The sequence below is a fragment of the Benincasa hispida genome, chromosome 9, assembly GCF_009727055.1.
Source record: "Benincasa hispida cultivar B227 chromosome 9, ASM972705v1, whole genome shotgun sequence".
Classification (NCBI taxonomy): Eukaryota; Viridiplantae; Streptophyta; class Magnoliopsida; order Cucurbitales; family Cucurbitaceae; genus Benincasa; species Benincasa hispida.
In genome coordinates, this window is record NC_052357.1 from 20129850 (window position 1) to 20201938 (window position 72089).

Sequence of the window (72089 nt, forward strand, 5' to 3'; positions counted from 1 at the left end):
AGTTTTTTTTTTTTTTGAGATTTTAGTTATTAAATATATGTTGTGCATAAATTTAAGTATTTTAAATTAAGAAGAAAACAAATAATACCCCGATAACCCATCCAACCCAACCTATGTACACCATACCGGCAACACCTCTGACAACAAATTTCGATGACCAACTCCGACAACCACGTTCGTAAGCTTCAATAACCACCTTCGACTACAAACTCTGACGAAGGTCCTTCGATGACCATCTTCGAGCAAGCAACTCCGATGACCAACTAGGAGCTTCGACAACCACTTCCAACGATAAACTTTGACAACAAACTTTAATACCACCTTCATGTACCCAACTTCAGGCTTTAATGACCACCTCCAGCTACAAACTTTGGCGAAAATCATCTTCGATAATCAACTTCGGCGATCACCTTACCGCGACAAACTCCAGGCTACAAAAACTGCCTCTAATGACCAACTCCAATACCCCCTTCATGCAACCAACTTTAGGCTCCGACAACCACCTCTGACTATAAACTCCAGCGAAAATCATCTTCAATAATCAACTTCGACAACCACTTCTAACAATTATAAGACTGATGACTGTTAAAATTTTGCTATAGAATTTTTGATTATATAAATAATAGTATTTCTACATTAAGTGCAATATTTATATGTAAAAATTTATAAAAGATGTTTTTATTTAATTAAATTCATATATCAAATGAATGTTTAGAATATTTTAACGAAAAGTATGTATGTAATTGAAAAGTATGTAATATATAACAAATCATAGAATAAAATTTTTCCCTAAATTTCTAGAAAAAATTAGTAAAAAATGAAGATTTCTTTTCTGATGATCCTCCAAATTCGGAGGAATTGAATGTGAAATTGTTGAAGAAATGTGATAACAATTCATTGGTTGCTAAGATCATAAGAGAGATTCAATTAAAAAAAATCATGACAGAGTAAAATATACTGAGCAACAATAGAAGAAGAAGAAAAAGAAGATGAGAATGAAATTCATGAAAAAAAATTAGGTACCAAAAGTTTTGATTTCGCTTTGGTTTGTCATTTTATTTAATCATATTTCTACAAGAAATGTGATGGATTAATTTGTTTATTACCCAAAAAAGAAAGAAAGAAAGAAAGAAAAACTTTAAAAATTAAAAGAAAAAATTGCAATCTATATTTTATTCAAACAAAGATGGGTATAATTATTGAACAAAAAAGTTTTGAAACAAAAACAACAATCAGAAAAGCAGATTATTTAGAGTTCAAAAACTGCACCAGATATTCTGACATATGAACTCAACTCTGCATCCCAAGCACAGACATATGAACTCAAACTCAGATCAAATAACTCTATACCCCAAACACAAATATATGAACTTCATAGATATATAAACTCTATAGATATATGAACTCTCCAGACATTCTATTTCAACTCAGCGCTCCTAACAGCCCTTTAAAATTTTGGTTTATGTTTGTTTGCTAAGATAATTGGTATATGAATTGGATAAATGAGAGAAAAATGAGGGTATCCATACGAAAAAATGTGTTAGTACATTTATAAGTTGTTTTAAAATTAGTTTTTCTTTTCCAACCCAACATATCTGTAAAGAAATTACTATACTAACAGTAGTAGAAGTATTTTAAAACTTTTTTTATAAGGTTAAGAGTATTACTATGAAACTTTTGGAGAGTTCAGTGATATTTTTATGAAACAAGTTACTAATGCTTTCTGTCCATATACTAATTAACGATAAGGGTAATTTTGAACATTTTTTAAAGTTTAGAGGTATTATATTATTATTGAAACATTTGAAAATTCAAGGTTATTTTTGAAATAAAGTACTAATAGTTTTCATCCAAAACTAATTGTTAGAGTATTTTCAGACTTTTTTCTTTAAAGTTTAATGGCAATATTAAACATTTTTGTAAGTTCAGAGGCATTTTCAATAATTTGGCATTGTTATTATTATTTTAAAAACAATAAAAAAAAATTTGAAAAGTCAAGTATAAAACAAATAAGGGTAATTGCAATGGATTAACACTTAAAGGGTCAATAATTAAGTGTGTAGCAACATCTTAAGTAACTGCAAATATAACAAAATCAACCAGCGATAGACTCTACTGCTGATAGACTCCTATTAGGGATATAGTCCATCACTGGTAGACTTTGAAAGCTAGATTTAAAATTTTATATATTTGCAAATTCTTTTGTGCCATTGTGCTATATCTTCTAATACTTTAGATCTTATGGCTATATTTGAGATTGAACCCAAATAAATAAAACCAAAACCCTGTATATTTCTTTAAAAGGAAAACCAATATCACATTACCTTTTGGGATTCTTAGTTCTTATAAATATAATTTAATCAATTGTAAATTAATATCAATGGGGCACCATATGTAAGAAAGCTTGGCATTCAATAATAAGTTGTTTGAAAGATCCAATATGAGGAGAGAAAAAAATCACATTGTGTTCATCATCTGAAACAGAGAACACAATGTGTTGAATCTAATTCATAAAAAATCCCCCATGCATAAATCACCCTTGACCACACACATATTAACGTTTAAACAACACAAGCTGGTGGGTTCTGCATCCCATATGAATCAATCTTTGCATTCGAACATGAAGAAAGAATGGTCGTATTCCTCAAGTTGGGGCCTCCATAAGTCAAGTTAATGTCCCTAAGCTCCACCTCCTCGCATGGAAGCAACTCGCTGCACTCCAACGACACCGCCACATTCGTCGTCGATGTTCCCCGTATGTTCTTGAAGTGAACATCGCTGATCTTCCAGTTCGAAGCCTGCATGGAGTATTAGTTACAACTTTGTTATAAAGATTAAGCTCATCGGTATTAACATGATGAGTTTTTGTTTTTGTCATTGTTGTTATTATGTACCTTCTTCTGCTTAGTGCCGTACGTTTGATCGATGATTATAGGGTTTTTGACGTTGTACATTATAATGTCTTCAAAGGTTATTCCTGAGGCTAAACCCGAGATAGGGCTAGCCCAGGTCTTGATTCTGGCACCATTGGTGGCATTGAAAATGGTGCAATTCTTTACTAGAACGTCGTAGACACTCTTCTCTTTTGAGTACTTGCCTAAGCTGCCAACGCTGAAGCAGAATAAAGAGCTCTAAGATATATTTTTCTTTGTGTCTATTTAATCTTTAAACTTTTTTTTAAACGTACACATTATTACCTGAGACCATGTCCTGGGCCACAAGTGACATTGGTAACGACGATTTTCTCAGTACTATGGCCAATGGAGACACAATCATCACCGGTGCCAATGACACTATTCGTAATGGTGACTAATTTTGAGGTACTAATATGCATTCCATCGGTGTTGGGGCTATTTCCTGGAGCTATGATGTTCATGTTGGTAGCAGTGAAATTGTAGCAATAGAATATAGATGTGTGAAAGCCCTTGCTGTTCAGTGAAGCCAGCCCATCAACAATTGTGTGGTTTAATTTTGTGAATTTAATCGACTACAAAAAAAGAAGAGATCAATTAATCAATCATGATCATAATTAAGTTTAAGGTGTGTTTGGAATACATTAATATTTAATTTAAAAAATAAATGGTTTTAGAAGAAATTGAAGTGTTTGATAACCACAAAAAATAGTTTTTTAAGTGTATATTAATGAGTTTTTATCAAAAAGTGTTTAAATAAAAATGAACCTTGAAAAATACTTTTTTCTCAAGTAAATCCAAATGCTTAGTCTCTTATGCATTTTAGGTTTTTGTTGTTTAAATTCTATTTTGGTCAATGAACTTTGAATTTTGTTCTATTTTTGTCTCTAAACTTTAAAAAATGTTCGTCTTAGTCCCTCAACTTTTAAAAAGTGTTTATTTTGGTTCCTAGTATTAGTATTATGTTAACTCTTGTAAGATAAAGGTGAAGTAAAATATCAACCACCAATGTATCAAAATAGTGAACGTCCAAATTTTTTTATACAAAATGAGGTTTGAGATTTCCTATAAAAAATCACTTTTACCACTGAATTCAAAATTAAAACCCAAAGGCTCCATTTCGTTTTTAAGTTCAGGTTCGCATTAGACACAATTCTAGTAGTTTCGAGGGTTTTAACTTGTAATTTAAAATTGAAGGAAAAATGATTGAGTTAGGTAGAAATATAGTTACGATTGGAAGAATCTGGCACTTGGTATTTTTCTTGCAGTCATTATAGGGCCAAGAGGCAGCGCCTTGGCCGTCAAAGACGCCGGAGCCAGTGAGGATGAAACCAGTAATTTCTTCAATGGAGAACCATTCTGGAGAAGAATATTGAGTGATATCGGTTGTAGCCTTCACAGTTCCCTGATTTTCGAGGGTGATTGGGAAGCTTTTGCACGGTCCGGCGAAAGTCACCGGACCCACCAGAAATGTGCCTTGTGGGATCAAAAACTTCGCCGGACCTTCTGCGTTCCGGCAAGCTTCAATCCATGTTGTCATGAATGCCTGCCATGTGAAAAATCAATATATTATTATTTTTTTGGTAAAATGTTAAAACAATTATACCATTCATATCTACCAAAAGAAAATTGTGATTGGTTTAGATTTATATAATGGTAGAATTTAATATCTAAAAAATGACTTTGTGATCAGTGCAAATTATTCAAATCAAACGTTCAAAAATGCAATCTTTAACAATCTACATTCCTATAATATTCATAATTAGTATTTTCCTTTTCAAATATTAAAAAAAAGTTGATTATTATTAGTGCACAAACCATTTCTGAAATTGTTGCAATTATATTTGTTCTCAAACTTATGCAATGATGATTTTTTTTTTCAGGCATTCTGAGGTACACACATTTGCCAAGTGATAATTTTTTTTTCTTAGTTTGGTTTATGTGTAATTATTTGAGTGGATAGTAAAACAACGAGAACAACTCAAGATGTACTCAAATATTACTCTAAAATGATTGTAATTAAACCTAGTTGTTGATAGAGCTATAATAAGCTATACACGTTAGGTTGTCATAGAGAATTATTACTCAAATTTAAGGCTCCATTTAGTAATTATTTCATTTTTTGTTTTTTGTTTTTGAAAATCAAACATATTTCATCTTATTATGATTTGTATCTTTCTTAAGTACAATAATTGAATTTTTAGTTAAATTCTAGAAAAAAAACAAATTTTAAAAATCTATTTTTTTAGCTTTTAAAATTTGACTTGATTTTTTAAATCATTGGTAAAGAGTAGATAACAAAAGAAGAAATTTGGAGGTAGAAGTAACGTCTATAAGATTAATTTTTTAAAAATAAAAAATAAAAAATTCAATGATTATCAAATGTAGCCTAAATAATTTGACAAGATTTAAAGATAATTAACTCAAATTAAAAGTTTGAAGTGGTGTGTTGATATTTCTCACCTGTGCATCATCGGTCTTTCCATCACCTTTAGCTCCATGTTTTGTAACATCAAAAACCGACCCACCATTCCCATTCAGATCAACATTTGCCTTAATGTCATTTACCGTGCCGCCGAGGTCCGGAAGAGTTCCAATACCAAGAGGCAGCGGTGCTGCTGCAGGATGAAGAAGCGGCTGATTTACCGTTGATACGACCCCGTTGACGAGATTTGCAGTGCCGGTGATGTCGTCAAAAATGGCAGCAACCTCTGCACAGCATTGCCAAGCAAATGCTAAGAGAAGGATTTGGAAGAGGCTAGGACTTGTCATTGTCATGGTGGTGAAAGTGTCTTAAATAGTTTGCATGCACAAGTTAGGGTTTTTCGAAGGCAATCAAATGGTAAATTAGATTGTTTTTCTTGGATATTCTTTTGCAATGATCAGAAAGCCTTATTTATGCATGTTTAATGGGAAAACTAAATTTAGAAAATTGGGACAAAGTTTGATCAGTTTGGGGAATTATTCCAAGTATAGAATGATGTGTTAGCCTGGCTTGTTTTCTACCTTCAATTTAATGAGTTTGTTCTTTGTAACAATATAATGATTCAGTTCCTTTGACAGTTCAATCATTTGGGCCAAGCTCTTAAGTTTGGTAACGTGGAAGATTGTTGTTAAGATCATTATGTAATTGACAAAATGGTTTGGTGCATAAAAGACCATACCAATTAAGAGGAGATTAATAAAATTGAAGAAGCCCATGGTTAAGCTTACAAATTTCAAACGGGAAGCCCTCATTTAACAAAGTTTGGGCAAATTTCTGTTATGTATTATTGTTAGAGAATCAGTGTTGATATTTTGTTTAAGGGCATTGTGACTTTTGTTATCTGTGTTGGGTATCTTCATATTTCGTGATTTGTCCTTCAGAATGCCCCTGCAGTAGTTGTTCCAGACAGAATGTTGTTTTTGAAAATGTCGATCCTGCAGAATAATTTCTTTTCTTATCTGGAAAATCCTGTTCCATTTGTTTATTCTCGCGAATTTATTTTCTTTTCAGAGCCTTGCAGAATCATCTCCATGTTCTTTCCGCTTTGCATATTTAAGGAGTTGCTAAGGCTGGCAGTTTTTGAAGATTCTTAGAGCCGTTTGTCATGTGTGTTATTCGAAAAACCATAAGTGTGTCAATCTTATATTGGAGAAGGTTGTGCTACTTTAGATCCTGATACTTACTCTAGATTGCATTGGTTTATATACTTCAACAACTTGAGAAGGGAGCCTAAGTAAAACAAATGAAGTGATCTCTATTTGAAGTTGGAAAGATAAAAGTCTTAGTGAGAGGGAGTCGTCTTATACTCAAGGGGAGCCTAATGTACATTGAAAGGGAGTCTCATGTTTAGGAGGAGCCTAAGTGTTCAATTAATGATATTCATAAGCTTAGGGAGAGTCTAAGTTCTTTGAGAGGGAGTTTCACACTTAGGAGTTGCCTAGGTGATCTTGTAAAGAGTTAAGCGATTCGTATTTCACTGTATTTGTCGTGACTCTATAGATAAGTACAATGTTGTAATTGCCTGACATTATATTAGTGAAAATATTTTTCCACAGGCACACTGCCTCCTAAAAATAAGTGGTATTACACTGAGCTAGGTTACTAAATGTTGTGTTCTGTTATTACTTTAACTTTCTACATTCATCTCAGTATTCTTTGCATTGTTGTAACATCGGTCTTAACTATAACTGTTGTGTGTTAGATTATTTCTTTTTCAATTATAATATAAATCAGTGTCTTTTATGGTGCATTTGGAATGCAAAGTTGAGTTGACTTGAGTTGGTAATAATTATCAGTAGGTAATAATTATTTGTGATGGTAATAATTATCTGTGTTTGGAGTGCAAAGTTGAGTTAGGTTGAGTTATGGATGTTTGGTGCAGTTTTTTTTTTAACCTAAAAAAGAATGATCAAACTAAAAGAGAATGATCTTTTAGGTTTTTGTTTTATTTTTTTTTCTTTAACTTTCTGTTCCACCATTCAACTAAACACTAAAGAGATCGAATCCCCAGTAGAAGGGATTGAATGCCTATTGCTTTAATTTTGTTCAGAATTCACAGTACAGAAAAATACAAAAAACATTCACAATAATGTAGTAACTGAAGGAATTGAATTCATTGCAGAAGCGTGTGAACGTCGCGCCATTGATAGTAAATTTTGAAACAACTCAAAAAAATAAAAAGGAGAAATTTAAATAGAAATATATAGAATAAACATCTACAATTTAAAGCATGCTTTTAAAGAGGAGAAAAAGGGAAAGGAAGGACTTACCCTTGTAGATCTTTCTTCACTAATTTCTCTCCACAAATCATGAAAAATGAAACTTCTCGACACATTCTTCTTTCTCTGACCCAATGAATAGAAACAACGGAGGACAAAACCATTGAATTACTTTGCTATTCTCTGGAATATAAACCAAGGAAGTGAGATCTCCTTGATTTTTGAAGAGAAAAAGTATTTTGTGAGGAATAATTTCTCTTGAGAAAATTGTAGAGAGGATTCTAAAGCTCAGACAACCCCTAAAATTCTCTCTTGGCTAATCTTAATGAGAGGATGAGTGGGGGGAGGGGAGTTATAAATCCTTCCACTACTATGCAGAATAACACCCTTAGTGCTGAGTTTGATATGAAGGATTTGGGTGCTGCTAAAAAAGTTTTGGGTAAAGAGATTTATAGGGAGAGAGATAAAAATAAGCTCTTCTTGTCATAGAAAAGCTATATTCAGAAAATATTGTTCAGGTTTGGTATGTCATTAGCTAAGCCTATAGATGCTCCTAGTGTTGCAAATGATCGTTTGTCATCTGTGCTTTCACCATAGTCTAAAGTTGAGAAGGAGTTTATGTCTCGAGTTCATTATACTAGTACAGTGGGAAGTTTGATGTATGCTATGGTATGTACTAGGCCTGATCTTGCCTATTCTGCTAGTGTTGTCAATAGGTTCACGAGTCAACCTGGGAAGAAGCATTGACAAGTTGTTAAGAGGATTTTTCGTTACCTTAGAGGTACATCTAATGTTGGTCTCGTTTATGGGAATGACACAAAGTATTTGGTGACCGATTATTCTGATTCTAACCATGTTGGAGACGTTGACAGTAAGAGATCTATGACTGGCCATGTGTTCACTCTGAGTGGTTCTATTGTTAGTTGGAAGGAAACTTTACAACCTACAGTTATTTTGTCTACTACTGAAGCAGAGTACATGGTCTTGATAGAAGTTTCTAAAGAAGGAATATGGCTGAGGGGGTTAGTTCGTGATCTTGGTTTGCATCATGACCAAGCTATTATATATTGTGATAGTTTGAGTGCAATATGTCTAGCCAAGGATCAATTTCATCATGAGAGAACTACGCACATCGATGTAAGATATCACTTCTTAAGAGGTGAGTAGAGAGTTAAAGTGATGACAATTAGTACTGTTGATAACCCTGCTGATATGTTCACCAAATCGGTTCCACAAGGCAAGTTTCAACATTGATTTAACTTACCAAATGTTTTGAATTGTTAGTGGTCCCTTTGTAGGACACTTTGAGGCATGAGGGGGAAGTCTGGGCATGTTTGGCAATGTTGTTTATGTTGCATCAAGTACATCTATTATATGGGAGAGAATTCAAGTCAAGGTGGAGATTTGTTGGAATACCTTGAATTTATTTGTTGACGTTTTGAACAACAAAAAACCTATTTAGAATCTGCATTTAGCATATTTATTTATTTATTTGTAGTTATTTAGATTATGACCCTAAGGTTTAGAGTAGTGCGCTATATAAACTCTCTAAACCTAGAGGCGCTATTTGTGTATTCAGATAACATTCTCTCGAATAATACTGTTCTCTCTCTACCCCGTGAACATAGCTAACACACCGTTAGTGAATCACGTATATCTATGTGTCAATTTTTTTACGTTCTTTAATGTTCTTTAATTGTCATTTTTGTAACAGTTATTGTCTCTGCTTCTCTTGAATCTTTTGAACCTAAATCTTCTAGTTTTGTGAACACTGAATCTTTGTATCTCTTGATTGTCCCAAATCTTCTAAATTTGAATCCTCTGAATCTGTTGATCCTTAATCTTTAAACTCTTCAATACTAGAATTCATGAAATCTGAGTCTATCAATTTAATATTTGAAAAAAAATTAATCAACTATTTGGTTTTGGTGAATATGATAATAAACCCTGAGCATCTAGAAGCTCTAAGAAGGTTAATTATGATTCTTTAGAAAAACTGATTTTAAAGCTTACATCCCTATTGCTTCTTTTTCAGGTAGACTCTTAAGTCTCGAGAAGAAAGAAGAAAAAAAATAAACAAACTGAGAGCCCTGGAAAGAAGACTGCTAGATTTCTTGAAACGAACTCAAAGTAGTGGGTTAAGAAAGAGGAATAAATGATTGTTACCCAAGCAACAACGGTAATACCAAGTAAGCAACCTTCGAAACAAGATGATCCATGTATGTTTTGCTTGCCTTGCACCATAGGTAAGATGAAGCTGCAAAATGGTCTGATAGATCAAGGGGTAACTGTGAGTATTATACTTGCATCTTTGTTTTATGAACTTGGGTTGCTAGATATTAAAAGCACAACCATTGTAATCCAATTGGTAGACCATAGTTTGAGTAAGCCATTAGGAGTAGTACATGATGTCTCTATAAATGTAGATGGCTTAATCTTCCCAACAGGCTTTTACGTTCTTAACTACGACCAAAACACTCATTCTCCTTGGAACTCTATCATTTTAGGTAGACCTTTCTTACGAACTGCTCTAGCAAAAATTGACGTAGGCAAAGGATGTGTCGATTTTGAAGGAATCATTATTTTATTTTATTTTTTTTTGTTTTAGATAAAAATGTCTCCATTAACCCACTTGCCTCTATTGAACTATTATTTCCATAGAATGATGGAGAAGCAGCATCAAGAAAGATGGATGGATGGAGAAGGCCAAACTAATGTATTGTTGAGAGAAAATAAAATCTATAAGTTATGTTGTATTTGATGCAATATAAAACTATAGACTGATATAACATATAGTGTGTATATATACAATAAAGTAGTTATTATATATATATTTTAGTATTTTTAATTTAATTGAAATTAATTAAAGGGAAGGAGTTATAACTCCATCCCCCAACTTCTCTCAGTTAATATACGTGGGATTCAAGTGGTTGGAGATTCATCTTCTTCCTGAAATCTCTCTAAGAGAAAAGTTCTCTCGAACAAAAAATTCCCTCTCCTCCTCTCCTTCTCCTCCTCTCCATCTCCTTCCCTCTTCCAAGGATTCAAGCAAAACCCACAACTCTTGCTTGAATCCTTTATCCTAAGAGAATACAGAGGGTTCTCAAGTGGTGGTTTTCCTTTTTGGAGAAAGAAATCTGTTCGCGTGGAGAAGGTGATCTGTTAATGGCTTATACGAGAGAGTTCTTGAAGAAAGGGTTCTTCAAAGGTAAGGTTCTGAAACTTCAAGTATTTTATTTAAAGAATGCTATCATTTAAGAAATTGCATATCTTGTTCTTATTTACTGTAAAACTTATATTCAATCAAAAATGAAATTTGGGTCATTCTTGCTTCTGCTCAAAGGATCTTTTTTTCGAAAATTTCCTTCACTGATGAATGTCAAGGAAAGAGAAAGGTATCAATATTCATAGTATGTGCTATCTTGCTCCGCTTAATTTGGGATTGTTCTTGTATTTTGCGTGTTTATTTGGCTATTTGGTAGGTTTTGAGCACTTAAGAGGTAGAATGGAACGTTAGTGATGAAATGGAGCTAAAAAAGGCAAAAATGAAACTTAATTACATCAATCGAGAAAGAGAAGGCCAAAATGACCAAAATGCCCCTATAGGCACAGTGCACAGTGAAGCGGCGCTATCGCCTGGTGCTTTTTCCAATAGCACCAAATTTGGTGCAGCACACAAACACTCCGAACACCAGATGTACGAGGATTTCGTCAGCGCTACGACATTACCACAATTTTATAAATACTAATTTTAGCCACCCAGGTCAGAAGTATCGTCGATCTGTTAATTTCAATCAACTTTTACACGATTTCTCTCATCTTTTCTTCTCTTTTTAGTCTGGGAATGTATCAAAATAGCTCCTTGGCATTATTCATAAAGTTTATGGTCCAAGGTATTCGTTTCTAGCTTGGGTTTTAGGATTTTTCCCTATTTTGATGTATTTGTGAGTTTTTAACTAGATTATTGTAATTGTTGGATTCAATTCAATTCAATTCTATACTGATTATGATTATATTATTGGACACTTTGAAATTTTATTAAAATTTGATATGTCACATATAAACTTGTGTTAATCACCTAGAAGCAATAAGTTAAGTTAGCTTGCAAATCAATTTGGATGAGTATTGTTATAACTAAATTAGAATTGAATCATCAACAAATTATTGATTAAGGCTTTTCCTATTAGATATTCAACCTAACTTTACCCTAGACCTTAATACAATAAGGCCAAATCGAATTTGCATGTTGTTCATAAATTTGAATTGGACTAATTAATTGATTTTCACGAATTAATTGGCCTTTCTAATTAATTTGGTTAGGTATAAACAATTACATCATTCTGGTAATGAGAATTTTATGATCAAGTACATTGAATAGGAGAATTCCGTCATAATATAAGCTAGGTGATCGACTTGAAAATGTGTGCCGCTATCACACTTCCAAGGACTAAATAAATTTGTAACTTTAGTCTAACAACCTACACTAACACGTTGTACAGATGGTAAGAAATGGATCGTCCACAAAGAATTTGATGAATATTTTAACCTAATTTTGAATTCGAGTGGTAACTGGGATGGGGTTTTGTAAAGAAAATGACAAAATTGTGCAAGAATGTAAAGGCGAGAATTTAAATGCGTAATTGAAATAATGAAAACTCGATTTTCTTATTGATCTAGTTTAGTTAGGTTTCCTCATAATTTTTCTTGGTATTCATAGGCATTTAACAAATCAAGATTCTTTCTAATTATTCACTTAGTCTATACACCCTAAAAGCATAGGAATGCATAACCCTAGTTTCTTGATTAAACAAGTAATCAAACCTAAATAACTCAATTAATGAGAATCGATAGCGACTTAATTAATTGTTCATTTGCATTAAGAAATAGCAATTCTTGACTAAGATTGGATGAGTAGTTCGAAAAGCCTAGATACTGGTCCAACTGTTCTTGAATTACTAAGCATGTATAATTGTGAACAAGATTAATTCCAACAACCTAAATTCACACATTTGCACTTTTTAATTGTGATTGCCTTAAGAAATTAAGCACATAGACCTGCTATTATTTCTAGCATTCATTGAATAAAAGAAAGTTGGCAAAAAATTCTTAAATCCAATGCATAGAAATTATTTCACATTCAAGAATCAATTTTAGCAAGAATTTATTATAGAAATCAAGAAATTACATGAGAGATTATTTAAAATTCAGCCTCATATCAAGAAAATTAAGAATCTAACGTAAACTAAACTAGATTACTTACCTTAACGTAGCATATCCTTCAAGATTTGATCAAAGAATAGCATGGATACATCAAAGGTAAGGAAGAATGAAAGAAAAAGTGTAGAAAAGTAAGAAAATTGAGAGAACAACGAGTGAAGATCGGATCTCTCCGTCAAAATGGTGAAATTTTGCTTTTATACTTAGGTCCCAACGTCACAACGCAGAGCATAGCGTTGCAACTATCTTATCGATTTCAGACCACAAGTGTTGGACGAGGGTTATGGTAACATTGCAACTCTGGGACCAATTTGGCAGGCATGCACAGAATCCTTTTTTGTTCGTCAAAACCCTGAGTGCCATGACGCTGAGGGTAGCGTCCCTGTTTCCTCGCTACTACCTTTCAGTGTTGCACAGCAGTATGGGGGGAGGGTTGTGATGTTGCTGGATGGTATTTTCATAATTTCTTGTGTCTTCTTCAAATTAGTTGACTCCAAGGTGCATTTTAAGTCCAATTTAACTCAAATTTCTCCTAAATGCCTCTTTTTCCCTTTCAAGACGAATTTACCTATAAAACAAACAATTAAGGGACATAATCATTACTCTTTTTTAGAGCTACCAAACACCCCCAACTTAACTCTTGATTGTCCCTAGCAAGGAAAAATAAAAATATACATTCAATCAAAAAGGTTTTATTCGTTTTATTCAATCATTTGATTTATCCAATTATTTGGTTTACTAAAACATTTGATTTACTTAATCATGTGATTCTAATCTCAAACCTCAGCAGTCTAAGAAAGTAATCCAATCAATCACTTAGATTGTCAAAGATTTGAAAATAATAAATTGAAACTCACTTTTTAACAGACTTTTTTGAGTAAAATCATGGATGAAAGAATACAATATTTTCGTTATTTTATAGTCTAAGACACCGAAAAGGGTTTATTTCACTCTCATTTCTTATTCTCCTTACTCTTACTCGGTTATCGGTCAAAGACATACCATCTTGCAAAAAAGAGAGGCAATACTAAGGCAAGGGTGCCTAAAAACTCACACACACAATGTAGAAGATATCTTTTTCTTACCTAGAGGGTTAACTTTCACACTCAACCACCGGGAACCTATTCACTCTTTTCTCGCAGAGTCCTAACTAGACACGATGGACGTAGTTGTTTTCATCAATATCCATGCACATACACACATTCTTTTCACCTCTATCCATGCACACCCACACACACACTTTTCTTGTGGTTTAAATAACCTTTTTTTTGTAGCAACTATTTTTTTTAACACCACACGTTAGGCCCTTTTTTATCCACTTTATCTAGTCTTGCTTCTAAAACAACTTGGTTACTCTAAAGGCTAAAGCTAGGTCTTTTGAGGTGACAAAGAAAATCAAGAAAGATAAAACTTTTCTAGAAGTCTATGATTCTAAAATGAACTTTAAACAAGGCATTCACTTGTTTTTTATATGTGATTGACACGAAAAGTTTTTTTTAAAATGGGGTCAAAATTTTGTTTGAAATATTTTTTGTATCTAAAGTCTCCAATGTGTTAGAGTTAGGAAATATGCAACGGAAAAAAAAAGGATCGTTAAGCATTCTAATTCATTAATTTTGGCTCAAATTTAAGCATGCTCATAAAATACAAAGTGGGTTTCATGATATACCTTTGAAGAACACCTCAAAGCCTTCTCCACTATCCTTTTGGTGCCTTGGATTGAGTTGTGGGACTCAAAATAAGCTTGGATTAAGAGAGTTTTGGAGGAAATAAAACTGATTTACAGCAACCTGAAGAACTCTTCTTCAAGAGAGATTTTCAGCCAAAATCCAATCTTTTGCATGCTCAATTCCAATGAGATACTTCAGTATATATTGCATGACAATCATGCAAGAAGAATTGTTGCATGAATTGCAACTCATGCTTGGATTTTGCTGAGAATTGGGTGAGTAGAAAGTGTGTAAGCAAGTTCGAAATGGAAGTGAGAAAATCCCAACTTTTCCGTTTCCAATTTTCTTCTTCTTTTCTTTTTAATTTTTAATTTCTCAAATTAAAAAATAATTTCAGTTTTTAATTCAATAATTAAAACTAAAATTGTATTTAATTTTACAAAAATTAATTTAAAATTAATTTTTCTAATAAAATTAATAATTAATAATTAATTAAATTAATTTAATATCAAATATTAAATTAATTTAATACTAATTCCACTATCATGAATCTCTATTCATGAATTTAATATTTAAATCATATTTAAATTTTAATCGATTCTCCAATTCCATTTAATTCCAAAATTAAACATGTAATTACATCTCATATAATTACTAATTCCCTTAATTCTAATTCGAATGTTTCAAATCAACTTATCACACTACTCCAAGGCTAATCCATTTACGAGCTAGTAGCAGACCTCGTGGATCTACAGATCATGGGCTCCAATGATCTAAAATTAATTGGTTAAACTCTTTACACCAAATTAACCCCCATTTGTTAACTACTGGGTCACTCTACTAAAGCCCATAGTTGCACTTCCCTCATTGTAGATATATTATGTCCACTCGATATAACCATGATTAGTAAGTTAACCTTCACAGGTTGTTCGTAATAACGGCTGGGCCAAAAATCTGTTTTACCCCCGAGATTACCTATTGTTTCTTAAGTCCCACTAATTCTCTAATGAACAATTGGTTTATGATCTAATCAACAAACCAAGTCCGTCTCAGACCAATGAGAGGGTGGCAAGATTCGAAGTCAGCACTTAAGGGAACAACCTCTCTACTATCCCTAAAAGCGGGCAGGAGTGAATTCCATTTTACACCCTATATCCCCAGCTATCTTACCCCTGAAATGGAGGTTTATTGAGCCGACGTTGTTGAGCCAACCCTCACCTATACAAAATCTAAGGATAATCCCATATACACAGGAGTTCATAGTTAGCTCAAGATTAAGGTCAAGTTACCTAGGTAATCAGTTTGAAATAGTCAATCTTAAATAGTAAACAGTGTTAGAAAGTAAGAGTAACTGATTTCGTGGTCCGATCTTGTAAAAACCCATTGCACAGGACGCCACCACTTCTCATATCATAACATGTACAAATTAGGATCACATTGTTTGTAGCACTTTATAATTTCTTGTAACAACTACAGAGTGGGCCGCATCCAATAGTGTTACCAGAATAAGTCACCCAATCTCATTCATATACTATAGATCATTTTGACTATTTACTCGTACGTGATTCACTTTTATATCTCCACATATAGTTCAAGTACTCATGTAATAGTCATGGGTCTTTTAGGTTATTGGATTTCTAAAATGAAATAAGCAATACATTTTCAATAACAACTTATTGAATTTTCATAAATAAGTTTGATTGTTTACAAACCACGAATTTTAGGACATAAAACTCAACACAAAGTATACATTTAAAAAAGTGCATTGTCAACTTTTCATTGATTAGAAAGAAATTATTAAGTAAAAACAAAATGATTGAATTTGTTTTTATGTATGTTCATACAATCAAACATTCAAACATTTGCAAATTTGCACATTGAACAAAAAATGAAATGTTCAGAGTCACAAAATTTTGTAGATCATGAAGAATAAAAAAGTATAACGAATGATCAAAGATCACAAAATTTTTCAGATTTCTTAATTTTTATAGAAGTAAAAATTATCACAATATACCAAAATTTCAAAGCATCAAAGCTACAAATTACAAAACCATAAAGCATAAACCACAAATCCGAGCTTAGATGCTCAAAGGTTATCCAAATATGAATATATTATGAATCAAAAAAATTTTAGCATCATTTATCATCTAGATATTAAGCCAAACTCAAAGCATACATGCATTGCACCCACACCCAATGTTAAAAGCAAACATTTTCCACAATGTTTTAAAGTAAAAGAAAGCACAAGGACAAAAAAGAAAGAGGAATAGAAAAACTCCCATGATTTTTGGATGGGTATTTTGGTAAGCATGAAATACTTTTCTTCTTTTATTTTCAAGACTATCTGCAAAGAAAGAGATTCAAAATTCTCTCAATTATTTGTTACCAAAAATAAGCTAAGTTAAACAAATCAAAAGAAAACAACTAAACTAGAAAGCAAGTAAATTTAAAATTCTTGTTGCCTCCAGGTAGTACAATTTTTAAGGTCACTTGCTCGACCATATTTGACCTGATCATCCTAGATCCATTTATGTAAAATTCACTTATATAAATCTCAACCATATAATTGATATTTGGATCATATCCAAATATTTAATTCCTCTCAATATAAATCATATTTATATTTAATTACATGAATCTCATTCATATAATTAGTATTTGAATCATATTCAAATTCCTCTCATAATACCTTATATTATAATGTATCAAATACATTATCTTAATTATATCACATATATAATTAATTTAATTAATTATATATATAATTATTTCCCTCAATTAATTTGAACACTTCAAATTAATCTAAAATTAATTCTCAATTAAATCCCTGTTGAGCTACATATGAGACATATGGACCTGTAAATTGAAGCTCCAATGGTACTTAGATAATTAATTAAACTCTTTAAGCTAAAAAACTGCAGACCCTTACATTTTGATCTCATAAAAAATAATAAACTAAGCTACCAAATATAGAAAACATTTATTTCGTAAAATCCCAACATTTAATATAGAAATTCACCCATCTTTTCTTCAATTTTTGTTTCAAAATAGAAAATCAAAGGTAGAACATGGTTGTGGTACCAATTAAAGGAATAGAATTCCTTGCGGAAGCATTTGAACGTCGTACCATTGACAATCAATTTTAAAAAAACTCAGAAACACAGAGAAACTTATAGAGAAATATATAGGATAAACATCTACAATTTAAAGTATGCTTTTGGAGAGGAGAAATAGGGAAAAGAAGGACTTACCCTTGTAGTGCTTTTTTCGTGTAATTCCTCTCCACACATCACGAACAGTGGAACTTCTCTGCACAAACTTCTTCCTTGAGCCCAATGAACAACAACAAGAGGAATAGAACACTACCACTAGATTACCTTGCTATTCTCTAGAATAAGAATCGAAAAAGTGTGGTCTCCTTGATTTTGGAAGGGAAAAAATATTTTGTGAAAGAGAGAGAATTCTAAAATTCAGACAAATCCTTGTTCTGTAAAGAAATTCTCTCTTGCCCAATCCTAATGAGAGGATGAGTGGGAGAGGGGGGAAGGAATTATAACTTCCTCCACTGCCACGCAAAATAACTCCATATTCTGATTTTAATATTAATTTAAATTGTATATTAAAACCAAGTTAAGATATGATCAAATTGATAAAGTTAATTAATTAACATTTAAATTACTAACTATTAAATATCACATATTTTATATCCTTTGAATCATATTCAAACATCAGCCTCTTATATAACCTATATGAATCTCATTCATATTAATTGTAACCTATAGTTTTACATGAATCTTGATAGCATAAAAAATGTGCTATCTAGCTCCCCTTATTCCGGATTGTTCTAGGATTTTATGTGTTATGCTATTTTGTAGGTTTCAAGCACTCAAGAGGTAGAATCGAATAGAGTGATTCAGGGTTATTTGAAGCAATTCAAAGTTAATTTGAGCATCCATGATTCAAAGGAGAAAAATTACCAAAATGCCCCTGTGCTGGAGCGTTTCAACCATCTACCAAGCATAGAGCTATGCTCAAAGATAGATTGAATGCATCGTTGGAGCATCATAATGCCCGTTTTATGCTTTTGTGTTACACTTCAAGGCATTAGTTGAAGATTCAAGAGAGCATCGCAACACTGCCATCAACATTGCAACATTACAAAATTTGATGAAGAAAACACGTGTGCCTCATCATGAAGAGTGTAACCTATAGAGTAACAACACTCCAACCTTATGCTATGAATTCTAAAAGCCAACGTAGTCACGCTGCGCTTAGCGTAGTTACACTCTACCAATTTTATAAATAGGATTTTTACTACCTAGGTCAGGGAGTTCACCATTCTGCTGACTTTAGTCGATTCAACATCGATTTCTCTCCTCTTTCTTCTCTTTTAGTCTGAAGATGTATCAAAACGATAATTTGACATTTTTCATGAATATTATGGGATAAAGTATCGTTTCTAGCTTGGTTTTTTGGATTTTTCTACCTATCTAATGTATTTGTGAGTTTTCAAACTAGTTTATAATAATTGTCAAATTTGATTATGTTCTTGAATGTTTATGATTATATTATTGGATGCTTGAGTATTTTATAATTATCACTTTTAATTGACATTTGATACGTGACATTTAATCTTGTGTTAATCAATTAGAAGCAATAAGTTAGGTTAGCTTGCAAATCATTTGGATGAGTATTGTTCTAATCAACTTAGAATCGAATCAATAGAATATTTAATTAAGGCTATTCCTGTTAGCTATTCAACCTAACTTTGCCCTAGATTTTAATGATTAGGCCAACTTGAATTTTCATGTTGTTTATCAATTTAAATTAGGGTAATTAGATGATCATGTCGAATTAATTGGGCATTCCAATAATTTGGCTAGGTATAAATAATTGGTTGACTCTAGTAATGAGAATTCTATGATCGAATGCATTAAATAGGAGAATTCTATGATAACCCAAGCTAGGTTCTCTCTCAAGTTGAATTTCATCACTTTAATTTTATTTTATGCATTTAAATTTCTCTTGCAACGAAACAATCTTCAAACCCCCCCTCTCTCTTTGGTTACCCAAGGACTGAAACACTTTAGTTGAGAAATTTGAGGGCTTCCTAAATTCGAACCGTGCTACCACTGCTACATTATTTTGAGTGGATGTAGTTAAATTATTTGGTTTAAATTTGGGTGATGAAATCTACTCCGACAAAATTGGGGCTATTGCTGGGGAGTCAAGTATTTTCTTTCTTTTTTTTTTTTTTTTTTTAAGAATTTATGGTTCTTTGTTCTTTCTTTTAATTACTAGATCCTCCAAGGATCAAAATTCTTTGTTGTATTTTTTAGAGCTTGGTAGGGAGGAAATGAGATGAAGAAAAGAGGCTAGAGAACAAAGAGCTTCAGAAGAGCAAATCCGTGCTGAAAGCACATTTGAAGAAGAGCATTCTGAATAGGAGTTTGAACAGGAGATAATGGTACAGCCTGAAGAGCTCACCTTGAAGGAGCTTTCAACTCCTGACCTTACTCAGCAGCCCACTACATCACTTACCCTGAGACTACAGGTAATTTCGAGTTAAAAACTGGTCTCGATGGCGCAGCCTGTAGAGCTCTGTCACACCCCACCCTAGATTATTCTACCTAAACCTAAGATGAGATGTGAGGATCGTAGACCCCAAATGTGCAATGGAGCCTACCATCAAAATTACATGCTTGAGACGTATATAATAATTCATGTGGGCCTTGACTTGCACTTTAAAACATGTCTTTATTTTAACCAATGTAACACATTAAACTACTGACAAATATAACCAACACCTCAAAACCCCAGTTTTTTGCAATAATTTTACTTCTAACACGAACACGAGTACATACAAAAGTAGGCATGTAGTACTGTATGAGATAGGTGGCAGGCGTCACATAATCAACTGGAAACTCAAGAAGTGTTACCTAGTGGAGAAAGTAAAGGAAGAAAGGTTAAGTTAACAAGCCCAATGAATGGTGGTTTTATTAAAGACATACTATAGTAACAATATAAAATCTATGAAACACTGATTGAAAATCCCAAATAATAGAGATAGAATAAATGCAATTTTATAACAACATAATTTTCATAAAACAGCTGTTGAGAAATAAACATGAGTAATTGTTGTTGGAGACGTAAAAAACATGAATAACAAAACTTGCCACTGAAATTACTACCCAAGCATGGTCATACTATATACAGAAGAACTTGATGTAAACATGGTCATACTATTCACCGAGCAAACTCAAGGTAAATAGTAGAGAAAAACAAGGTCATTGTGGACACAGAACAACCCTCAAAAGGCATAGCACCCTAACACACGACCCAAAGCTTATGTGTGCATTGAAGTGAGTCCCAAAGACCTCCGATATATCATGACTACACTACGAAAACACATTCATGTAAGTGCAGTAGGTAATTACCATGGCACAACTTTAGTGAACTAAAACTCAAATCTTAAAACATGCTTGCCACTTTTGAACACTTAAAAACCATATCTAATCAATACATGATTTCATAATAAACATAAAACATATCAAACATATATGAAAATCGCAGTTATATTTAGAACCATGAAAATCTCGTAAAAATTATAGCATAATTAACAAAAATACAAACACACAGCACTTGCTTGAAATCATAAGTAAGGGTAATTTTCATAAAATTTCATAATACTTGTTAAACAATAAATAATGTCATAAAATAAACCACTCACCAAACTTTTGAAACGTAAAATTCAGATCAAAAAGCCGTTCTGATGTCGGTTTGTCCTGGAATATTAATTTTATCAACATGTAGATAATTACTTATTTGATCACCCCATTAAATCAAATTTAATAATTTAACCAAGGTTCTTTTATACATTCCATTTTTTTTTCTAATTAAATCTTGAATTTAATGACTCAACCTCCAAAATTTTCTCTCCCCCTTCCCCTACATAAAATTCCATAAAACCCTTATTTTTCATCACTCCTGATGTACTTTGCTAATAAGCACCATTTTTTCCTTAAAAGCAACCTCTCTTCCTTAAAATCTCTTTCTCACGTCCTCGGTATCTTCTTCTCCATTTTTTTTCCCCTCTTTTCACCTCTCATTTCCTCCCTTTGCATCTTCTCTTTTTGCAACAATCAACACATCTCTATTTATTATTTTTTTTTTTTTTATCAATTCACCTTTCCCTTTCCCAATTATAATAAGAATAATAACAAGTGTATAACATCATTTAAAAAAAATTGTAAATATAGTCAAATCTATCGACGATAGACTTCTATCATTGATAGACTCTTACTAGTAATATGGTCTACCACTCCTATAAAAAAATAATATGGTCTATCACTCCTATAAAAAAATAAGGTCTATCACTAATAGACTATTTAAATTTGATCATATTTATAATTTTTTTCATTATATTATATCTCTAATACTTTGGGTCTAATGTATATATTTACAATTGTCCCAAATTTAATTTTCTTCCATCTCTTTTCTAAGATATTGTAACAAACTCCTTTTTCTCCCTCATTCTCATAACTATCCCCTTCGTCTTCTTCATTTTCTTTAACCATCATTTTGCTTTCTTCATCAAACTTCCATTGCCCAGAGTAAGGTTACAGTTTTTTTTCCCATAATTTTTCATGTATCAATCATCAAATTACAAATTAACAAGAAAAAAAAAACCCATAAATATAACCTTTCACTAGTTTCAATCATAATCCTTCACAATTTTTCTTAATTAAACTTAAGAATGCTTACCAATTTCTACTCCAAACTTTGATCTGCAAGTTTTCAACACTTCTTTGCGAGCTTCAAATCTCAATTCTCCTATGTTTTGTTTTTCTCCTTCCACCATTATTCTCCTTTTTCCAATATTATTTTCTTCCTCCGATCTCATGTGAATTCAAAATTCCATATATATATTTTATATATTTTTTTAAAAAAATCTTATAATGACCCACCACATGTCCATCCTCTCAACTATGGGTGTTCATGAGTTGGGTTGGGTTCAAAAACTTTTTAGACCCTCGGATTGTAAAATTGTTCGATCCAAATAACCCTTATTAAAAAATGATCTCAACCCAACCCAACTATGAAATATTTGGGTTGGGTTGGTTTGAGTTAGTCGGGTCATTTATTTAAAATTTTGTTATAATAAGAAACAAAGCATAAATATGTAAAAATCTTATTTAATTGTTTTCATATAGGAAAATTATTTAGTTGGGTCATTTATTTAAAAATATTATTACAAGATATAATAAATTTTTCGAATTATCAGTTCTATCAGTGTCTATCAATATCATTAATAGACACTAAGTCTGTCAGCGTTCATCATTGATAGTTCTAAAATTTTGCCATATTTTGTAAATATTTTGGTTTATTTTTCTATATTTAAAAACAACTCTTTCATATATTGAATTAAGATTTACAACTCAATTTCAATTTATATAGTGAAAATTTTCTTTAAGTGCAAAAAAAAAAAAAAAAAACTATTTTTAAGAATTGTTGAAGAATAAATTATTCAAAAAAATAGTGGCATTAAATAAAATTAAAATCAATATATATAAATAATTGTGTTATAAGTAAAAAATATATATATATATTTTAAAGTTAATAATAAATTCGGGTTGATTTGGGTTATATTAAGTGAACTTATGAACCAACCCAATCGATAAAATTTTCATTTATTTGAACTCAACCCAACCCAAATGAGTTGATAACCCAACCCAAACCACACGATTTGGGTTGAATTGATTTTTTGGGTCATCGAATTTTTTGAACGTCCCTACTCTCAACACACACCATATATACGCACCCCCCAAAGATTCTATCTCCAAAATTTCAGCACACAGCCCACTTTATAATCTTAAATATTTTAATTATATGTTATTTTTTTTAATACGAAAAGGACAATTTTACCCAAATTTTTTTTCACTTTTCCCTTAATTCAATCTCCCCCTGTATAACTATCTTTCTTCCAATTAAAACATGTCTTTATTTTCTTTGGTTTATTCAAGGAAAACCAGGTGGTTTATTACAAGCTCACCCGGAAGGAGTTTTTCAGCTCCTGACCTTACTCAGCAGCCCCTCTACATTACTTATCCTGAGACCACATGTAATTTCGAGTTAAAAACTAGCCCCATTCACTTACTACCTTCTTTTTCTAGACGTGTAGGTGAGGATCCACACAAGCACTTGAAGGACTTCCACATTGTGTATAGTGGAATGCACCCTCACGTTGTGACTGAGGAGTAGCTCAACCTACAGGATTTCCCGTTTTCTTTGAAGGATGACACGAAGAACTGATTATACTATCTACCATCAGGATGCATCACCACCTGGACAGAGATGAAGAAGAGGTTTTTAGATAAATTTTTCCCAGCATCTAAAGCTGCCAAAATAAGGAAAGAGATTTAAATGTTTTCCCCCTAGGTAGTGGAAGAGAAGAGTTCCAAGTGCCACACGAAGTCAAGGTCTGCCACACTATAGAGTTCATTATTTGTCTTAGTACTTTGGGGTTCAGTTTTATATAGTTGGTTTAGAGTTTGTAAAACAGTTTGTATGGACATTAAGTTATTATTAATAAAGTAATATTTTAAGTTAAATTGTTTATCGCTTGGTGTTAGAAGTTGTTAGGTTAAACAGGCCAAAATGGACAGTAGATGTCACAAAATGATGGTATTTGCTGTCTTCATGCCTCCTTCTAGGTGAAAGAGGTACATCTGGGAGGAAGTGTGACGCAAATGAGCATATATTTTTATAAAAAAAAATTATGAATTTCAACTAAATAATTTAATTTCCTAAAGTGAATGTTGCAGTATTTAATAATTGTGATCGGAATCATGTTATAAAGGAAGAAATAATTATTCTATTGAAACCGCACACATAATGTTTTGAAGGAAAATTTTATTTTTTAAATGTGATGAAAAAGAGACAATAATCTTGTTGTATATTAAAAGTTGTTCTGAAAATTAAAATTCTCAATAATGAAAAGGAAAATGATATGTGGAAGAAAATTTTGAGAATTTATTTAAATCTCTTGAAGAGATAACTTATCTTTTTAATTGGGAAGCCCTAACTTAATTAACCAATTTTCTATGAACCTAATCAAATCATGCATTCTAAGATTCAAGTATAGCCTATAAACCCTAGCATACGAGAATCAATTATTTGCTACTTATCAATTTAAGCTACACTAACATCAAAGAATCATGCAAGCCTAAAATCTTTAGCATACGACATACATTCAACGGGAAAGGCATCGATCTATCCAAGAAACATACATCTAGAATTAAAGCATATTAGAAAAGGCATAATTGTGATATGAAATTTATATAAGATAATCCTCAAAGAAATTACCTGGGTTCTATTCCCAAGAATAAGAAAAGAACTACTTACTTCAAAATCTTTGATAAAGAAAGATAAAGAAAGAAGCTTCAATCCATTGCTTACACCCAAGAGAAATTAAAATTCTAACCTAATGATGCAAAAAAACAAATAATAATAATAATAAATAAATAAATAAAAATAAATGAAGAAGAAGAAATTGAGGTCTTTCCTCAGCCTCCATCAGTTTCTATATGATAAAGCCCTAAAAATTCGAAGAACACATTTATATCAGCAACGCAACGTTGCAATATTGCCCTCAGTGTTGCAACACTCCAATCGAAGCATAGTCCTCGAGCATTGCAATGCCAACGTTACGCTGATGCGTTTGGCCGCACACACTCGCGCCTTTAATGTGTCTATCAATATTTGGAGTGTCAACACTCACGCCATGCGTTGCTTCTACTCAAATGTAGCACTACGCTCGATCAGAGGGTTGCGACACTCTCCATAGGGGCATTTTGGTCATTTCGGATGCATAATTTCACTTTTGATAGCTCCAAATCAACCCTGAACTGCCTATAAGGCTCTAAAATACATGAAATGTATGCATTCCTACAAGAATAGATATTTAATCATTTAAAGATAACAAGCAAAGGAAATTAATGACATAAAAATAGCTCTTTTGGAGAGCTTTCATTACAGTTTGATCAAAATGTTCGTTTCACCCCTATATATCTCTTTTCCTTAAGTACCATTGATTCTTCTAACTAATCATTTATTTATAGTCCAACCATAAAATAAGTCCCTCTCGAGCCAGTGAGAGGGTGAGGCCCCTTATTCAAGACCTAAAATCATCACCTAAGTGAACTACTCATCTACTAGCCCTGCGGGGCAATGAGTGAATTTCATCTTGTGAAGTTATGTTCCCAACTCTCTATTTAGTCAAGTCTCTAAATGGTAGGCTTATTGAATCAACAACTCGGGCCACCATCGCCCATACAAATCAAAGGACTAACCTCATAGACAAGAGTTCATAAATCATGCAAGATTAAGATCAAGTAGCACATGATCATCCTATGAAATATTAATCTCATCAATTAACGGATTTACAAAGAGAGATTAAATATTTCGCAGACCGGTCGTATACAAATTCTTTGTATAGAATATCCCCACTCACATGTCTCCACATGAACAATTTGGATAAAACCATTCATAACTATTGCAAAGTGGATTCCTACCTATAGTGTTACCAGGATAAGACATCCAACATTATCCATATACTATAGACCTTTAGGTTATTTCTTGAACATGATTCACATGTATGTCAACCTACATACTGTTCAAGACTACATGTCATAACCTTGGATTTTTTGGTTAATGGATGAATTAATATTGCATAATTAATAATTAGATTAATAGACTAATTAATTACGAGGCTTTAGGTCACAAACTCCAACACTAAAATTGATATTCCAATGCAACATGTTGTTTGCACCATGCTTGAAGCGTTCCAAAGATAAATATCCTAAAAATAGAAGTAGTCAATAATTAAAATGATTCAACTAAGAATATGAGTATTCCAGAAAAAATCCTAAATTGAGTACTGATAAGAATATTGAAGTAAATAAGGATGATAATGAGATCTTAATAAATTATGTCATGACATGAAAAAGATGAAACCAAATTTACATAAGGTTGACAACATTTTTGCATACAATGTTGCTCACGATATTATTTATAAAAATGAGTATTATGTGTCTAGATCTATTGAAAAATGTCGACATAGAAAGGATTGACTTATGTGGAAAGAAACAATCCAATAGAAATCTACTCATTTTTCAATTGTGAGGACTAGTAGTACAGACATTAGAGAATGCCAAACATCTAAGATACAAGTAAGTATTTGTAAGAAAAATAAATAAAATAAGGTCACTAGATACAAAGCGAGATAAGTTCCACAATAATTCTCTCAAAAAACGTTGGTATTGATTATGAGGAAGCATATTTTGTAATAGTGGATATAATACCATGAGAAATCTAATTTATCTAACTGTGTATAAATATCTTAACATACATCTCAAGAATGTAGTCATACCACATTTATATGAATCTCCTAAATATGAGATTTAATTTATGAAAAACCTTAACGGATTAAAGGTATTAGAATCATATAAGTCAAATATTAGAGAATTATATTTATCTAATAGATTCTTATAAAACATTAACGAATATGATATAATCATTTTATTAAATATTTGTTGAAATAAGGGTATAAAATAACCCTATTTTTTCCATATGATATTATAAAAAGAAATCATAATCAAAATTTGTTATCTATGTATATGTTGAAGATATGAATCTATAATGGAAATTTCTGAAAAGATTTCAAAGGCAGAAAAATTTCTTAAGAAAGAAATTGAGAAGAAAGTTCCGAAAAAAATAAAGTTTTGTCTTAGATTACAAATAAAGCATAAAGCATAAAGCATATTAGATTGCATTAATTCATACATAAAAGATCTTATATGGATTGGTTAGATTATTGAACACTCCTACAATGGTTCATTCACTAGATCTGAAAAAGATATCTTATCTGATCTAAGAAAGATAAGGAAATGCTTTAGGTTCGAGAGAACCATAATTTTGGGAAATAGGTTGACTTATATTTCTTTACTAGTTTTTATGCTGGTTGTTGTAATATTTTTAGTAATGTTGTTACACATGGATATAATATTCCTCCAAAAGAAAGATATTATATTGGAGTAAATTGAACATATATTATATTTTATTTGAGAACTAATTTACATTGATTTATTTTCTTCCTAATCAATTTAATTATGATCTAGTTGATTGTGAAGATGCAGATTAATTATCTACCCCATAAGAGCTAGATCTTAAACAGATCATTTAGTATATGGAGAAGAAATTTTATATTATGGTAGTCGATGAAACAAATGATGACAATTACTGAAATGTTGACGATTCATTAGACTAGCCAAGAATGTCATTTCATGAAGATAACACCACATATGAACTTATACATTCATGACCTTGAAGAAAATAATGACATCATTATCCAACAAATCTCTTTAAAAGACAACTTGGCAGTCTTATAATGAAGGTGTTATCCACAACAACATTTGAGAAATTAGTACACAACATTTGAATGCGACGACTATGAGATGTCAAGTAATATTTTCATGAGGGGGAATAAACTCACTGAACTCTTTTTCCCTCGACTATGATTTTCCCACTGGGTTTTCCTATAAATGTTCTTAATAAGGAAATTATTGAAGTATATAAAATAATGCACTCTTTTTCTTCACTAGAATTTTTTTCGATTGGGTTTTTTTCTAGTAAGATTTTACGAGACATTTATTTTATATAATATGGATATCTAAGGAGAAGTATTATAAATGTAATATATATTATAGATGTACTATGTAGTGTAGATACCCATAACCTATATAGGTTACCAAATATCATAAAGCTCCCATTGAATTTCATGTTGTAACATACATCCTCCATTGAATTCTATTTTGTAACATACATCATTCCATGTCCTATAAATAGTGGTGTATGGTGTCTTTATAATACACACTACAATTGAGTTCAATATTTGCTCTCTCTAGATTTTTCTTCTACTTGGCTTGACTTTATTTTTCTTCTTTTGTTCTTGTTTTGTTCTTGCAATGTTCTTATTTTACAACATTATTGTAATATTTAAATTTAAAATTTAAAAAGATAATGAGAATTAAACATTTTAGTTATTATTTGCACATGAAATATTATTGTTTTTAGTAATTTTTTTTAATGTTTTACTTAAATAAAAATTGTATTGGAAAAAACCTAACTAATATAATATATATTTTAGAGAAATTTTTTTCGATAGAAAAATTACTGAAAATATTTTAAAATATAATAAGCTATTTAAAAAATTGAATAAAAAACCACAAAGCTTAGTTCACTACACATAAAGTCATATACAAGGTGGTGGATTCTGCACCCCAAAAGTAGAAATCTTTGCATTCAAACATGAAGAAAGAACGGTCGTATTTCTCAACTTGGTGCCCCCATAACAAGTTAATGTCCCTGAGCTCCACCCCCTCGCATGGAAGCAACTCGCTGCACTCCAATAACACTGCCACATTCGTTGTTGATGTCCCACGAATGTTCTTGAAGTGAACGTCGCTGATCTTCCAGTTCGAAGCCTGCATGAGGGATTAGTTGCAGCTTCATTAAAATCACAAATGAACTCAAAAGGTTACGCTAGCTCATCGGTATTAACATGGTTAGTTTCTTTTTGTCATTGTTGCTTTTTTTGTTTACCTTCTTCTCCTTCGTGCCATAGGTTTGATCGATGATTATAGGATTTTTGACGTTGTACATTACAATGTCTTCGAAGGTTATTCCTGAGGCTAACCCCGACACGGGGCTAGCCCATGTCTTTATTCTGGCACCATTGGTGGCATTGAAAATGGTGCAGTTCTTTACTAGAACGTCATAGACACTCTTCTCTTTCGAGTACTTGCCCAAGCTGCCAACGCTGAAGAAGAATAAGAAGCTTTGAGATCCTTTTCTTTGTGTCTATTTAATCTTAATAAGTTTTTTTTTTAAAAAAATAGGTATAGAGTAACCTGAGACCATGTCCCGGGCCACAAGTGACACCGGTGACGGTGATTTTCTCGGTACTGTGGCCAATGGAGACACAGTCATCACCGGTGCCAATGACACTATTCGTAATGGTGACCAGTTTTGAGGTGCTAATGTGCATTCCATCGGTGTTGGGGCTATTTCCTGGGGCTATAATGTTCTTTTTTTTTTCCTTTTAAATTTAGGTATATATTAGACACAACTCTAGTAGTTTTGAGTGTTTGAACTCGTAGTTTATAATTTAAGGAAAAGTGATTGGGTTAGGCAGAATTATTATAGTTACGATTGGAAGATTCTGGCAGAAGTTGTTTGTCTTGCAGTCATTGTAGGGCCAAGCAGCAGTGCCTTGGCCATCGAAGACGCCGGAGCCAGTGAGGATGAAACCAGTAATATCTTCAATGGAGAACCATTCTGGAGAAGAATATTCAGTGATATCAGTTGTGGCCTTTACAGTTCCTTGATTTTCGAGGGTGATGGGGAAGCTTTTGCACGGACCGGCGAAAGTCACCGGACCAACCAGAAATGTGCCTTGTGGGATTAAAAACTTCGCCGGACCGTCTGTGTTCCGACAGGCTGCAATCCAGGTTGTCATGAATGCCTGCCACGTGGGATATATATATATATATATCAAAGAAGGTGAAAATTTGTTAAAATATTTAAACCATTCATGTTTACAATATTTTAAATTGGTTGAGTTATAAAATGGGTAGAATTTAATATCTAAAAATGACTGTGTAATTAGCTGGAGGGGGACAATAAAAAGAATGTGGACAACTCAAGATATACTCAAATATTGGAATAAAACGATTGTAATTAAACCTAATTGCTGATAAAGATATAACAAGCTAAGGTAGCTAGGTTGTAGTAAAGAACTACAGCTCAAATTTAATTAACTTCAAAAGTTTAAAGATAATTAAAACACTGATGTTTTGTGTGATATTATATTCCCACCTGTGCATCATCAGTCTTTCCATCAGCTTTAGCGCCATATTTTGTAACATCGAAAACTGCACCACCATTCCCATTAAGATCAGCATTTGCCTTAATGTCATTAACTGTGCCGCCGATGTCCGGAAGTGTTCCAATACCTAGAGACCGTGGTGCGGCGGCAGGATGAAGAAGCTTCTGATTTACCATTGATACGATCCCATCGACAAGATTTGAAGCGCCGGTGGCATCATCGAGAATGGCAGCAACCTTTGCACAGCATTGCCAAGCAAGTACTAAGAGAAGGATTTGAAAGAGGCTAAGACTTTTTATCATTGTCAAGGTGAAGCGTCTTAAATAATTTGAATGCACAAGTTAGGGTTTTTAAAAGGCAATTAAACGGAAAAGTAGAATGTTTTTTCTTGGATATTTCTTTCCAATGATCAGAAGCCTTATTTATGCATGTTTAGTGGGAAAACTGAATTTAGAAAATTGGAACAAAGTTCTATCAGTTTGGAGAATTATTCCAAGAATAGAAGAATGTGTTAGCTAGCTTGTTTTCTGCCTTCCATTTAAGCAGAAGTTCTTTGGTAACAATAATTCAGTTCCTTTGACGGTTTAATCAGTTGGGCCAAGCTCTTACGTTTGATACTGTTGCAGATTGATGTTAAGATCATTGAGTAATTAACAAGCAATGTAGTATCTTAGAGTTATGGAGTTTGATCATATTTCAAAAATAAAATGGTAGTCCGAAGAGTAGGACACAATATATAGGAAAAAATTTCACTTTTCCCAACACCAAAAAGGCGTTGGGAAAAGTGACATTTCTTGACGCTGTCGGAGAAAATTTCTACCCTGATGATAGTTGTATTGAAGATTTGATTTGTTGGCTTTATAATTTTTTCTGAGACAGTGGCTCCATAGATGTCTCAAATAAAATCTTAACATCCAGTTGTGTCGTTAAAATATTTACCTTATCTGGAAATATCCGTCTGTGAAATTTAGTTTGGTTTGTTTCTTTTTGAAGCGCGGCTTTTTATTCCAAATAAGGACTTATGTCCTCGATTGGATTCGATTATTTGTAATTGAGCAAGATGTTTTGCAAACCTTAGGGTTGCCGCATTTGTTTAATTCAGTAAGACGTTTTCTATACTTTGTCCAGACTATTCTACATCATGTTCTTGCTCGTTTGCTCACTATTTCGCTATGCATGTTTTTAGAGTGTAACACTTCGAAGAGTTTCACGGTCTTAGGGGGAGCCTAGGCCATTGTTGCCAGAGAAGAGATTCTCAATCTTAGGGGGAGCCTAAGACTCAGCTTCAGAGAAGGACCTAAGATTTGTCAGTGAAGGGAGTTCGCTGATCCAAGAGGAAGATAATCAAGTTGAGAGGAGTCTCACACATTGTTAGGTGTTGAAGTGTCAGAAGCTAATATTAACATACTTACGGGGAGCCTAAGTTCAGTTAAAAAGGAGTCTCACAACTAGGGGGAACCTAGGTGACGTGTGAGTTAAGCTCTACTTGAGCCACTAAGTTGGTGTATTACAGATAAATACTATATTGTAAACTGCTTAACTCTTTAATATTAGTGGATTATCTTTCCTAGACACTCTGCCCCTTAGACGTAGGTGTTTAACATTAAACTGGGTTATGAACTACTGTGTGCCTTTGCTTGTTTACTTACTGTTGGTATTTTTGTTGTTAAAGTTATTATCAATGCTTTCTGTTTAAGATTCGCAAATCGAGTGACGAGTCATCTTGTTGCCTTTTTCATTTGGTATCAGAGTGAGTTACCTTTATCTTAGGTGCTTCGATCATGGACAGAATCAAGGAAGAAGTCTCTATTAGTTGTCCACCTATTCTTGATGGAACAAACTATTTGTACTGGAAAGCTTGAATGATCGCCTTTTTGAAGTCAATTGACAACAAAACTTGGAAGGCTGTTGTATCCAGATGGACACGTCCTACCATCAAAACTGATGATAGGAAGGAAATCTTGAAGCCAGAGGCTCGTTGGCCTAGAGATGAAGAAGAAGCTTCTTTAGAAAATTCACATGCCTTGAATACAATATTTAATAGTGTAGATCGCAACATATTTAGATTAATAAATACTTGTGTCTCGGCTAAGGAGGCATGAGATATCTTGTCTATTGCTCATGAGGGAACGCCAAAAGTAAAGATGTCTAGGCTGCAATTGGTGACATCGAAGTTTGAGCATCTTAGAATGTATGATGAAGAATTCATTACTGAATTCAATGTACATTTGCTAGATATTGCAAATGAGTCATTTGCTCTCGAAGAGAAGATTTCAAAAGAAAAACTTATCCACAAGGTACTTAGATCTCTACTCAAGAGATTTGACATGAAAGTCACTACCATTGAGGAAGCTCAAGACATAAAAAAATTGAGAGTAGAAGAATTATTTGGCTCCTTAGTCACTTTTGAAATGTCCTTTGATGGGAAAATCGAAAAAAAAAATAAGGGGTTTGCTCTACAGTTCACTATTAAGGAAGAGTTGATTAATGACGATAAAGAATCAGAAGACCCTCTTATTGAATCAATTGCATTACTTTGAAAATAGTTTAACCATGTGCTCAAACATTTTCGTAAGAGGTCTAACTCTTACAGTAACAATAAGTCTGGAGGCCATACTTCACCCAATCAATCCAAATCTCCAAATAGGAAAAAGGAAACTGACAAGTCAGGTAATCTACTTTCTCACAAGAAAAAGAACTTCAAATGTAGAGGGTGTTGTGGATTTGGTCATATACAAGCTGAATGTCCCACTTTTCTGAAGAGACAGAGCAAAGGATATGTATTAACTTTTTTGGATACCGAATCTAAAAATAGTAGTGACTCAGAGGATAATGTCAAAGAACTTGTTAGTAACATCTCCATGGACACCTCATCATGTGATTTTTTTAATATGTTGTGTATGCAAAAATCGATCATGATACTGCAGGACTTGAGTCTACGGATCATTCTTATCATACTCTTTTTCCCAAATGGCAAGATGATTAGAAAGCACTTGATGTGCAGAAGGTAAGAATTGAGACTTTGATAGTTAACAATCATAGACTTATGTCTACTATTGCAGATTTGAAGTGTGAACTCTATCAAGTTAAAGATAAAATGGAGTCAATTTACAAGAATGTAAGAATGTTGAACATTAGTACTAAGTCTCTGGAAAAAATTCTGACAGAAGAAAAAACTACTGGTGATAACTCTGGGCTTGGTTTTTTCTAAAAGAGGAAGTCAACGTTATAATCTATCAAAACTAAAAGGGAAGCAAAAGCTTGAGTTCGTTAGAGCTGAAGATCCAGAGTTTTATGGCTTTGCAGGCACATCTACCAACAACATTATATTGAAAGATAATCATTTGACTAGATCAAGGTGGTTTTATTACTATTGTTGAAAGGTTGGGCACAAACGTCCTTTTTGCTATCAATTACTAAAGATTTTCTACAAACCCATCTATTCCAGAAGTGCTTCCTACTTATCACAGAACCATTATAAAAAACAGACAATAGTTAAACAGGTATGGAGAGAGAAAAATGTTAAAAACAAATGTAATGTGGTTTTGACTTTGCTCAGATCCTCTGCTAATGGTAACTGGTATTTTGATACTGGAAGCTCTAGGCACATGACTGGTGAAAAAAGCTATTTTTTCGATCTAAAATCTATCAATTTCGCAAAAGTCACTTTTGGTGATTGTGCTTGTGGAAAAATCACTTTGGAAGGAAAACTGAATTATCAGGTCTTCTTCCACTGCAAGATGTAATGTTGGTTATAGGACTAATGCCAATCTTATTAGCATTAGTCAGCTGTACGACCAAGGACTGAATGTGAGCTTTACCAAAGACAATTGTGTTGTCACAGACAATGTCAAAGCTCTTGTTATGACAAGTCTACGTTCTTCTGATAATTGTTATCTATGGAGTTCTGATCATTCTTCACAGTTTTATCATCTCTCTAGACAAGATGAAGCGAGCTTATGACATAAACATCTTGAGCATGTAAGCATGAAGACTATCAGAAAGTTCTTACAATTAATGTTTTAATCGGTCTCCCCTCTTTGTCAGCCCCTTCAGGAATTATTTGTAGAGATTGTCTATCTGGTAAAAATAAAAAAATAAGAAAAATCATGCTTCTCACAAGAAATTACGGCACTCAAGCTCTTCCTATGTTCTGGAACTTCTTCATATAGATGTAATGGAACCCATGCAATCTGAGAGTCTAGGAGGTAAACGACATGTTCTAGTTGTTGTTGATGACTTCTCCAGATACAACTGGGTACATTTTCTTTGTAAAAAATCAAACACGTTTTATGTTTTTTGTGCTCTCTGTCTTAAACTACAATGTGAGAAAAATCTTAATATGCTACGTATTCGAAGTGATCATGGTAAGAAGTTTAAAAACTCACAATTCACTAAGTTTTGTTAGTCTGCTACGATTCACCACGAATTTTTAGCTCCTATTACACCACAGTAGAATGGAATTGTGGAAAGGAAAAGCAGAACTCTTCAAGAGATAGCTCATGCAATGATACATGCAAAGCATCTGCCATTTCACTTCTTGGCAGAAACACTAAACACGACTTGTCATATTGATAACAGAGTGGTCTTGCGACCAGGAACTTCAAGCACTATTTATAAAATATGGAGATGTAGAAAATGTAATGTGAAATATTTTCATGTCTTTGGAACTGTCTGTTACATTCTTGTTGATAGAGAGACTAAAAGAAAATGGGATTCCAAGTCTGATGAAAGGATATTTCTTGGATATTCTAGAAATAGTCAAGCTTACCGTGTCTTCGACAAACAAACTCATACTATAATGGAGCCTATTAACGTTGTAATTGTTGGGTTGTATATCTTAAAACTCGCATTTTATAAGATTAAACATATTCTATTTACAATAAAGATGTTATTGACGTTTATTCAATAAAACTATTATCGAATATATAAATTGCACTTGTAAATCCTAAATCCAATAAACTAAGATCCTTGGCTATTACATGAGTACTTGGACTTTATGTGGAGACATAGGAATGGATCAAGTTCGAGCAAATAGCCAGAACGATCTATAGTGTATGAATAAGGTTTGGTACTTTATTTTGGTGACATAGGGTGCAAGATGAAATTCACTCATTCCTGCTCTTAAGTACTCTACATCAAAATTTCAGAGAAAAATCAATAGAGATTCATGTTTTTGGAATTGGTGTTTGATTAACTTAATATTTGATATTAAATTAATATAATCATTTAAATTATTTTATTAATTATTAAAAATTAATTTTATTTGAAAAATAATTATTAAATTAATTTTGTGTAAAATTAATGAAATTCCATATTAATTATAGAAATATTATTGAAATTAATTGATCAATTTTGAAAATTAGTTTCGAAAATTGAAAAGATAATTGAATTTTAATTTTTGAAAATTCAATTTTTTGGATTTGACAAAGTGGGGTTTTCCCACTATTAACACACACAATTTCACTAATTCTCCCAAGGAGGAGTGGTCTACATTTGAGGTAATGTGGTTAATGATAAGCTTGCACAAAACTGAGTAATCTTCAACTCAGATTGAGGTCATGTTAAGATTTTTCTCTGAAATTTTGATGTAGAAATGTTCTTCATTCTACATGCTGAAAGATCAGATTTCCCCTTCTAAAATCCCCTAATTATTAGCTTATTTTGGATCCTAAAATCCAATCTAAGGTCTTAGAGAATAGTAGGAAAGATCAAGTGGTGGTCTACAACACTTTGGAGTGGAGATTCAAGCTCAATTTGAAGATAGAAGAGTTCTACAAGGGTATGTTTCAGAAACCCTCTTTTTATCTTAAGAACATGGTTATTTAGATGTTGAAATTGATGAATTGGAATACTTAATGATCTTGATTTCTTCCACTAATTGTATGCTAACTCCATTAGTAATTGATGATGATGCTACATTCCCTGGTTCTTCTTCTAGTGAAGAAGAAGATCTCAATATCAATCTAGTTGTTAATACTAATGTGCCTAACATCTCGTTTGACTTGCCTTCAGACATGAATTCAGAAAATCTAGTGGAGATTAACCATAATACCTCAAAGCAATCAGAAGATAGTAACAAGCAGCCTTCTAGCAAGGTTCGTAAAAATCATCCTCCTAGTAACATTATTGGGGACCTAGAAGAATGAGTGAAAACCAGAAGAAAGCATAAAATTAATTATCTTGACATGATCAGCAATATTTGCTTCACTTCTCATATTGAACTGGAAAATGTCAAAGAAGCTCTTGAAGATGAATGTTGGGTAAATGCCATTCAAAGAGGAGCTCGGGCAATTCATGAGGAATGACGTCTGGACTTATGTCCCCAAGCCTAGATCTGTAAATGTTATTGGTACAAACTGGGTTTTCTAAAAACAAGACTGATGAGAATGGAAACTTGACCAAAAATAAAGCAAGATTAGTGGCTCAAGGATACACACAAGTTAAAGGTGTGGATTTTGATGAAATCTTTGCTCCTATTGCAAGATTTGAAGCCATCAGACTTTTACTCGACATTGCTTGCCTTTTGAAGATTAAACTACATCAGATGGATGTGAAAAGTACTTTCTTGAATAGAATTCTCAATGAGGAAGTGTACATTGTTCAACCTAAAAGATTTATGGATCCTTCTCACCCTGAGTATATGTATAAACTCAACAAGGCCCTTTATGGGCTTAAACAAGCTCCCAGAATATGGTACGAGCATCTAACTCAATTTCTTGTCAAAAATAGGTACAAAATAGGGGGAGTTGATAAAACTCTCTTCGTAAAGATATTTTGTGAAAAGTTTTTGATTGTTCAAATTTATGTTGATGACATTGTTTTCGGAGGAATGTCTCAAGAGATTGTTGACCTCTTTGTGAAACAGATGCAGGATGAGTTTGAAATGAATATGGTGGGAGAACTGTCTTATTGTCTAGGATTCTAAATCAAACAACTTAATGAGGGAATCTTTATCTCTTAAAGCAAATATGCCAAGAATTTAGTGAAGAAATTTGGCCTTGAAAGTACCCGTGATAAAAGAACTCATGCTTCAACTCATGTAAAAATGTCAAAAGACTCCGCTGAAACTAATGTTGATGAGAGTTTCTATAGGAGCATCATTGAGAGTTTGTTTTATTTGTCTGCCAGCAGACTTGACATTGCCTTTGCCATTGGTGTATATGCTAGATATCAATCATGTCCTAAAAACAGTCATTTACTCGCTGCAAAGAGAATCATCAAGTACATAAATGGGGCTAACGATTATGGCTTATTGTATACCCTTGATACCAGTAGCTCTCTAGTTGGCTAATATGATTTTGATCGGGCAGGTAACTTAGAGGATAAAAAGATACATCTAGAGGTTGCTTCTTTTTAGGTAACAACTCGATTTCGTGATTCAGTAAGAAATAAAATTATGTTTTCTTGCCTACGAGTGAAGCAAAATATATTGCAGCAATGAGTAGCTGTACTTAGTTGATTTGGATGAAGCATATGTTGATGGAGTATGATGTCTCACAAGATGTCATGACTCTTTTTTATGATAATATGAGTGCAATTAACATATCCAAAATCCCAGTTCAACATAGTCGATCTAAACATATTAACATCAGACACCATTTTATTCGTGATCTTGTTGAAAGTAAATAGATTTTGTTAAAGCACATTAACACAAATCAAATTGCTGACATTCTTACTAAGGCTCTTAATGTTGATCGTTTTGAGGCTCTGAGTGTACCCTTTGGTGTATTTTTAAGGCATTGCAATTAAAGTCATGGGTCATTCATTGAGAATCTCGGCCCATCAGTTGTGGAATCCCATAAGGCAGATCATGCAATTAATTGCCTTAATTATGGTTAGTGAGAACTTAGGGAAGTTTAACTAGGTTTTAACTTCAGATTCTTTATTTAATTCAAATTATAGGTGACAGGTTTTCTTGTTATATCGTGGATTTTTTCTCTCTCAGTTGCCTCTGTTTCAAATTTGTGTTCTTGATTATCTCACTCAGTCATCTCTAATGGTGAGTACTCACCAAGGGACTCACACATCTGGTAGCAAAATGATAAGATAAAAAGAAAAAGTTAAGCGTAAGATGCATGTTGTTGATGAAGTTCCATCGCTCTCTATAAACAAATTGTTGGGATTGGTGTCCTAATTCTCTCGGAGTCTCGTAATTTGTAATTTGTACACATTATTATGAATAAAATAAGAGTTATTTTATCTGACCTTTACTTATATCCAATAACAAAGCTCCATGGTTATTGTATGTAAACTTAAGTATGTTTATGAGATATACAAGTGGATCATGCCTTAAGTGATAACCTAAATAGGTCTGTAGTATAAGGATTAATGTGGTATTGGGATTGGTGTCCTAATTCTTCTGGAGTCTTGTAGTTTGTAATTTGTACACATTAGTATGAATAAAATAAGAGTTATTTTATTTTGGCAATTACTCATATCCAATAAACAAAGCTCCATGGTTATTGTATGTAAACTTAAGTATGTATATGAGATATACAAGTGGATCATGCCTTAAGTGATAACCTAAATAGGCCTGTAGTATAAGGATTAAGGTGGGATACCTGATCCTAGTGACACTACAGATACGACCCGCTTTGTAAAGGTTTACAAGTCTTGTAAACTACTATAGATGGTAGATCCTGACCATTCATGTGGAGACATGCGAGCGGAGGTGTCCTATACAAAGAGTTTGTATAAGATCGAACCACGAGATGATTTGTCTCTGTATATAACACCGTTGACACTGGAGATTTACATCTCACCTAAAAAACCATAGGTGACATGACCTCAATCCTTAGTGTTTTGGGAACTCCTGCCTTTGAAGGCAGTTCTTTGATTAGTATGGGTGAGAGTGGCCAGATTGCCAACTCAACATGCCTACCTTTTTGGGGACATATCTAATTTGGGAGCTGGGAACTCAGTTACACAAGATGGAATTCACTCCTTCCCCAAAGCAGGGGTAAGTAGATAGATTGCTCCCTAAAGGCTGATTTCGAGTCTTGAACATAGTGGCCACAACTTCTCTTTGGAAGAGAGGACTTAGTTATAGTAGCTATGACTTATGTTCATTAAAGAGATCAGTGGTACTTAAGGAGTTAGATGTAATTACAGGGGCATAACAGTTATTGGCCCAACTATACTTACGAGCGATCTGTGAAAGGTTATCGCACTGTTAATTGGTTTATATGGACACATAATATATCTGTGGTAAGAAAAGTTCAACTGTAGGTCTTTAGTGGAGTTCTTGGTAGTTAACGGATGGTGGATCCCATGACTAAAGAGTTTAGTCAGTTATTCACGTACTGTTAGAGCTTCGAGCTACAGGTCCATAAGGTCCCCTTAGTAGCTCAATGGATTCAAGTTGAGGATTAATTCTTGGTATTGATTTGAAATGTTAAAATTGACAAGAGGTAATTCGATTATATATGATATGATCGGTGTGATGTATGAGATACATCAAGTGGAGGATTAATGTAAATGAGATTTACATTAAGGACCATAGAATAGAAAAAGAGCTATGGTTTATATGTTCCATGAGATGAAATATTAAAACTATAGGTTATAAATATAGTATGGTAAGTTGGTTATCATATATATATTTATAATAATATTAATTATTGGATAATTATCTCTTCTTCTCTAATAATCAATTGAGTGGGAGATTATTGGCATTTTCATGGTAACCATGAGATAAAAGAATTTTTTTTTTCCTAAATTTAGTAGTTGAAGATTTGAGAAAGTTGCTATTCTCGGCAAGTAACTCATGGAAAGGCTGTCAAATGAATGAGATTCACTAAACGATAGCTGAAAAGAGACTAGACAATCGTGGAGTGACACTACACGATAGTTTACTTAGCTGGTCGATAGCTAAACGATCGTAGTGCATTTGTTAAACGATTGGGCATCGTCTATACGATAGACTTGTCATCTTCTACTAGCTCAATCGATTATACGATTGTTCTTCCTCTAGTCTCATCCTCTAACCAAGTCCACACAGAGCCCAACTTTTGGATTCTCACATCGAGAATACCAAGGTAGCCACTGTGGTAGTGTCGTACTCAACTCGACATAGTTGAAGTTTTTTGGAGGTCGTTCGCTGTGTTCGTGGTCTTAGAGTTCATTGTGTTCGTGGTCGCTGTGATCGTGTTGTGTTGTGGTCGTAGTGTTCGAGCGTTCGGGTTTGCAATCTTGCTGATTTTTCGAGCGTTCGTGATCGAGGGTATTTGAAGATGAGTCTTCCAAGGTATATACGATTTTATCCCTTGATCTCTTGTGTAAGCATGTTGTAATTTCATTGTATGCATAGTCTGTATGTTTCCGTTTCTTGACTGTAATTGTGTATATTCAAATGTGATTGGAATTTGGAATGATCATTCTGCTGTTCATAGAAATCCTCATGTCCGATTTCCTTCAATTGGTATCAGAGCTAGGTTATTCTAATATTCCAAATTTCACTTCTTTTACAGTCGTGGTGGGCTTTCTGCATTGCGTTTAATTGTTAAATGCATTTGTGGATGGCGTTGATGGATGTTGACGGGTTTAATTGCCTCTGTTTAAAGGTTTCTTTAAATTACAAGATGTTAATTCATAAAAGCACCTGTGTTTTTTTGGCATAATTAACATGCAATTGAGTCTGTAATTCAAAATGTTTGAGTTAGTGGGGTCGTTCGTGATGAAGTTTCGAAGCATGGAGATGCAGTTTTCAGCGAGGAAGAAGATCAAGAGTTAGTCTTGCCATGTAGCCTCAGGTAAACAATCTGTAAGAGTGTATCAACATGCATCAGAAGCAACAAGGACTAATAAGCATTCAAATTCACTAATTTTGGCAGAAACTAAAGCATGCTCACCTAAAATAAGATGGTTTGTAATCATACCTTTGTAGAACTCTTCAAGATCTTGATGAACAGTAGTTGTCTCCTCGAAAGATCACCGTGAACCATCTCAAGATCTTCCCACTTTCCTTTTAGAGCTTTAGAATGAGTTGTGGGACTTAAGAACAGCTTGAAGCAACAGAAAACTAGAGAAAAGTTCATTGCAACACTTGCTCGAAGAACTCTTCTTCAACCCAAAATCTTTTCTAAAATTTCTACTGAATGCATGCCTCAAATTCACTTCATTCTTCTTTATTTATTGTAGGTGAATATGCAAAAAAGAATGCTGCATGAGTTGCAACTCATTCTTGGAGTAAATGAAGAGGAGGAAATGGGATTTGTGTGAGCATGTAGAAGATGGGTAATGGAAAAACTTGATTTTCCATTTTGTGCATGATTTTCAAATTTCAAATTTCTATTTATCAAAAACCGATTTCAAAATCAATTTTGATTTTAAAACTGAAAATAAAATAAAATTACATAAATTAATTTTTTTTATATAATACTAATTAATTTAATATCAAATATTAAATTAATTTTTGCATAAATCTATCTTCATATATTTCAATCATATTTAAATATAAATTTTTCTATTTCGTTTAATTCTAATTTGAACGTTTTAAATTAACTGATCAAGCTACTATAAAGCTTATCCATTTACGAGCTAGTACAGGGACCTCGCGAACCTACAGATTATGGGTTCCAATGATCCGAGATTAATCGGCTAAACTCATTAGAACGATCTAACCCCCATTCGTCGACTAATGGGTCACTCCACTATAGCTTATAATTGAACTCCCCTCACTGTAGATATATTATGTTCACTTTATATAACCATAATCAGTAAGTCGATCATTCATAAGTTGTTCGTAATCACAGCTGAGTCAATATAACCGTTTTACCCCTATGAATACATCTTGTTCCTTAAGTTCCCACTGACCCTCTAATGAACAATTCTGATTCATAACACCTATGAATCAAGTCCTTTCTCTATCATGAGAAGGTAGGGCCTTGATTGTTCAAGACCGGGAATCAGTACTTAAGAAAACAACCTATATGCTAACCCTAAATCGGGTAGGTGTGAATTCCATCTTGCAAGGCTATGTCCCCAGTTATTCATCTAGTCTTATCCCCAAAATGGGAGGCTTATTGAGCAATGCTGTTAGATTACTCTCACCGTTTGTAGATCAAAGGATAATCTCGAACAACAGAAGTTCATAGCTAGCTTAGGATTAAGATCGAGTTAACCTAGGTTATTTAATAAATGAAATAGTCAATTTTAACAGTAAATGGTCATTATAAAGAAAAGAGACTATTTTCGTGGTCCAGTTTATATGCAAACTCATTGCATAGGATGCCCCTACTAACATGTCTCAACGTGAACGATCTGTGGATCACATCGTTTGTAGCACTTTACAACTTCTTATAACAACTACAGAGTGGGCCATATCTAATAGTGTTACCAGGATGAGATACCCAATTTCATCCATATACTTATTAGACCATTTAGGCTATGTACTGTTAACTTGATCCTGTTTATGTCACTACATAAAGTTACAGTATACAGACTATAGCCATGGATATGTTTATTGGATTTTCATAATAGAATGCAAAATCAACAACTTATTATTATTGATAAATAGAATGTTTAACACGAACTGCGAGTTCTAAGACATTCCCAACACAATCGTTGGGATTTGACTAAAGGATCATATACATTTTTCTATATTATCGTGTAGTATTTACTAAACAATCATTTAGCTAAACGATGGGGTAAAGTGGTTGCTCTATCGCATACGTTGGTTACCCGATCACGTTGACGTTGGAGTTAAACGATCGAGTGGGAGCATATAATACTCATCATTTTGAAAAAGATGCACGTTAAATGATCGTGTAGTTAGCATGCTCATTGCATAGTCACTGACTACACAATCACGCGGTATACGATATGAAGGCCATCGCTCAGTGATCATTTAGATTATCGTATAAGGCTTGGGTTGCGGAGTGCACTGCACGATCGCATACCTCATGCTTCATTGCACAGTAAAAGGTACACGATCATTACTAAACGATCATTTAGTTTTGGCGTAGGTAAACGATTGAGTAAAGCGTTTATTCTTTCATGTAGACGATCACGGGTAAGTTTGGTACACGATCAGTGGAGACGCAGACTTCGACCGGATGGTTCAAGACTCGGTTTGCTTGTTTGAATCAGAGACTCTTTGTTTCTGTAATAGTTAGCTTTAGTTTTTGAGGATTTTGAGGCAATTTTTCCCCGTTCATCAACATTTGTTTATTATTCTTGAATATGTTTTTTTTTTTTTAGTTCATGAAGCATGTTGAATGATCTATATCTTGAACATGTATAGCCCAGATGCTTGGTTTTATCACAATCATGATTGAATGTGTTGCTTTCAATGTGTTCGATAGAATGTCTAGCTAAGATCTACAAGAGGCAATAGTAATTGTGTGTTCTACTCCTAGGATGCATTAATGACTAGATTTGGAGAAAATTCGGTTAATTGATAAAGTTATCTTGACAATTAAATGGTGCAAATGAAGCATAGAACTTAATGCATGTGTTTTTATTCTATATGGCCGCTATTGAACCCAATATAGGTAGAAGCATATAGGTTTATTAGGGTTAGGCCTATCTAACCTTAATAAATGTTTAGGACGCTCTCTTGACTAGGTTATTGCTAGTTGTTCGCCTCTGTAGAGGCTAACTTAATCGAGTTAAATTAGTAGTTGTGAGCATAATCTCGTTGTGAATTTAATTTCTAAAATTCGATGACAGGAATTGCATTGAACGTCTAACTTGAATTAGGAGAAAGATTTTTCTATACTTGTTTACATTTATCCTTTGTCTCTTGATTCTTAGTATGTTTCTAGTTTCATCAATCCTCCCCCTCCCCCCTCCGTTTTATCACTTTTATAGTCAAACTTAGCTTAAAAAATGATTAAACAACCCTTTCCTGTGGATCAACCTCTTACTTCCCCTTTAATTACGGGCTAGTTTTAGTTTTTGTTTAAGCTTTATAATTTTTTTTTGTTTCGGGTTAGGTAGAATTAATGACATCTATTTAGCTTCGACACTCTTCTCCATCAATCCTAAATTTCTGCAGGGTGACCATGTTCCTAATCTGGTTACTACCACGACCACTTATCATCTGGATGGTTCAAGTTGAGATTTAATAGCTTCTTTGTTTGGTGGTCGTATTCTTCAACTGCTTTCCACTGAATCTTGTGATCTTGAGTCTTTGGTTTGCCAGCTTCAGGAGAGAAAGCCTGAAGTGAATGAGGTGTTATTGATCATGCAGTCTATTTTATCTAGAGATGTGAGTGCTTTCTCTTCTCAACCACAGAGTTGATGCTTTTGTTTTTTCTACAACCAGAAAAGGGGAGTGGTTTGTGGTTTGTGGTTTGGTTTGGTGGTTGGTTTTGGTTGTTGTCTATCTGGACTCTATATGTTTTGGCTTGTTTTATATTGTACTATTGTTGTTAATATTTTTGTTAAGACTTTCTTACAAACATCTATGGTTATTACTGAATGGTAGTTTGTTTTATATTCTACCTATATAAAAGAAAAAAAACAAAAAAATAAGCCAAAGGGAGAGATTATTGGAGATTTGGTTTGTTGGATTTATAATTTTCTCTAAGGCAGTGATTCTACAGATGTCTCAAATAAAATCTTAACATCCAGTTGTGACATCAGAATATTTCCTGCATAATAGTTTCCTTATCCGAAGATATCCTTATGTGATATTTAATCTGATTTGTTCTTTTTTGAAGTGCAACTTTTTATTCCAAATAAGGACTTATTTCCTTGATTGAATTCGATTATTTAAAGTGAGTTTTAAAGACCAGCGTTGTCGCATTTGTTTAATTGAGTAAGACATTTTCTATACTTTGACCAAACTATTCTACATCATATTCTTGCTCGTTTGCTCACTATTCCGCTGTGGAATATTTTTCATTTATTGATTGCAACACTTCAGAGAGTTTCACGATCTTAGGGGAAGCCTAAGCCATTTCTGCCAAAGAAAGGATTCTCAGTCTTAGGGGGAGCCTAAGACTCAGCTTCAGAAAAGGAGTTCTCTACCTTAAAAGGACTTAAAATTTGTCATCGAAGGGAGTTTGCTGATCCAAGAGGAAGATAATCAAGTTGAGAGAAGTTTTCACACACTGTCGGGTGCCGAAGTGTCAAACTCTAATATTAACATACTTAGAGGGAGCCTAAGTTCAATTGAGAGAGAGTCTCACATCTAGGGGGAGCCTAGATGACATGTGAGTTAAGTTCTACATGAGTCAGTGTAGTAGTTGATGTATTACAGATAAATATTACGTTGTAAACTATTTAACTCTTTAATATTAAAGGATTATCTTTCCTGGACACTTTTCCCCCTATATGTAGGTGTTTATCATTAAATTGGGTTACCAACTACTATGTGCCTTTTCTTGTATACTTGTCGTTGGTATTTTTGTTGTTACAATTGTTATCAGTGCTTTCTATTTAACATTCGCATATTAAGTGAAGAGTCACATCCTATTGCCTTCTTTAGTCTAGAACAACATCGAGATAAGTCATTATTCTTTATGCTCGTTTTTTTTCACGCACCGACTAAATTTGGAGGAAAAAGATCTTTGGTGATCTACCCTAACACTATTTTGTGGTGTCAAGATAGGTGACTTTGTTTGACACTTAAAAGACACGAATTGGGACAGATTAATTAGCCTAACTAAAAGGTCTCAAGGCCATCCTGACATTTGTCTAAATCCATCAGGATGAAGTGGTTCTCTCAAAACCTATAATGACGTGGGATAGGATAGTTTTTTTTTTTAAAAAAAAAAAACTCTTAGTCTCTGTCTTTATGTCATGCGAGAAAGATTGGACTGCCCCCCTCCCGCCACACAACTCTCTTTCACTTCCCTAAGCACTTGAAAATGCTTTCTTAGACTTAGATTTTAGTTGGTTTTATTGCATAAATGAGTTTTTTGATGCTTTATTTGTATATTTTATAAGAAAGGAGCACTTAGACCAGAACGAGCCAAATATGATGTTAAAAGACAAAAATACTCCTTATGAAGATCAAACTTTGAGTTAGGGTACAGAAAATGATGAAAAGAGGTCAAAAAGAGCGGATGAAGACAAGCACGACATGTTGGGATGCCTTGCTTGGTGTAAAAACCTAAGAACGTGCAGCAAAGTAACACCATGACACTACCCTGGTATGAACTTGATGGATAATTGTGAAATCTTCATAGCTCAGTTTTGCGTGGTTTATTTCTCATAGACTTGATGAAGTTGGTCTTGGTATAGACTAGATGTGAAGTCTTTATAGTTCATTTTTTTAGTGGTCTATTGCGATAGACTTGATGAAGCAATTACCGTGAATGTGAAGGTGTGTCTCCCTTCTATGAAAGAGTTTAAGGGTATCTTTTTATAGCTTTTGCGGTGATCCAAGGTTTATATGCATGATCTTAAATAGAATGCATTGTATGCCAAAATCAAGAAAATTTAAGGAGTAAAATGTGTCGCGGGATTCCCAACCATAATTATTGAAAGTTCAAGAGGTAACTCATTCTCTTTAATAAAGTTGTTACTCTACGTCACTGTGTATCAATTCAAATCGTAAGATATCGATGCTTATATTTGTTCTTCTATTTTTGCTTAGAAACAGTGTTATAATTCTTTTTTCTGTTGTTTTGTTTTTGTTTGCTCTATGAGTCATTCGTAGAGGATTGTTGGGAATGATTTTAGGCCAAGATGCATAGCAAAAAGCAAAAGTTAAGTTTGAAGGTGTTGGTTTTTTGGCCCTTAATCTCTGATTAATTAATTAATTAATATTTTGATGATAACAAACCTGAAATTAATCATTAAAAATTTTAGTGTTTTGAATAGCCTATTGCGTAGATCTCGAAATAAAGATTTCAATGCAATTTGAATCACTCAAATCAGAGTTTAAATAAAGAAGATATGGTCAAAACAAACTTAACGAAAAAAATATGTGGCACAATTTTTCTCATTAAAGTGGACCAATTGAAAGGTACCACTTAGAGCAATGAAGGAGTGACACATGGTAGACTTTTGATTTTCTAATTGCTTTTAATTAATATTATTTTATGTTTGTGTCTAATGGATAGTTTTGGACACATGGTGGGCATTTGCATTTTGTTGGGTTTTAAAAGAAGTTATTTTACTAATTGAGTTTAAATCTCCACCATTTAATTTTCTTTTACCAACATCCAATGACCCAAATTGAATTTGCTTTTCACCCTTTCCCTCTCTTTTTAAACTCTCCATCTTCTCCAGAGTTAAAGTAACAATCACACATTATTTTCTATTCTCCATAATTCATTAAGCCTCCATTGTTGCTCTGTCCAAGTTTTAGTTTTCTTCTTTTTCATCTTATTCTTTAGAGAGATTTATGTATGGTGAGAATTGATTAGTTGTGAGCTAAAATTTGAAAATTCCTTATTATAGAGAGTTTGTCAAGTGTGCATTTTATTTTTCCAAACTATTATAAGGGTTGCTCTTGATCCCGAAAAAAGAGTCGTTGTAACGGTTTGATCATTAACCGTGGAATGGGTCAAGTTTGTTTTTGCACCTAAAAAAGAACATTGTACCGTTTGACTCTAAGTTGTAGAAAGAGTAAAGTTAGTTTGTAGTGACATACCTAAGAGGAGCTTGAGAAGTAGATGTAGGTTGGTTGTGCCGAACCATTATAAAATTCTCAATGTTAATTTCTTTATCTCTCTCCTATTTAATTTTGTAATTAATTTGTTATTATATTTTATTTTTTGAAATTAATTGCTCATATATTATTTTGATTGGTTGTTCTTGAATTTCTATATCCATTATCAATCTTGTTATTAAAATTAAATTGGGTGCTTAAAAATGTTAGTTTCAATTACTTGGCTATTTTAGGTTGAATTTATTGTTTAAATTACTTGTTAGCAAATAGTTTGTTAATTTGTTTAATTGGGTACACACTAGTAAAAAGTTTTAGTTGATTTGATTAACCTAATCACCCTCTCTTAAGGTTGCGGTACCGATCCTACATAAGGAAAGGAAAGGAAGGAGTTTTGTCCTTGATTGAAGGATTTAGCATTGCAAAGAGGGTCTAAAGGCATGCAAGAGAGTTTCCAAATTGTGGTTGTGATAGAAGTGAAAATTTAATTCACACGTGTGCCATCTCCATCTATCCGTCTGTCCAGATAGACTAGTGTGAAAAAAGAACTATTACTTTTCTGTTTCAAAATTTTACTGTTTTATCAAAACGTTTTAACATTTTTATTAATTTCAGATCCATAATTTTTTATCTACTTGGTGTCCTAATGGATTTTTCATTTATTATTCTTCTTCTTCATATATAGAAGGGTATTTTTAGATATGAACACAACACTTTTTCCAACTTTTTCTTCTTCTTTCAAGCATTGTTCTGAGTATATTTTTCTTCTGATTCCATTCCCTTCTCTGAAAAGTGTACATCTGAGATTGGAGGTTGTGTAAACATTGGGGAGTAACCGAAAATCATGATTTAGCACCGAAGTCGTGGCGATTTTTGCTTCCAATCTGGATAACATTGCAACATTGTCAATTAAAACAAACGATTGCAACATCTAGCGCTACGATGTTACCCTATGTTAGGGACTTCTATTCGCCGTGTTGTGGATAGCACCGTGCGGGGCGCCGTTCATGCACTTTTTTCCCTAGTTTGCCATGTTTTTACCATTTTTGACCCCCTTCTCTTAACTGTGATTTTGCTCTCAAATTAACCTGTTCCAATTCAAATACTCGATTCCCTACAATTAATTAAACATAACGAAGCATAAACGATAAAAAATTAACAATAAATCTAACGAAATTTTAAGTCTAAGAACACACTTTTTAAATGTATTTCATGCGGCACTACAGACAATGCTACGACGTTGCATCTTCGTTTGTCCACTTGCAATCGTCATGGCATCGTGGCCGTACAATTTTTAACGATTCTGTAACTAATGAGTGCCCAACAGGCACAACGACACTCTTGCCTCTAGGGGAAATATCATTATTTTTGTCTTCATTTGATCTCGATTGTTCATTGGGGCTCCAAAATGGTTTGTTTAAGCTTGGCTTTCCTCCTAACAGTCAATTCTATCTCTTCCATGCTCGAGACCTATAAAATAGAAATAAACAAGTGAAATCACAGAGCAAACCCAAATTAAATGAAGTGAGATAGCACCTTTAGGACACTATCAGATTTGTAGTTTATGTATTTTTTAAGGATTTAAGTTTTTTCATCTTTCCATAGTAAAATTCTCGACATATATATTATGTTTTGTCTTAGTTTTTTTCCTCGTTTTCTTTCTTTCTGATTAATCTAATCTAAAATATGAAGAATAACATTAAAAACTTTTAATTTTTTATATTAATTTGTTTTAAAACTTTAGGTTCCACTCATATTTTCATACCGAAAATAAGTATAATTGAGTGATAATTGATATATATCTAGCTATTTCTTTGATGTTAGCTAGATATATATAAATACATAAACTTTAGTTTATGTATTTCTTTGATGTTAGCTAAATTCAAATTGCTATATCCCACATTTTGTGATATTAAAAAGAAAAATCAAATTGACATCCCTAAGTTTGAAATTATTGTAACACAAAATCTTACAGCTAATAAAGGAGTTGGTGAAAGTACAATAAACTTAAATTTAAATTTAAATCGATTGTTTTTCTTCCCAAAGGTATTGGATTAAGTACCTTAACCTAGTCGGGTTAGGAATTTGGTTATGAGATAAATCAAGTCACGGTTAAATAAATTACACCTCTAGTCTTTTACAATGACAGGTTCTACGCTCAATATATATAAAGACCAAAATGAGATCTCACCAAATACTCAAAAATGACTAATCGGAATCCAGAAATCACTTTTAAGGTCAGTTTGGAATGACTTAGAGAAAAAATATTTTTAAAAATTTATTTTCATTTAAACACTTTTGATAAAAATTCCTTAAAATAAAAACACGTGTATATTTGACAGCTCTTCCTCAAAAATATTTTTATATACAAGTTTATTTCGTTTATTATCTACTAAAAGTGTTTTTATTAATGTAATTATCATAAAAGAATTTACCAGTGGTGGTGACCGAAAGTGGTGGCTGGAAATTGGTCGATGGGCGGTCACCGTAAATTGTGGTAGGAGTTTCTCATACAAATTAGAGAGAGATTAACTATTAAATACTTAAAATTCATTTTTCTAAAAGTTGAGTTTCAATCCTCAACCAACTTATTTTATAAACTCATTTTTTCAAAATCTATTTTGAATGGTTAATCATTTTAGAAAAAGAGAAGTAGTTAGAAATTAAATTTGTAAAATTGATTTCCATATAATCATAGTGATGTGTATGGTTCTAAACTTTTAAAAAATCTTTAAATAAGGATTGAAAATGATTTTAGAATAACTAAAGTACTAAAAAAAGACATTTTTCCATTTCATAAACTATTTTATAAAATTGGTAAAACAAAAAAATAATTAATCTTAAATATAAGAACAAATTCGTATTTAAACATAAAGAAATGACAAAAATATTTTGGATGATTCTCCATTAATCAACTCACCAAGATCAACTCTAAATTAATTATTCAAAAATTAATTTTAAATGATTTTATGTAACAACCGAAATTTGTACTATACACTACAGGAAATTAAATGTCAAATATTAAGCATGACGAATATTTAAAGAGGTGGTAAATGTAATACCCTAACCCTAATTTAGAAAGCAGGAAAAACAAATAAAATATATAATTAAGAATGAAAAATATATAAACTTAATAGGAAAGTCGGGTGGAAATTTAGAATTGGAAAAAAAAGAAGAAATTTATTAATTATCCAAAAATAATGAATAAGGGGTAGAATCAGGGAGGATTAATTAGAAGTTGGACACTAGCTAATTCAGGAGACAAAGGACAGTACATAACTTTTGTTTGGGCACTGGAAGAATTGGAGGTGAATTAATTGCCCATATACTCTTAAAATTTGAAAGAGTTAAAAAGGGGATGTGGAATCCACAAGTAGTGAAGGCAACCACGCGTGAAAACTAGCAAGTTTGGAGAGAAAATTGGAGAGAGCGAGAGTGGAGAGAGGGATATTGGAGAGAGCGAGAGTAAAGAGAGCGAGATTCTCAGCGAGACAGTGGGAGAGAGCGAGAGCGAGAGTGAGAGCGAGACCAGCGAGAGCGAGAGTCATGAGAGCCAAACCAGCGAGAAAGCTGGAGAGAGCGAGATTCTGAGAACAAAGAGAACGAGATTTGGACAGAAGCGTGGATTATGCGTTGAATTTGGCCACGATCTTATAGATTATACATGGAGAACCCTAAAATTGAAAACAAAGGTTGAAGACGTAAGGGCAAACGTTAGCCAAAATTAGGTGTCTTATTAAGAGAAATTCCTAAACCTAAGTAATTTTAAAGAAACCATTTGTAGGATGAGTTGTCACACAGAGAAGAGCAGGAAACGGCTATAAATAGGAGGCTTTGGGCTGGAAGTTAAACTCATTCTCAAACAAAACTCAGTAGTAAAAATTGTGTGAAAAGGGTAAAGTAATTCTGTTAGTTGAAGGAGGAAACGCGAGGGAAGTGTTGCCTCTGATTTAAGAGGGAAAGCTCTACTGATTAAACCATAAGGAATAATAAGGAATAACTAGGATTGTTGTCAAGGTAAGTAGTTTATCTCACCCTCTCTTTAAGTGTTTCATGGTAGTGTACCTTTAACGTGCTGCATAATTATGTTATTGTTATGTTGCATTACATGTTTAAAATACGTTTATCAACAAGGAATCCGATGCATTATGTTTGTTCACAACGATGAAATAAGATTAAATTTTAATTAGATAAAGGTTATGCTTCTAGGGCTAGCAGGACATGTATGGTTGCACCCCTTTAGACCCAATTCTATGTCAAGTTTATGCTAGGGACTAACAGGGAATGTATGGTTGCACCCTCTAGTCCAATCTTACGTTTATACTATGGTTGATGTTCGGATGCGACCTGGCCCTATTGGGACTGATGACCGCTACATCATCAGATGGGTTAGTTTCCGCTTAAGCCTCACTTCCTACTTAGGGGCGAGAAATTACGTTATGAAAGCATAATCGCCACTCACATGTTATTAATATGTTTCGGTCCCAAATAATGTTTTCAAGGACAATGTTGCATGTGATTTGTGCATTTGGTCACTATTCTTATGTGAGATACTGTACTGGGTATATTGATATACTCATGCCTATTTTTTACAAACTTTGTAGTAAGACACAGCGTACGTGGCAATAACTGGACGTCACTCAAGTAGCCAACAATCAAACTCACTATATAGGCATATGCATTTTGTATCCACTACGCTAGTTGTTTTATAGATTCCGGTGTTTTGTAAAATAAACTTTTTATATAGTTTTCTACTATTTAATAAATCTTAGATCATGTTTCTCTTAAATTTTTACCAAAACTCGATCTCATAATAGATAAGTCTAAGCATGGCATGTCATAAGCGGACAAGACAATATATGTTAGGATCGGGTCGTTACAGGTTGGCTATCAAGAGCATTTGATCCAATTAGGCTCTACTAATTCAGAAGTCGGGGTGTTTGATGGTTCGGCTTGTTAAAGTGATGCCCACAGTTATTGCCGCAAAAGCTGGTAAGTAGAAAGATTTTCAAATAAGTAATTTAGTAAATAATTTAGTTAAACAATAAGGTATGAGTTAAAAAAAAGTTAATTTAGAATTGCTTTCCTTATTATGAAAAATCAAATATGTTGTGTCAGATGCCACATTAAAGCGGCTCAAACACGACGAGCCAGACCTTGAAGTGGATCCAGACAAGGTCAAAAATCAATGAACTATGACAGAACGCCTAACGTGTGTATCTTACAACCTGAAGCGGTTATGAACTACTAAATTAACAAATATGAGTATGCGAGAACACACACCTCGTCCACCATCAACAATAACCAACGAATAACAAATGACTCGAAAGGATCTTCGAGAATTAAGGAAGTTCCAATCCTTCAACAATTGGATGGATATTTGTGGATCCAATTATAAGCAAAGAATGATAACAGAAATAGAAACAATTTCCGCCATATGAACATCCCAGAAGAACATAAAGTAAATTGTGCCACCTCATGTTAGAAAGCGATACAAAGTTCTGGTGGGAATCCACACAAAGAACAATCAAAGGTACAAGTTTCATGGCAAGCAATTCATCAGGCTTTTTACAAACAATAGTTTCTCTTTTGATAGGGAGATATCAAAAGGAAGTGGAATTTCTCAATTTCGTCAAAGAACATGTCAGTGGCAGAGTATGAACGAAAAATTTGAATCGCTTGTGCTCACGTTTGTTCCTTGACTAATGGACACAAGAAGAGAAGAAAGGTGAAAGGTTTATTTGGGGGATTAAGAGAAGGTGGAAAGGCTTGTCTCACTTTGGCTTTCTGACAAAGAGTAATGTCTTGCCCGTCTGAGTCGGCGTTACTCAGAAGTTAGATCTTGCTGCCGAAAAATCTCAAGCTTCTGAACGAGGATTTCATGCCAAATATCAAAAGGAGGAAATTCACCCCAACAGGGCTTCCATACGTTCACAACGGCAAGCAATCAATAAATTTCCCAAAACACTCAGGCGTAACAGTCCACAATAGATAGAGGTCAAAACATTCACAATATCCAAAATGCATAATTGTGAAAAGCACATAGGGGACAATGTTTTATCGGCAACTTAGGGGTAGTTTCAAAACTGCCGGCCAGATCAGTACTAATGCCAAAGGCTTGCCCAATGCTCATCAACCAAGTATCAACTGCCCAGACCACCCAGCCTACTAGTAACAAGGTTACCCAACAACAGAAAGGATGGGGTTTGCTGTTACACGTCAAGAGACAGAGGATCAAGATGCAGTTGTTACAGGTACATTACCCATCCTCGGGTATTATGCCTTCACTTTATTTAATTCGGGCTCTAGTCATTCATTCATTTCTACAACATTTGCACAACATGCTCAATTAACATCAAAGCCCTTAGGCTACATTCTATCTGTAGCTACTCCTACCGGAGTATCTATGTTGGCCCACTTAGTAGTAGAAAACTGTGAATTGTCAGTATCAGGACATAAACTAGGGGTGACCCTTATCATCCTAGACATAAGTGATTTTGACATAATACTAGGTATGGACTGGTTAGCAGCAAACTATGCAAGCATAGATTGCCATAATAAAGAGGCATATTCACCTTTCCAACAGTAACCAAGTTTAAATTTAAGAGTTCTAATATACCATCAACCCCAAGAATAATTTCAGCCTTAAAAACTAAATATTTGCTCAACCATGGGGCTTGGGCATATTTAGCAAGTGTAGTAGATTTACGAAACCAAAAGGATGAAATTAAGGCCATGCCTGTAATAAGAGAATCTGAAGATGTATTCCCGGAAGAGCTACCATGAGAAGCACCTGTCTACCATGAGAAGCTACCATGAGAGCGAGAGCGAGACCAGCGAGAGTCATGAGAGCCAAACCAGCGAGAAAGCTGGAGAGAGCGAGATTCTGAGAACAAAGAGAGCGAGATTTGGACAGAAGCGAGGATTATGTGTTGAATTTGGCCACGATCTTATAGATTATACATGGAGAACCCTAAAATTGAATACAAACAAAGGTTGAAGATGTAAGGGCAAACGTTAGCCAAAATTAGGTGTCTTATTAAGAGAAATTTTTAAACCTAAGTAATTTTAAAGAAGCCATTTGTAGGATGAGTTGTCACACAGAGAAGAGCAGGAAACGACTATAAATAGGAGGCTTTGGGCTGGAAGTTAAACTCATTCTCAAACAAAACCCAGTAGTAAAAATCGTGTGAAAAGGGTGAAGTAATTTTGTTAGTTGAAGGAGGAAACGCGAGGGAAGTGCTGCCTAAATTTCCTTCTGATTTAAGAGGGAAAGCTCTACTGATTAAACCATAAGGAATAATAAGGAATAACTAGGATCGCAGTCAAGGTAAGTAGTTTATCTCACCCTCTCTTTATGTGTTTCATGGTAGTGTACCTTTAACGTGCTGCATAATTATGTTATTGTTATGTTGCATTACATGTTTAAAATACGTTTATCAATAAGGGACCCCATGCATTATGTTTGTTCACAACGATGAAATAAGATTAAATTTTAATTAGATAAAGGTTATGCTTCTAGGGCTAGCAGGGCATGTATGGTTGCACTCTTCTAGACCCAATTCTATGTCAAGTTTATGCTAGGGACTAACAGGGTATGTATGGTTGCACCCCTCTAGTCCAATCTTACGTTTATACTAATGGTTAATGTTGGATACGACTCTGGCCCTATTGACTGCATGACCCGCTAATCATCAGATGAGTTAGTTTTCGCTTAAGTCCTCATCTTCCTACCAGGGCAAAGAAATTTACGTTAGAAGCATAACCGACCACCACATGTTATTATATGTTTTCGGTCCCAATCATATGTTTTCAGGACATGTTGCATGTGATTGTGCATTTGGTCACTACCTTATGTGAGAACTACTTACTGGGTATATTATATACTCATCCTATTTTTACAGACTTTGTAGGTAAGGACACAACATAGGTGGCAGAACTGGACGTCGCTCAAATAGCCAACCATGAAACTCACTATTATAGGCATATGCATTTTTGGATCACTACGCTAGTGTTTTATGGATCCTGGTGTTTTGTAAAATAAACTTTTTATATAGTTTTCTACCTAATTAATAAAATCTTAGATATGTTCTCTTAAGATTTTTACCAAAACTCATCTCATAATAGAAAAGTCTAAGCATCCATGTCGTAGCGATTGGACCATAATATGTAAGGATCTGGTCGTTACATTTTGATATATAAAAAAAATCAATTTCAACATTTGTCAAATACCAATTTTAAAAAGGAAAGTGAATGTTGTATCTAATTTTGTGAAAATTGCTCGCAAATAACTTACTCTACAATATGATACTCATTTATTTTATTTCTCGGTTTTATAAATATTTTTTAAATTTTAAATAAAAGTTATTTTGATGTACGTATTTGTTGATAAACAATATGTTCCATTAATTATTTAACATAAATTTGGATCCCTATTGAAACAAAACTAAAACACATGAATAAAAACTTCAAAAGCTTATGCTGCTATACAATTTGTTTAGATAATTTCCAAAAAAAAAAAAAAAAAAAAAAAATCAATTGATACCCTAAATTTGGGTGGTTGTATTCATTAAAATGTTCAACTAATAATGATATTATTTTAAACTTTAAACTTTTATAAGTATATTGATTGACATCCTCCATTACGTTGCATATAGAAAAATATTTTGTATGAGACAACTTATATTAATGTTTTATCAATAAAACCTCTATGAAGTTTTATAAATAAATTAATTTAGACTTTTGAATTAAGATTTTTTTTGATAATTGTCTATGCATCAAGTATAATAGTTATTTCGTAAAACCTACATTTGAAGTATATACACATGTGAGAATTGTTGCACATGGATGATTTTCGAAGTAATCATAACGAAGGGTCCAAATTGATTCACTTATAAAAATTTAGGAGTCTAATGGATAAAATTATAGGTTAAGATAATGTTATTTTTCAAAAAAAATCTGAAGAAGAGTATAAATTGATATGTTTATGAAAGTTTAAGGTTTAATTTGATTCAATTAATAGTTCAAAGTTTGCAATTAATACAACTTACAAAATTTAGAGTGTAAATTGATATATTTTTCTTTGAGAAAACTCAAATAGTTTTTTAGAACTAAATCAGAATGTTGGGAAACAAAAGAATATATATATTATTTCTATTGTTGTTGTTATTTTAATACAAGATAAAAATGTTAAAATAAAATGAATTTATTTTCAACCAAATTGGAATACACTTCCATGTTGAACCATTAAGGAGGACAGCGGAAAATAGTTTTATGTGAGAAAGAAATTAATTATAAATCCTATTTTACATTTGTATCCCATTATTAAGGGTGTGTTTGCCAATGAGTTAGAAGAAAGAGAGATGAATTATACTTGGGTTTTATTATTAAAAAAACAACATTATATCTTGTCAACGCCTTACAATATGGGTTCAGGAGTTCACAACTCCTCGGACTTCATAATCATAGAGATTTAGGGTGTGTTTGAAATACATTTTCAAGTATTAATTTAAAAAATAAGTCATTTTGGAAGAATTTGGAGTGTCTGACAACCACTCAAAATAATTTTTCAAATGTATTCTAATAAATTTTTATCAAAAGTGTTTGAATTAAAGGAGTAATAAAACATGCAACGGAAGACTTTAAGTTCAATAAGCACTTAAACTACATTTAATTTGAATTTTAAGCATGTTGTTCATATGATATTCGTAAGAGGATTTGAAACACATATTACCTTTGAAGATTTCTTCCACGAATTCAGCTGAAATCCACCAAGATAGAGCTTGAATTTTCAAGAAGACTACCACCGAGATCTTCTCCACTATGCTCATGCTAGAACGTGTGGTGGAAACACTTAAATCAAGTTGAATTGAGGATGAACAAGTGACGGATGAGTAGGGTTTTCAGGTTTTCACTTTAGCAAGTAAATCTCAGATTGCTTAATGATCTCTATGCATGGAGCTTCTATATATAGGTAAAATTCATGCAAATACACTGAGTTGCATGGAGGGCAGCTCCTCCTTGTAGATCATCATATAAATGTATTGGATTTTGGTGATAATCCATCAAATTATAGTTAGTGGATTTTTCCCAAAAAATAGAAAAATTCACTAACTTTGAAAATGATTTCAAAAAATCATTTTATTTAATTATTTAAATTAGCTTTATAAAATTAATTAAAAAATAATTAATTTAAATAAAACTAATTTTAATTAAATTTTTAATCAAAATAATATTAATTTAATATCTTAATATTAAATCAATAAAATATCAATTTCACCAATAAATCAATTTTATATTTAAATTATAATTTAAATATTAATTAATTTTCCAATTTCATTTGATTTTAATTAAATTAAACGTTTTTAATTGTATCATATACAATCAATCAAAAACCCTAAAATTAAATTTGAACATTTCAAATTCATAATCCTAATTTTATACATCAATACTCAATTTAATATTCCAATTTAAGAGCTAGTAGAGGGACCTAATAGACCTACAAATCATGAGTTCCAATGATCTGTAATTAATTCGTTAAACTCTTTAATCGATATTCGTTAACTATCAAGACACACCACTATAGCTCGATAGTTGCACTCTCCTCACTGTAGATATATTTCTGTCCATATGAACCATAATCAGTAAGCCGATCCTTCATAGGTCGTTTGTAATTACAGTTGGGTCAAAACTACTATTTTACCCCTGTAAATACATCTTGTTCCTTAAGTTTCTACTGACCCTCTAATGAACAATTTGATTCATAATACTACCTATGAATCATGTCCTTTTCTATCATGAGAAGGTGGGGCCCCAATTGTTCAAGATCTTGAATCAGCACTTAAGAGAATAATCTATCTACTAACCCTAAAATGGGTAGGAGTAAATCCCATCTTGCAGGGTTATGTCACCGCCTATTCATCTGGTCTTATTCCAATATGGAGGACTACTCTCACCCATGCAATCCCGAATAAACAGGAGTTCTTAGCTAGATCATGATTAAGATCGAGTTATCCTAGGTTACTTTAGTATGAAATAGTCAGTTTTAATAGTAAACGATGAAAAGTGACTATTTTGTGGTTCAGTCTATATGCAAATTCATTGCATAAAATGCCCCCACTCACATGTCTCTACATGAATGATCTGTGGATCACATCATCTGTATTACCTATACAAAATGGGCCGCATCCAATAGTGTTACCAAGATGAGATACCCAATTTCATCCATATATTTATAGACCATTTATGCTATATACTAATAACTTGATCCAGTATTCATACTATAACCATGGATATGTTTATTGGATTTTCATAATAAAATATAAAATCAACAATTTTATTGAATAAGATACTCAATAATATTTTATTAATAAATAGAATGAACACAAAATTTATGAATGGTGAGTTCTAGGATATCTCCAACATAAATAAAAATAAATTTTTTAAAAAATATTTTTTTCTCAAGTCAATACAAGCGGTTCTTACAATTTACTAATCTAAATCCATACATATTGTAGGCCATAGTTGTGGCGACCATATTCAAATTTTTTCTAGCCAAACTCATTTGATTTCCATATCAACCACTATGATCATTTCCTCTAAATTTGTAAAATTTGGTAGGGAACTGCATTTAGAGTTGAAAACTAAAATCACGTTGTTGATTTCACGAGGAAACCTGATTTTAAACTTTTTCATATTCCAAAATTACCCCTCAATAAAAATTAGGGTCTATTATCGACATATCTCACACGTTTCTCTACTTTCCGCTGTTTGAAGATCTAGCGCATCTCATCGAGGAATATGAAAAATTGTTACTCGATCGTCGAATAACTGACATGGTTGGAAACTGAAGAAGAATCAAAAAGCAAAAGAAGAGTACACATGGAAGACAAAGAATAATGGAAGGATCTGATGGAACGCTCCGAATTCAAACCTGTAGCAGTCAGCCATTACGCAAATAGTTTGGTATTGCGAAAATACTTCTATGAAATTAGAATTAAAGTTCTCTCAATACTCTGATTCAATCAGCGCTGAAGATTCTGTCTCTAGCATGGAACTACGTTCCTCTCTTGACTGTATCTTCTTGCCATTAATCTTCCCTTTTATTATTCTTTTCTTTTTTTTTTCTTCTTTGCAGGTGGTAGAAATCCGTTTCAATTAGTGAATCAAACATCAAATTTGAAAGCTCTTTTGTTCAAAATCTGGAAAAAAAAAAAAAAAAAAGAAAAGAAAAGATAATAATGGTAGCTTAATCTTTGATTTCAAACCTTAATTTGTCCTAATCAGAAGGATTATTTAGTGGGTGCCATTGTTTACTGTTGAGAAACCCATTTTTTAGGTTTCAGATTTGGTTCATATTTTTGTAATTCTCTCTCTAAAGTTTCTTTTCCAATGGTATATTATATGTAAATTTGAATAATCACAAAATCGTTGTTCCAAACTCCTCTTTTTGTCTTCAAATTCGATTTTGTGTTTGTTTGTGTTCAGCTTGGTTAAGGATCAATACGCTGTTGTATTCAGTTTATTTGATTCTCTTCTAAGGTTCTTTGATTTAGAAGGATCTTTCATTCTATTTGGTGATGTTCTTTATTTTGTTCAGACTCATAAGTTCTATACCGTGGAGGACAAAATTGAGTTGGTATTGTTGGGATTTGAAGAGTTTGAGGATTATAGATTCGTCAATAGATCTGATTTGGGTTTTTCATATTTTGGTTGGAGATTGAAGAGTGTAACTTATTTTGGGATTACTATCTGATTGTCATCTCATTACTATTTGATACTAAGTAATTTGTGATTAGACTTTGATTGTGATCTGATTATTCTTTGATATACTTTGTGATTGTCATCTAATTGATAGTTAATTTCTATTAAATGTCTTGTTAAAGTATATCAACAATATATTAAATTTTCTTCTTACCGTTATATTCTCAATAACCTAAAGAGTATAAAAAGAATCAGTAATAGTATAGGATAATAATCAATCGAATAGAAATCATATATCAAAATCATATAACAATTAAAGAACAATCATAAAATACGTAGTATAATACCATTTGTTTTAGTGGTTCTTTATCATCCTTCAGTCTAATAAATTATTTCAAATTTGGATAATAATGTATCTTGAGCCCAAGATTCCATGAAAATGTCCTGAGATTATCTTATGACAGTCAAAAGGTAATCATAAATTCCTTAGTAATTGACAAAAAATGGAAGGTAATCAAATGACAATAAGATCTTGGTAATTGATAAATCAATAAAAGGTAATCAAATGACAATCAGATGGTAGTAAAAAACTCCTTAATAATTGACAAAAAGTGGAAAGTAATCATATGATACTCAGAAACTACATAGTAATTGACAAAAATTGTAAGGCAATTAGATGGTAATTAGAAATTACTTGGTAATTGACAAAAAAAAAATGTAAGGTAATTAGATGGAAATCTTACCATGGAATTATAATAAGAAAGTATTCAATAAAATAACAAAAAATATAAGACAATAAGATAGTAATCAGTTGACATGGACAATCAGCCATTCATATTAATAGTAAACTATTAGAAAATTGATGGCACTATGCCTTTGCTTTAGATATTTATGTGGATGTTGAAGAAAAACCATTAAGGTAAAGTTTAATAAATTTGAAGTAGTGAGTGTACACATATATTGGGTGGGTGTAGCAAAATCACATAAGAAGAAAGAGATATTGATCAACAAGAATTTAGTTGAACTGACGTAATGTTCATATTAATCGGATAAGAAAGAAGAAAAAACCCAACGTACAGCCTTGTATATCTTTAATCGTAGAGGTATTTATATCTTTTGGATTTCAATTCACATGTATTTCAATTCGTGTGAAATTGCGTTGAGTTTAAAAGATTGCCACTTTTGTAAATTCATTAAACAAAGTCCACGGGGCTAATTTTAAAAAACAATTTTAACATCTTTGCAAACTCCCCTAATTTGTTAATAGATTATAAATATGTGTTAATCTATTTTCCTTAAATAATTCATCAAACCCTTATTAATCCATATTTAAATGATTCATAATTAATTTCACACTATTTAACTTTACATTTGAATTAGTTTTTACAATTTTTATATTCCACTTGAATAAGTTTTGAAAATTCTACTCTCCCCTTTACCAATCCAAAGAGTATACATATTCTCATGGTGAGTTCAATAACTTTTTCTTCTCTCCCTCGTGGAGCTTGCTTTAGTCCATAGAATGCCTTTTTCAGCTTCAAAATTTTTTCTTCTTTCCCTCAACTTTATAGCCTTGAGGTTGCTCAGTGTAGACTTTTTCCTCTAGGACTCCATTGAGGAAAGTAGATTTCACATCCATTTGATGGATTCTCTAATTGTCTTGAGCTACTAATGAAACTATTAATCTAGCAGTTTCAAGTCGAGCAACAGGAGCAAATACCTCATCATAATCGATGCTAGCTCTTTGACTATAACCTTTTGCCACTAGTCTTATCTTGTATCTCTCAACTTCTCCTCTTGCATTCTTCTTGGTTTTTTACACCCATTTCACACCAATCGCCTCATGACCTTTTGGAAGTGAGACTAACTCCCATGTTTCATTCTTCTTGATTGCATTAATCTCTTCATCCATAGCCCTTTACCAATTTGGATTCTCCATAGCTTCTTGAAATTTCATGGGCTCACAATGGACAAAAAGATAAAACAAAGAAAGATTATCTTGATTTTCAATTACCTCATAAATTTCTTGTAAGCTTCTAAAGCACCAAACACTTGAGTTTGAGCTTTTGTCTTCTTGAGAACTTGAAGTTGGAAAAGCTGGTGCCATGTAAGGTTCCCCTGTTGTTTGCATTATACTTGTTTTCTCCATGTCATTTTCTTCAAAGTAGCGCAAGAAGTTATAGTCTTTGTCATATCATCCCCAATCACATTCTCCTTCTTCATTGAATACTACATCTTGACTAAGGATTGTCTTTCCCTTATTTAGATTGTAGAATTTGTATCCTTTGGTATTTGAGTCATAACCAATGAAGATGTATTTCTCACTTTTTTTCATCTAACTTGCTTCTCTTTTCATCTGGTATATGCACATGAGCAATGTTTTCAAAGACTCTGATATGGAATATTCCAGGTTTCTTTCCACTCCATGCTTCTTGTGACGTTTTCCCAAATACGCTTCTTGTTGGGCATCAATTGGATAGGTAGATTGCACATGCTACTGCTTCTGTCCAAAACTTCTTTGATAGTTTCTTACTTTTAAGCATACTTCTTGCCATGTTCAAAATTATTTTATTCTTCCTTTTTGCTACTCCATTTGGTTGAGGGGATCTCGACATTGTTAAGGGTCAACGAATTCCATGGTCTTCACGATACTTTTGGAATTCATTTAATGTAAATTCTCCTCCACGATGGGCTCTGATGGCCTTGATCACCACACCACTTTCTTTCTTAACAAGGGATTTAAACTTCTTGAAGTTCTCGAATACTTCTAATTTATACTTCAAGAAATACACCCATGTTTTTCTGAAAAATCATCAATGAAAAGAAGGAAATAGTTACTCATACCAAGTGAGCTTGGCTTGATCGATCCGCACACATCCGTATGTATGAGTTCCAAAGGTCTTTGAGCTCTTGAGTTTAACCCCTTCGGGAAGCTTTTATTGAACTGCTTTCCCTATAGACATCCTTCACACACTTGATTGGGGTGACTTATGGAATGTAATCCTCTTACCATGCTTTTCTTAGAGAGTGGCTCTAATTCCCAAAATTGAGACACCCATATCGAACATACCAAAGCCAAGATGCATCCTTATAACATGTCTTGAGGCATTTTGCAATGTCATTTTGAATGTTGAGTATAAACATTCAATTTATTGTCATCAGCACCTTAGCAATCACGTTATTTCCATTGTCTCTTATAGAAAGGTTATTGTCTTTTAATATAATGTCAAAAACTTTCTCTAAGAGTTGGTCGAGGCTCAAAATATTACTTTTCATATTTGACACGTAATATATATTTGAAATAAATTGATGCTCACCATTCTTCAATCGGATGAAAATGTTACCTCTTCCTTTTACTTCTATCTTGGATTCATCTCCGAAGGCTACGTTGCCACTCACTGATTCATCAAGCTCCATAAACATGTTTTTTTCTCCACATATATGGTTGCTTGCTCTAGTGTCTAGATACCATGCATTATTTTTACTCCATTCATTATTCGTACAAGCCATCAACAAGGTGCCACATTATTGGCTTCTTTCTTCAATGTAGTTCACCTTCTCTTCAACTCTATTGTTTTTGGGAGCTCTACATTTGGATGCATAGTGACCAAACTTCTGACAACTGTAGCATTTAATGTTTGATTAATCGTACCTTGATCTTGAATTGCCTTGTCCATAACTTCTTGATTTTTCTGATCCTCTTTGGGAGTTATTGTTATTGTCCTCATTAGGCCTCCAACCACGTTCTTGTCCTTGCCCATGACCTCTTCCTTGTCCTCGATGTCCGCTATGTTCTCGTCCTTGTTCGTTTATATTAGTGTGACTAATTCCTCCATTAGTCAAATCAATTAGCAACTTGAGCAATTGGTCCACGATTCCTTCCTTCTTTCTTTTCTTTTCATTCATATGTGTGATACCCATACCTTTATAAGATTCCTTAAGAAGGTTAAGTCTCTAACCTATACTTTAAGAAGGAGGAATTTTTCTAATTGTTGGAAGCATAGTAGGTTAAGAGTCCAAAAATTTGGCTAAGTATAGGAATATGCATGGGTGTTGTCTTAGGCGTGGACTCTATATATGCTTTGATATGGGAAGCATGAGTGTTGGTCTTGTCTTTAAAGGTTAGACAAGTCCATTTGATGGCTAAGTATTAATCAAGCGTGGATGTAAGGATACGACTAGGCATGGACTTTGCATGGTGCTGAGACTTAGAAATTTCATGAAGTAGAAGGTGTCATGCATTTGTAGCTGGAGAAGATGATGAGGATGGTATTCTATGGCCTATAAATATCATCCCAAAGTTTCACTTCAGCTCATAACACAAAATTCTTTCAAAGGAAGTTAGGAATAGTGATTGAGAGCAAGTTTGGAGAAGGCCTTGCGTTGATCATGAAAAGCATGCATTGATAGCAACATCATGCGTTGATCAAGAGGACAGAAGGTGCAAGTGTTGTCCGGGCATTGAGATCATACTGTAACACCAAGTTCAAATTAGGAGTTCTCTCCGACTATGCGTACAAATCAGAATTGAAGGAAACCGAGAAGAGTTCACAGAATCTGTGACAGCAGAGCAAGGTGGAGTAATCTTGAGCTCCTGAGCTCTTGAGTTAGAATTTGAAGCCCAAATTTTAAGAGTTCGAAGAGGGAGCCAGGAGAAACTAAGGAACTTGCAAAGAGAGAAGGGTTCCTGTAAAATAATGGTGAGTAGTATTCTTTTAACATTTTTAGCATATCTTTTAGACTATATGCTATTATTGTGAATGAATAGTTAAAACGATAATAAGAATATGTGAGACCTTGTTCTTAAGCTTGGGGCAGAATCTCACAGGATGGTTAAGGGGCTATTAGGTCTAGTTTCTAAGCCTGTGGAAGGAATCTCGCATGGGATGGTCAGAGGGTCAACGGGCCTAGCTTCTGAGCCCGTAAGAGGGGAATCTATGCGCACATAGGAGATAAAGCGGTTATAATGAGTATTAATTTTAACTATCAACTGTGTGTGTAGGTAGGATTGAGAACAGACTCGTTCAAGACTGAGATTTGAGTGTTAACCTTGTACTGTGATATACTTTTATTCTTATGAGTTGAAAGAGACTTGTTAAACTGTTACCATCCACGGGGCTTAAAACTCACATGTTTCTCTTATGTTTTCCTTACAGTTAGTAGAAGAGTCCAGGTTACTATGTGAAGTCTAAGTCTGCCATGAGTTAAAATGTCACTAGATTAAGTTGTAGCTGGGATAGGCCTAATATTGTAAAATTTAAATCGAACCTATATAAACTGATTTTCAAATGAGTTATGTTTTCAGTTGTTTTCTTAAATACCGTACGAGTTTACTGTTTAAGAAAGCTAGAATAGTTAGGAAGTAGATATCACACAAGGTTGGTATCTGTTGTCCTCACGCCTCCTTTTGGGTTTTAGAGGTCGGGAGGGGTGTGATAATATGCTTGTAATGAACACATAAGTTGCTCAATAGTCATAACCTTCAAGTCTTTTGTTTCTTTGATTATAGGAACAATATGTTCAAACTTGGATCTAATGATCTTTATATTTTCTCCATGATTTTTACATCATCAATTTTTTCACCATTTCTTTTAAGTTGATTGGTGATAGTTAAGACTCTAGAGAAATAATCTGAGATGGCTTCCCTTTTTTCATATGCAATGTTTCAAACTCAACTTTTAGAGTTCAAAGACGTACCTTTTTTATAGGATCTGCTTCCTTGTATGATGTTGAAGATTCTCTCATGCTTCTTTTGCTGTCTTTGCTTCTAAGATCTTCTTAAAAGCATCCTCATCTAATCCTTGATAGATTTAGATAGAGAGGCTTTTTGTCTCTCTTTTTTGAATCTGTCAAACTATCCCTTTGTGCTTGAGAAATACCACCATTATTCTCCGCTTTGACGTATCCTTCCTCTACGATCTCCCACACATCTTGCGAGCCAAAGAAAGCCTTCATCTTGATACTCCAATAATCATAGTTGCTCTTGTTGAGCATTGGGACTTGGAATGGAACCATAACATTGCTTCTCGTCTTCTTGGAAAGGATCTTTTAGCTATGATACACTTTCTTGGAAAGAAACTTTTGGAAGTTGGAGGAAATTTGAAAGAGAGGTATGGAGAAAAGGGTACTTGTTTTATTGAGTACTTCTAATTTTTTTTTTACTTGATACAAATGATAAGGCATTTCTTTTATTTATACTAGTTGACACCTCTAAATCTATGGCTAGGAATTTGCTAACACATTATGATCTAATGGCTACAAATATCTATCTAGAATATTCCTTACAGTTACACTTTTTTCTCATATTTTTTAGATAATTCTTCAATCTACTCTAAGTCCTCCTATAAGTAATATCTCTAGAATATTATAATACTTGATACTTTTTAGAAATTGGGCTTTTGTTTTAGATTAGGCCCATATAATTCTAACCAAAAATCAAGTTTATATTTCAAACAGTTTATTCCATTCTCAAAAGAAGTATATCTTAGATCTATTATACAAAATAAAGATGCAAGATACTAAATCTATTTCTTCTCCAATGATCAACCGTTTTGTTCTTTTAGCATTTCACGAAGAAAAATTTACAAATCTTCGTTTATACCGAAGCACTATTGATGCTTTGCAATATGCAACATTAACTAGACCAGAGATTGCTTATAGTTTAAACAAGGTGTGTCAGTTTATGTATCCACCAACTAATTTTCATTGGCAAGTAGTAAAAAGAATCCTTAGGTACCTAGCTGGGACCTTAGACCATGGTTTATTGTTTAAAAAGCCCAAAGAACTGATTATTCCACTACTATAAAACTAAGCTTTAATGTCAATTTAAAACTGACATTATAGGGGTACAATATAGGTTGAAAACCGACATTGAAAATTGTTTTATAAAAGGTCTTTAATGTTGATTTAAAACCGACATTATAGATAATCAAGATTTCAATGCCAATTATTTTTATTGTCAATTTTCAACCGACATTGAATATTATCTTCAATGTTGGTTTACAACCGACATTGAACATCATCTTTAATATCGATTTTCACCTACTTTTATCGATAATTATCCGTATTAAATGTCTGTCACAGTTTTGTTATTAATAAAATAAAGATATGTATACACTTTTTTTGCTTAAGCACATGGAAATCGATAATATTTTTTTTTTATCTGTACATGCACAAAATAAAATCTTCATTGCTATTATATATACAACTCAACTTTAAACAAATACAAAAATTAACTAATTCCCAACAAAGAAAGTGAGATTGTTTAGCTGGCCTGTGAACAAGTTATATTGACCAATATATACATAAAGCTCTAAAGTCTATAAAGATCTAGAGAGATGGTTGTCTACTCTAAAGGGTCATATAGATACATTCAGCAATAATAATAATAATAATAATAAAATAAAATAATTGCAAAACTGAATTTCGTCATACCAACAAAATCTTGCCAATCTAGAGGTTTGCCCTACAAAAAAAATGCATTTTCTTAGTATGTTGAAAACCACGGTTAAAAAGTAAACATCATTGCAATTGTGCTTTTACTCCTATACCAATAGTAACATTAAAATTTACTCAAAATTAAACATAACCATGCATTTACTCCTATACCAATAGTAAACTTAATATAAAACTTAAACATAATTGTGTGTCTCTCCCTGTACCAATCCCAAACTCAATATAAAACTAAATACAACTACAGATGCAACAAACAAACAAAACAATTTAAGGTCAGACAAGTTTCCATTTTCAAACCATTATAGGAGTACAAACAACATTTATTGGTCCACTTAAAAAAGAGCAAAACCTTACTTTTAAGAAACTTTGCTATATTGGGGAGGTTTTCAATAGCTGAATAAGAGAGAATTAAAAGTTAATATCAGAGACATTTTACTTAAAACTATATATAAGCTAAGTATATGAGAAGAAAGTAATAAAACTCATGAACATAAATTTATTGGAAAAAAATTCACGAAAGGTTAGTTAGTAAATTAACTCATGAAAGAGTACTTAGTACAAGGAAATCGAATAAAGAAGTGAAATAATTGACTAGTAAAAGACTCTAGATATTCTTGCACATATAGAAAAAAAAATCAAATTGTGTCCATAGTTTTAAGTAGTGATCAAAATAAAGATACGTAGTTTCTTTGTAATATCTTTTACATGCTACAGCAAGAGGTTCCATAAATTGTCCACAAACAGGATCTTGTTTCTCATGTTACCAAAGTTAGTGATCAAAAGAAAGATACGTAGTTTCTTTGTATTGAGTGAACTCCATATTCCAATACAAAAACTTTAGAGAGAGCATTGACACACTAGTATTATAGAAAAGAGCCCTACAAAATTTTCACATTAAAACTAATCATATTAACCACATTTTCGTTCAATAAAGTTCTAAAAAAGCCATACCTCTTAATTCTTTCCTTTAGTGAAGAACTTGTGGGCCCATGAAGAACTAAAACCCATCCAGTCCAAGACACAATCACAAACTGACGGTTAAGGCGAAGAAGAAGTAACGTGAGAGAGATGGGGGCCGACGGCTAGGGAAGAGAAATTGAAGGAAATTTTGATTTTCATTTCTTTTCATTTTTTAGCCATATATATATATATATATATATATATGTATGTATGTATATATTATTTTTCATTTTCTAATTGATAATTCAGGAAATAAAATTTAAGAGGGAAACGAGAATGGAGGAGGGAGAGAAACAAATCAAAATGGAGGGTCACCTACAATATCGGTTTTAAACCAACATTATAGATACGCCTACAATGTCAATTTAAAACCGACATTAAAGATCTACTTTTTTTCTTTTAAAAAACCGACATTGTACTTATGTTTTTAGTTTTTCCAACCAACATCAAAACCCAAATTTCTTCTAGTGTTTAAGAATATGCTGATCCTGACTAGACATCAGACCCTGATAACAGAAAACCGACATCAGACCCTAATAACAGAAAACCAATCTCAGGTTTTTGTATATATTTTGGAGGAAATTTGATTAAGTTAGCTTCAAAGAAATAAGCTATAATTTCCAGATTAAGCACATACAGAAGTTTAGCTCATGTTTCAACAGATTTTGTCTGATTACATTCTTTGTTTACTGATTTACAAGTGTATCTTTCTCAACCTCCAACATTATGTTAGAAATTATCAAATTAATAAGCTAGATACATTATGGATAACACATTTCTAGATACATTTCTAATTTCAAGATACATGTAATTGTTCAAGTACATGAATGGTATGTATATATGTACTTCATTTATTTTGTGTCTTTTAGGAAGTGTCTCTTGAGTACTATATAAAGAGTTCATTTCCCTCATTTGTATGCAAGAGAAAAGAATCAAAATCAATAGAAGCAAATGGAAGTTTAAAAAGAAACTGAGTTTCAAGAGAACAATATTCTTCTCTTGTGCGTTCTTGAGTCTTGTAAGAGAACAAGTTTATTCTCTTAAAAGTTTGTGAGATTTAGAGTGAATTTATAGTGGGCTCGTCAACGCTTTCAACAAAGTAGTATTAGAGCAAAAGGATTGAAAGATGTCATCTAACATGTTGCAGTCTCAGCTTCCTCGCTTTGAGAGAAAAAATTATATACGGTGGCGCCAACAAATGAAGGTTCTTTATGGATCTCAAGATCTTTGGGATATTGTTGATAGAGGATATTCGGAACCAGAAAGTGAGGATGGTCTTTCACCACAACAACTCAATGAGTTGAGAGATACTAGAAAAAAAAAAAGATAAGAAGGTATTATTTTTCATCTACCAAGCTGTGGATGAAAATATTTTTGAAAGAATATCAAGAGTCTCTACTACTAAAACAGCATGGGATGCATTGCAGAATTTGTACGAAGGAGAAGAAAAGGTAAAATTGGTCCGATTGCAAACACTTCGAGCTGCATTTGATACCATTCGAATGAAAGATGCTGAAAATATTGAAGATTTTTTCAACTATGTTCTCTTAATTGTTAATCAATTGAGATCAAATGGAGAAACAATCGAGATCAAAGGGTTGTTGAAAAGATCCTTAGAAGCATGACTAGAAGATATGAGCATATTGTTGTAGCAATTTAAGAATCCAAATATTTGTCAACTCTCTCCATCAATAGCTTAATGGGATCTCTTGAATCTCATGAACTCAGATGGAAGTTGTTTGATTCTACTCCTTCAGAAGAAGCTTTTCACAGCAATCATCCTCTAGAGGGCGATCTGATGGAAGAAGAGGTGGACGTGGTGGTAGAGGCAATGGACGATCGGAACTGCTGCGAACCTAAGAGCGAAGATCGGAGCTTGAGCCTGAAAGTGATGGAATGGCAGAGATCGGAGCTGCTTGCGAACCTAAGAGCGGAGATCGGAGCTTGAGCCTAAAAGTGATGGAATGGCTTGGCGGAGCTGGAACAGAGCGAACGAAACAAAACTTAACAGCAGAACAAACAGCGTGAAGATTCGAGAAAAAGGCAGAACAAATAGAGCGGAGGAGACGGCAGAAGAGATGATGGAGGAGACGGTGGAAGAGATGATGGAAGAGATGATGAGGAGACGGCAGAAGAGATGGCAGAGGAGATGATGGAGGAGACGTATATATTTTTAAAAGGGTTTATGCACAATTGATATATTCTTAAAAATGTTTGTAAACATGGGTTGTGGTAATTTCAATATTATCTTTGGCATCAAAGGAAGATAAAAGTCATTTCTAAAAGAACAATGTTTTGGTTTTGTCTGCTGACACATAGAAAAAGATATATATTGATAATCTTCTGCTGACACATACAGAAGAAAATACGGTGGAGGAATATAAAATATATTCCTTACAAAAATTATTTAATTTTGTTGGTTTTTTTAGTCTAAATACTTGTAAATTTTGGCTATTTAATTTGGGGTTTTAGATTTATTTAAAATTATTTTGAACTCATGAAATTCATATTTGTTTCAGTTTTTGTGGAGTAAAAATTGTTTTTTTTAAATATATAATAAGAATAATAAAGAGTATCAATATCTTACCTCTAACACTAGAACACATGCTTCAAAAATGGATTTTCAACGTATATATTTTTTAAACTTATATATAATATCCTTTGATAAATATATATGGTATCTAATATAACCTTCGACAAACGTATGTAATATATATCTCAAAGGATTTATCTTTGAAGGTTTTCCTGACCTGACACCTTCGATAAATATATATATTTTTTCAAAGATGATCGCAATAGGTCAATTTTCTTGTAGTGGTTTTCAATCTCGCACATGGTGGAGATAGATATCTATTTTTTAAAGAAGACTTTAGTTCGACATTTACCTGTTACTGTTGCAGATGTTTTTACAAGCCAAGTTTCATACGTTAAGAGAAAAGCTCGATGTTTGTTCTGCT

The 72089-nt window shown here is 33.0% G+C and overlaps 2 protein-coding genes across 2 annotated transcripts; both read right to left on the reverse strand.

Moving 5' to 3' along the window:
- Positions 1 to 2561: 2561 nt before the first annotated feature.
- On the reverse strand, positions 2562 to 5690 carry LOC120084600 (exopolygalacturonase-like). The gene is made up of 5 exons (XM_039040408.1): positions 5376 to 5690; positions 4144 to 4458; positions 3198 to 3487; positions 2895 to 3111; positions 2562 to 2798 (listed from the first exon to the last, which is right to left on the reverse strand). The coding sequence occupies exons 1-5, from the start codon at positions 5688 to 5690 to the stop codon at positions 2562 to 2564; spliced, it is 1374 nt and encodes a 457-aa protein (XP_038896336.1).
- Positions 5691 to 28918: 23228 nt separating this feature from the next.
- On the reverse strand, positions 28919 to 30751 carry LOC120084601 (exopolygalacturonase clone GBGE184-like). The gene is made up of 5 exons (XM_039040409.1): positions 30440 to 30751; positions 29772 to 30086; positions 29473 to 29660; positions 29165 to 29381; positions 28919 to 29068 (listed from the first exon to the last, which is right to left on the reverse strand). Exons 1-5 carry the CDS (start codon positions 30749 to 30751, stop codon positions 28919 to 28921), a joined length of 1182 nt encoding a protein of 393 aa, XP_038896337.1.
- Positions 30752 to 72089: the final 41338 nt, after the last annotated feature.

Bases quoted from the DNA above. Each gene is read 5' to 3' on its own strand.
- LOC120084600 (XM_039040408.1), bottom strand. From the start codon at position 5,690: ATGACAATGACAAGTCCTAGCCTCTTCCAAATCCTTCTCTTAGCATTT. The intron at 4,459-5,375 runs GTGAGAAATATC...TTCACATGGCAG, and splicing joins GAAAGACCGATGATGCACAG to GCATTCATGACAACATGGAT. The intron at 3,488-4,143 runs GTAACTATATTT...CTTTTTTTGTAG, and splicing joins AGTGCCAGATTCTTCCAATC to TCGATTAAATTCACAAAATT.
- LOC120084601 (XM_039040409.1), bottom strand. From the start codon at position 30,751: ATGATAAAAAGTCTTAGCCTCTTTCAAATCCTTCTCTTAGTACTTGCT. The intron at 29,661-29,771 runs GTAACTATAATA...TAAATTTAAAAG, and splicing joins TCTGCCAGAATCTTCCAATC to GAAAAAAAAAAGAACATTAT. The intron at 29,382-29,472 runs GTTACTCTATAC...ATTCTTCTTCAG, and splicing joins GGCCCGGGACATGGTCTCAG to CGTTGGCAGCTTGGGCAAGT.